Source organism: Sorex fumeus, unplaced genomic scaffold (genome assembly GCF_029834395.1).
Source record: "Sorex fumeus unplaced genomic scaffold, SorFum_2.1 ptg000047l, whole genome shotgun sequence".
Taxonomy (NCBI): Eukaryota; Metazoa; Chordata; class Mammalia; order Eulipotyphla; family Soricidae; genus Sorex; species Sorex fumeus.
This window is the reverse complement of record NW_026606104.1, coordinates 14,831,448-14,903,536: the sequence shown is the minus strand read 5'-3', so window position 1 is coordinate 14,903,536 and position 72,089 is coordinate 14,831,448. Positions and strand designations below refer to the sequence as shown.

Here is a 72,089-nt window from a genome sequence, read left to right as displayed (position 1 = left end):
GCCTTTCATGCGGCCAACCCGGTTCGATTCCCCGCATCACATATGATCCCCTGAGCACCTCCAGGAGTAATTCCTGAGTGCAAAGTCAGAAGTAACCCCTGTGCATTGCCTGGTGTGACCCAAAAAGCAAAAAATATATAAATTTAAAAAAATTAAAAATAAATTTAAATGTTCCCAAAGCAATCGGATGTATTTGTTACTGTATCTTTCATATTCTTCGAGCCAATGTACAAATTTGAATTTGCCTATTCAGAACATTGACTCCTTATTCATATGTAGATTTTCCAAGAGAACAGTTCTTTCCCTGGATAGGAGTCTTGCTATGAAATAATACCAAAAAAAGTTAAAGGATATAGAACTCACATGCATGATATTTTCTTAAAATCAACTATGCAGGCTCACAGCAGAGAATAAAAAGTTATCATATGTCACAGATTCCAAGCTTAGAACATTGCTAGTCACTACTGTACCTGTAGGGGAGGGGCCCGTTTGGGGGCAGGTCCTGGGTTACAGTTGTACTTCCAGCGCACTTCTAAAACCACAGGAGTCCCCTCTGGCTCCTAAGAGCTCCTGTGGGCACCTTAGCCAAGAAGGGGTGTTCTAGTTCGTTGTGGCTGCTAGCTTGGTATGCTGCTATGAAGCCAAGAAAAAAATAAATTAATTAAATTAACCAGTCAATTACTCACGTTGGAAGATCTGAACATGAAACGGAAGCTCATAGTCGTTGGTAATTTCAAACAACACAGCATTATTAATGACCTTGGTAATAGCACTTGCAGTAAAGAAAGGAGTGTGAGAAAATAGAGAAAGTAGGTACACAGATTCTTGAATATCTTTGCTTATTTGATTAAAGAACGTGAACAGAAGAATAGACATTGAAAACAGCACTATTTGGTTATGGAGTTTATGATTTGTTAAACAAGAAACTGGACAAGATAGTTCAATGTTTGGTCCCAAGTGATATGATATTATTGGGTTCAGTGGTTCTGGGGCCAACAGAATTACCACACACTGGAGCTGGAGTGATAGCACAGCAGATAGGGTGTTTGCCTTGTATGCAGCCAACGCAGGTTCGATTCCCAGCATCGCATATGGTTCCCTGAGCACCGCCAGGAGTAATTCCTGAATGCAGAGCCAGGAGTAACCCCTGTGCATTGCCAGGTGTGACCCCCCCCCCAAAAAAAAGAATTACCACACATTGACGCTTGAGAGGCTCCAGGGTGACTTGGTGGTACTTGGCTGGTCCTTTCTTTTCCTTTTTGTTTCTTTTTTTTTCCTTTTTACTTTCCCTTCCATTCTATTCCTTTCCTTAAGTATCATAAGATAGACTTTGGTATGAATTGAATGACAGCTAGCCTTAGATTTCTCCTCTGTAAAAATGGGATAATAATATCTGCCTCTAAGTGCTGTATGAATTCCTTTACATAACAGCAGTTCTAAGGCACATTACCGCACATATTACTTAATTCATGGCTGCTCTCACATGAAGAAGTCCTCCACTGCCAGGCTGCAGAGATGACTCCTCAGACTTAGCATATGTTTGCATGTAGGAGGCCCAGATTTGATGCCTGGCACCTCATGGGTCCCCAAGAATCAAGTTTTTAATTTAGGTCCTATTGTTCTCCATCACTCTGTAGTTAAGAGCTTTTGAAAATTGTATAACAGTAGGAGTTCAATCACTTAGAAGCTCTGACTGGTCTTAGAAGGAACTGCGGTCAAAATCCTTTGCTTATCTCAACTATTCTTGGGTGTTAGTCTACCATTTTGTTACTTTATATTTCCCAGATGAATGCAGTCTTTCTATATCGGTCCCTCTCTTTCTGTCTCATTTCACTTAGCATGATACTTTCCATGTAGAACCACTTGTATGTAAATTTCATGACTTCATCTTCTCTAACAGCTGCATAGTATTCCATTCTGTAAATGTACCAACGTTTCTTTAACCAGTCATCTGTTCTCGGGCACTCGGGTTTTTTCCAAATTTTGGCTCTTGTGAACAGTGCAGCAATGAACATACAAGTGCAGATGTCTGCTCCACGGCTTGCAAGCTGGCAGCACGTGCTGGGGTGAAAGGCAGCTCAGATAAAGAAGGGAACTCTAAGTAAAGGATATTTGGAGGATTCACTCGGGATGCAAGATGCTTGCTGAAAGTAGACCTCAGATTGAACTTGATGGCCACTCAATACCTCTATTGCAAACCACAGCATCCTAAAGGAAAGAGAGAGCAAAAGGGAATGCCCTGCCACAAAGGCAGGGTGGGGTGGGGGGATGGGGTGGGGGGGTGGGAGGGCTACTAGGATCATTGGTGGTGGAGAATGGGCACTGGTGGAGGGATGGGTACTCAATAGTTGTATAACTGAAACCCAAGCACGAAAGTTTGTAAGTCTATAACTGTACCTCATGGTGTTTCACTAAAAAAAAGTTTTATAAATTATGGTGCCTAAAATTTTAAAAATTTTAAAAATTTTAAAAAAACTTTTGCTTTTCCCAAGAATCAATCTCTTAAAGATATTAAAATCTTGATCAGACTTCAGTCACAGAGATAATCAGAGCTCTGAGATTTGTCAAGGGTCCAATACCAGAGGCAAACACTAGCTGAAAAAATCTGACTATTGGTAATCCATGATACCTCCACTCTCTGTTCCATCACTTGAATACTTCACTCACATCTGCTCATTCATACACAGACAGAAACACACACACAGACACATACACACACAAACACACAATTTGAACCAACATAGGAAATGTGACTGAGAGAGTTGTTTGGACATAGATGTGTCATATTTGGTCAGAACATCATAATTCTATATGTGAATTATATTTCAACAGTAACACCTTCTGAATTTCCTTTTTATGAATAAAAAGAATCTCACCAATTGGTTTTCAAATCAGAAATGAAGGGGATATCTTTAGAATCTCCATAATCCTCACCCTTTATAACTAAGCAGTCAACAAATTGTCAGTGACATCTCCTTAATATCCCTCTCCCCAACATCTTCCATTCAAATGCAAAAAGTTCTCAATCTCTTTTCCCTTTCTATATGTTGTCAGTCTCAGAGTCTTGTCAACTCTGAATATTTTAAAAAGCCTGGCTCTGGCACGTATGTTGTCCCAGCCATGTACTACTTGTGCCCACATTGCGGAGCACATGTGGCACCTGAGCACATGTGTCGACCACATCTTCCCTCTTGATATGTGTACCTTCATGATTTTCTGTCTAATAATGCTGGGGTCATACCATCATGATATCACATATCATGTGATATGTTTAATTAGCGATAGCACAGCAGTAGGGCGTTTGCCTTGCACGCAGCCAACATGGCCGACCCGAGTTCTATTCCTCTGCCCCTCTCGGAGAGCCCGGCAAGCTACCGAGAGTATCTCGCCCGCACGGCAGAGCCTGGCAAGCTACCCGTGACATATTCGATATGCCAGACACAGTAACAACAAAGTCTCCAATGGAGACGTTACTGGGCCCGCTCGAGCAAATCGATGATCAACAGGAGGGCCTTTACCTTTACTAGATACTAGTCTTTATGAATACATAGACTTTTTTGCATTTTTAACTGAGCTAATAGTTTATAACACTGCACATGTTAAGAATACAGTTTCATGCTTATTTACACTTATGTTTTCATACACTTCCACCACCAAAATAAAAGTGCCCTTCCATAAAAGTTCCTGAACCTTCTCCTCCTATACTGGTTTTATTTCCCCTACCCAAGAGAGAAGCTCCGGTTCTCTCTTGGGCAAGTTACTCTCCACTCTCTCCCACTTTCTCTCCCTCCTTCCCTTCAAAACCCTCCAAATAAAATCTACTTTGCTTAAAAAAAAAAAAGGCCTGGCTCTATCTTTTTTTTTATTGATTTTTTTTTATTATTATTAGTGAAACACCATGAGGTACAGTTATAGGCTTACAAATTTTGTGCTTGGGTTTCAGTTATACAATGATCAAGTTGTCATTAGCATTGCTAATCTATATTCTTACATAATACTTTTCTAAACAAGCCTTTTTGAATTATTGTGCAAGTGGTACCCTACCTCAATGTCGCAGTCATCTCAGGACTAAGGAAAAGATATAGTCTAAACTCCCACCAAAATTATTACTGAAGGGCACCATGTGATCACTTGTCTTCTGAAAGGGAGAACAGGGAACTCATACAAGTCACGTATGAGTGCTGGCAATACAGCCTTCTTCCAATTACTCTTCAGCCTGCAGCTGGTCTTTCTTCTAAAATATAAATGTCATCTTATAACTCTTTTTAAATCCTTCTGAATCTCCTTTGCACTCAGTGTGAAGTCCAAGTGCCATAACAAGACAGATAAGGCCTTTAATGTCCTGCCTGTGGTTTATAATTCCCAGATATCTCAGTTCTCACACCTCACATGCTATATACCGAGCTCAATCCAGTCCTCTATTAATTTTTTCAGAAGCACTTATTTGCATTCAAATACAAAAACTTCACAATCCCTTTTCTCCCCCTCCATATGTAGTCATAAAGTCCTGTCACCTGTCACGTCTGAATATTTTAAAAGGCTGTGAGGTGCTTTTTACTTTCCAGTAAAACCTTGTCACACTCTTTATCTGCCAAATTTTCCTGTCACATGGATCCATGGATCTCACAAAAGGTATCACATCTGACTGTTGCTACTCTCACTTCACCTCATTCTATACCGCTTCATTCTCACTCTGAAATAATTCTTAACACTCTGTGCTTAATAAACGTATAACTATTTTCCTCCAAATGGGAGATTATTGAAGTTAGGAGATGATAATGATAACCTCCCATTATCATTAATATACTCAACACTTATCACCATGCTCAATAAATAAATATTTGCTGAAGATTTGAGACGATATTACATTTGCCGTGCACGTGGCCAACACGGCCAACCCAAATTTGATTCCTCCACCCTTCTCGGAGACCCTGGCAAGCTACCGAGAGTATCTCGCCTGCACAGCAAAGCCTGGCAAGCTACCCATCACATATTTGATATGTCAAACACAGGAACAAGTCTCACAATGTAACTGGGCCTGCTCGAGCAAATCGATGAACAACGGGAGGACAGTGACAGTGACAAATAAAAGCATGAACTCTGTCTTTTTCAGATTATCAGTTATAAGCAGTCAATTCCAGATATGGGAGAAGCACCACAAACAAAGGCGATGTACTTACGTTACAGGAAGACAGCATGTACCTCTAGATGGAATGAGGAAAGAGACCTTAAATTTCATCTTATTGCTACTGTAATGGGCTGGAGCAATAGCACGGTGGTAGGGTGTTTGCCTTGCCTGCAGCCAGCCCGGCCAAGTTGTGTTCAATTCCTCTGCCCCTCTCGGAGAGCCTGGCAAGCTACCGAGTGTATCTCACCACAAGGCAAAGCCTGGCAAGCTACCCGTGTATTCAATATGCCAAACACAGTAACAAGTCTCAAAATGGAGACGTTACTGGACCTGCTCCAGCAAATCCATGAACAACAGGAAGACAGTACAGTGCAGTGCTACTATAATAACAAATTGTAACTTTAACACTTCCTCTTAGTTAATTTCTCAACTAGACTTCATCCTTTATATAGGCTGATTCAAATTTTACATTAATTGACTTCATAACATATTCTTTTTTTTCATTAAATTTCATTAATTTTTTGGTTAGGGCCACACCCAATGATGCTTGGGTCTCTCCTAGTGGTGCTCAGAGTGCCATGTGGTGCCAGGAATGAAACTCAGGCCTCCTGAATGAATGTATTCAACCCATTACACTATCTCCCCAACCCTATAACATATTCTATTTTTTCCCAATGGGGGCGTGGAAGGGAAGGTTTAGAGCACACCCAGCTAGGGCTTATTTGTCACAGTGTTCAGGGGTCAATAATGCCAGGGATCAAACTTGAGTTAGTCATATGCAAGGAAATCACCTTATTTACTATACTATCTCTCCTCTTCTGTAACATCATCTCCTAATCCCAGTTCCTTTATCACCTTGTTTATATCTGCCCAGAACTTTACTTCATCCTTTAAATCAGTTTCAAATATACCATGGCCAGAATAATTCAGAAGTATGAATTGAAACTTATTTTCCATTTGGGAAATGCAGCCCTTTGGTATTCTAGAATATTCAGAATTGTGTTATCCTGATAACAGTAATACTGTTATCAGGTGCATTTCTTGTAGTCCAACATAAGGTGCAACATTCATCTCCCCAGCTGCATTCATTCAAAAGTGTAAGTCATGTTTTTTTAAATTGTTATTCCTCTATATGAATTATCATTTCTGGCTCTTTTCTGATTTCTCTTTAAATATTTCTTTAGGTGGGCCTTCTTTGTCAAACCGGACTAAGCAGAAACTCAGTAACTATCATAACTCTCTATAAAGCACTTTGTATAGTTTTTAATAGAAACATCCACGGTCCACAGTCCACAGTCCTCCTGTTGTTTATCGATTTGCTCGAGCGGGCCCAGTAACGTCTCCATTTTGAGACTTATTGTTACTGTCTTTGACATATTGAATACATCACGGGTAGCTTGCCAGGCTCTGCTGTGCGGGTGAGATACTCTGGGTAGCTTGCCGGGCTCTCCGAGAGGGGTGGAGGAATCAAACTCGGGTCGGCCATGTTGGCCACTTGTAAGGCAAACGCCCTACCACTGTGCTATCGCTCCAGCCCAATAGAAACATACATTTCAATTTTTTAAAAAGTCTAGAAAATTTATTATTCATACCCCCTACTGAAATGCAGTTTAATGAAAGTTGTAATCTGCTGTGTCTTCTTACTTCATGAACTGGACCTGGCACATAATAAGTTCTCAATAAGTAACTATTGAATGAAAGAGTTGATAAGAAGAAAATGAAATGGACTTAGTATTCATGTTCATTACCTTGTTTGGGAACATAGAACAAAGAAGTTATTTAAACACTTACACACTTAAATATCACACTTGTTTATTTCTACTTTTTTATTTAGAGTTTGAATATTCAGACCCTGGCTTCTGTTATTTGCTAGAAAGTTTTAGCCTGTAATCAAGACTAATATCAAACAAAGAATATTACCAACATGCAGATGTTCATTTTCTGCTCTCTTCCAAATAGTACATCTTTGAAAGACTTGTATTGACTTCAAATAGAATAGATTGCCTTTACTTGTTTATATATTTCAGTGGGGGGGTACATAATTATAGAGAACATCTTTGTGACAGTTCTTTTACATACAAATTTATTACATTTTATATATATGTGAGATTCATACATACAACTATAAGTATACTTTCCATTGCAGTATAGCACTGTAGCATTATCGACCCATTGTACCAGTAACGTCTCCATTGTGAGACTTGTTGTTACTGTTTTTGGCATTTCAAATATGCCATGGGTAGCTTGCCAGGCTCTGCCTTCTGGGCAGGATATTCTCAGTAGCTTGCTGGGCTCTCTGAGAGGGATGGAGGAATCGAACCCGGGTCGGCTGCATGCAAGGCAAACACCCTACCTCCTGTGCTACTGATCCAGCCCTCCCCAGTAACCCTCCCCTTTTCCTTCCCCCATAACCCTCCCCTGTAACCTACCCCCTAAACCATTCCCCTCTGAAACCTTCCCCCTAAAAATCCCATACTTCCATTGCAGTATATGATTTTTAAATCAAGATCATCATTAGTATATAAAATATAACTCATATTAGTGATAATATTAGCACAGAATAAAACACACAAAAATGTACAATTTTTATAATTTTCCACTCTTTTAAAATCAGTGATGCTCCTTTACAACATAAGCATCATGATTTACAAAGTAGTTAGCAACAGTGTTTTAGGCATATAATGTTCCAACTTGAGGTCCACAACCCATAACTACATCCATCCACCAATGACCCTAGCTTCCTTCCCACCCTATCTCCTTGGTGAAATATTTTTAAGTTTAATTATTGTAGCTTGGGCTTGGGTTCTATGTTTATAGTCATGTTTGCTCTAATGGTTTATATGTGTGTGTGTGTGTGTGTGTGTGTGTATACACCTTGCCTCTATACCACAAAGAGGGCAAGGCCCTTGATCCCTGTACCTATATTACTCCAATGTCCTCTTCTTGCTTCCCCTTAACACCACCATGTCAATCCTTCACAAGTGTTTTTGTTTCTATAATCTAGAACCATATTGGTGACGCCTTCAGGGTCAGGGGAATGAGACCACTTGTAAATTACTGGTTTTGGCATATCAAATACACAAGACAGCTTGTGAGGCTCTGCCATGTGGGTGGAATACTCTCGGTAGCTTGCCAGGCTCTCCGAGAGGGCTAGAGGCTTTTGGGGCAGCCTCTAATCGCCCTTGTAGGTGTTCCCATGGTTCAAACCATATTTGAACCCTATCAAATATGGTACAGCAATTCTGGAAGACGGGTATTTAGTGTCTTATAATGTGTCCCGCAGCCACTTTGCAGCCGCACGTTCCGGAAAGCATCCTGGAGCGTGACAGCGGCTGGGTAGTGGAGGTAGTGGAGGTCTGCCAGTGAGGTATTTATCTGGTACCAGTAGGGGTAGGGTGGGTCTTCTGTGCACAATCTAATACCTGGGTCTCTGGCATTGGTGAAAGCAGACAAGGCAGGGTAGGGTGGGGCTCCTGATTTTAATCCTTTCTTCATCTGTGGTTGGTGGGAGCAAGCAGAGACTCTCTGTCACTGGGTTCCTTGAGCCTGGAGTCCAAGGTCTCAGAGTTCCGCTTATCTTGTTCTGCGGGGCTTCAGTCGTGCGTGAGTCTCGGCTGGAGCATCCAGAAAGCGTCCTGGAGCGTGGTGGCAGCTGGGTAGTGGAGGTAGTGGTAGTCTCATTCCTCTGACCCTGAAGGCATCACAAATATGGCATCATTGAGAAGGATGAGAAAGGAGAGGCCAATACAATCTCAAGGACGAACTAGGCTGCCACAACAAAGGAAGACAAAAATGATCATCTGTACTTTCAATGCACGTATACTAGCATCAGATGCATCCATCGAGGACCTGATGTTGTGTACAAGCACGAAAGATCAAGTACGACATCATTGGTCTGACCGAGACAAGAAGGCACCAATCTCATCATGCCATTTTCGATACTGGAGAAGAATTGTTCCTAGGAACATGCAATAAAAGAGGTGTCGGAGGCGTCGGTGTCCTTGTCAACACAAACTTGGCCATGAGCATTGATTCATTCGAATGCCTAACAACCCGAATCACACATTTACATTTGAATAGATGTGGCTCACTGCCAGCAGTCTCTATCTTCATTGCCTACACACCAACATCCAATTATGATGAAGGAGAAATAGAGAAGTTCTACATGGAGCTGGAGAAGTTCTATAAAGAAGACCACACCTTTGACAAGATCACTGTGGGTGACTTTAATGCCAAGATAGGACTGAGAAGATCAGCCAAATAACTCCACATCGGCACCCATGGCCTAGAATGGAACGAACAGGGTGAGAAACTGAGTTCATCATGTCGACCAAGAACATCCATGGTAACTCAGTTAGAGAAGGCCGAATTTAAACGTTGGACATGGGAGTCTCCTGGTGGACGGTTCCACAACGAAATAGACCACATCATATTCAATCAACTGTTTTGCCTGACCGATGTTGCTATTGTCCCAAAATTCCAAACAGGATCGGACCACTGTCTCCTTCGTGCAAAATTCTACTTCACAGAGCGGGGAGAAAGGGCTGCAAAGTTTAAGAAGAGAACTCCCAGAACTACCACCAACTGGGAGCTCTTTGGCACTATTGCTGTAACATGGGAAGATGCCATTGTTGACAACATTGACGAGGAATACGATAAACTGGTTCAGCACCTCCATGATTGTGTGAGGAATGCCAAGAGAGAGATAGCCACACAAAAAAAAAGCCTGTCTTCGAAAACTCTTGAGCTTATTCGCCAGCGTGGTTTGGCGCATGCCTCAGGCAACCGCAAGCTAACGTCCGAGCTCGCAAAGCAGTGCAGAGATGCGATCAAGGAAGACCTCGAAGAGAGAAGAGCAGAAGTGCTGGTAGATGTGGCAAAAGCTGGGAAAAGTATTCGTAACACCCGCCTGTCCTTTGCAAACTATAAGACCAAGATGACTGCACTCCGACGTCCTGGTGGATCTATCACATCTTCCAGAAGTGCAATGGAGAAGATTATCCATGATTTCTACTCAAATCTCTTCGATAGCCATGTACACCTGCCGACATACCAAATTCCACAGGATGGATATGTCATTCCCAATGTTCTCCCTTCTGAAATCCAACATGCCAACTCATCGGTAAAGAAACAAAGAGCACCTGGCCCAAGGCACAAGGTCAGACCTGAACACCTGAAGAGCCTGCTGTCAGCACTCATTAATATGCTGGCTCGGCTTTTCACATGCTACTTGTCTGAATGCAAGGTTCCGTACCAATGGAAAACCAGCAGGACTGTACTACTGTACAAGAAGGGAGACATCCACGACATTGGCAACTATCGCCCAATCTGCCACTGTCTGTCATCTACAAGTTGCTCACTTGAGTCATCCTGAATAGGATTGGCAGAACACTAGATGAAGGACAACCATGCAAGCAAGTCGGTTTCCACAAAGGATTCAGTACCATCGACCATATCCGCACAATAACCAAGCTCATTGAGGTTTCTCAGGAGTTCAAGATGCCGCTCTGTCTAACGTTCATTGATTTAAAGAAGGCCTTTGATTTTGTTGAGACAGAAGCGGTCATTGAAGCCCTGGCCAATCAGTGCATTCAAACTCAATACATCAGGATCCTCCGTGAGCTGTATTACGGATTCACTACCAGGATCTCACCATTCTACAAAGAAGTAATCATTGATGTCAAGAGAAGGGTTCAGCAGGGGGATACCATTTCACCAAAACTCTTCAGTGCCACCCTCGAGAACATCATGCGGCGACTGAAATGGGAAGGAATGAGAGTGAAGATAGATGGTCGGCAACTACACCACCTCTGCTTTGCTGATGACATTGTTTTAATAACACCAATGGCACAAATGCTGGCCGACTTTGACCGTGAGTGTGGAAAGGTCGGACTACGGCTGAATCTTACGAAAACAATTGTTATGAGAAACAGCCTCATTCCTGACACTCCATTCGCTCTCAACGAAACAACCATCTCCGAATGCAACAGTTATGTGTACCTAGGTCGAGAAGTCAACATGACAAATGACCTGGCACCTGAATTATGCAGGAGGAAGAGAACGGCTTGAAACGCCTTCAAGAGCTTCGAAGAAATAGCTAAGAGGACGAAGAACCTCCGACTCCGGGCACATCTCTTTGATTCCACTGTTCTTCCTGCATTAACACATGCCTCAGAGAACTGGACCCTATGCAAACAGGATGAGAATGCTGATAGGTCTCCCAAAGAGGAATTGAAAGAGCTATGCTTGGAGTATCACGTTTCAGTCAAATAAGAGAAAGAATCCGGAGTTCGACCTCCGTCGACGATCAAGAATCAGGCATGCTGTCTCGTTTGCCAAGACATCAAAAATCAGATGGGCTGGTCATGTAATGAGATTTAGAGACGACCGCTAGACTAGGGCCATTACTGACTGGATTCCATGGGATGTCAAAAGACCACGTGGCCGCCCACCTACCAGATGGTCAGACTTCTTCATCAAGATCATGAACAATCGGTTTGAGGCTCTTCGTGTTCCTCGAATGAGCAGACACCATTGGGCTACTCTAGCACGCGACAGGGACAAATGGAGACGTTATTGGCGCCCACTCGAGAAAATCAACGATTAACCAGAAGTCAAGTGATCAAGTGATAATCTAGAACCAAGGGTTTGCCCTTTGATACCTTCCATCTCCTTGTCATGCTTGACTATAGATAAATAAGAACAGCTAGTTATTGTTCTCTCCTAATATTGTCGATAGGTTCTCAGAAAAATATAACTTTAATGCAATATTCACTGGACACAGTTTTACCGGAGTCTAATCCATATAGACAAGAATTGAGAATTTCTTTGGCAAGGAACACACCAGAGAAATGCCTCCGGACCCACACCAGTCTCATCTGGGGCAACCTGGAGCAGGACAGGTAAATTCCACCACCCACCCCAACAAAGCCCTGGCAGCCAAAAACCTCTAGAACTCAATTGCCACCATGCTCATGGCTAATCTCCACAGGCTTGCACATGTCTCATCTATGAATGAATCTTCACCAAAACCCAGATATGTGAGATTTGCAAACAAAATCTCCAGACTCCTCCAGAGTCAGGAATGGACAATCTCCCTCCATCTCCATGTTTTTCCGGGAGCCTGGCAGCCATGCCAATGAGCTGCCTCTGGCACCATACAAACTCATTAACAGCCATGATCTAGAGACTCACAAATAAACCTTGGAAGAGAGCCACAAGCTGCAGAGATTTCTTTGGACCCCAAAGTCACCATCCAATTAAAAATTTAATTTTAGCAGTATCACCCTATTTAAAATCTTAGAATTCCTGGAGAGACATCTCACAATCTACGCCATTCATATACCAAGAGTAGCACACCACATTTGATGAGGTATAAAGGAGAAAGCAATCAATCTCCTTATTTCTCTCTCTATATATATGTTAATATATATTTATAATAGATATTAGCACAAATGGCTCAAACTTTAACAACAGTTTAGTATATATCTCTTATATCAGAACTTAATGGCTCCAGGGTGAGATACAATAATCTTAACATACTTTCCTCTAAAGAAACTTTTTTGGATCATTTTTAGTGGGTAATTCATAATAAGCAATACAAATTGGGGTCCTCTTTGGGGTCAGGCTTTGGGTGTCGAAATTCTAAATATGATGGCAGGAAGGTGCAATGGTAGTGGGATTAGTGTTGGAATATTGAATGTAATAAATTATTGTGAACAACTTTATAAAAATAAAATTAAATTTTAAAAAAGAGTTTCTCTGGCTGGAGCTGGAGAGTTGTAAGGGCGTTTGTTTTGCATACAGCCAACCAGGGTATGATCCCAAGCACCCCATATTTTCTTATCAAGTGCAATTAGGGAAAAAAAATGTTGACTATCTCCCATTCTTTAAGGACCAGTTAAAAATATTTTCTGTAATGGAAATTCTCTTTTTTTTTTATTAGTGAAACACCATGAGGTACAGTTATAGACTTACAAACTTTCGTGCTTGGGTTTCAATTAAGCAATAATTGAGTACCTCCGCCATTGCCCATTCTCCACCACCAATGATCACAGTAGCCCTCCCACCCCTCCACCCCATCTCCCCAACCCCATCCTGCCTCTGTGGCAGGGCATTCCCTTTTGCTTTCTCTTTCCTTTAGGGTGTTGTGGTTTGCAATAGAGGTATTGAGTAGCCATCATGTTCTTAGAGTAAAATATTGATTTACAGCTTTAATTTTTTTAAGGACTCTTAAAAGTGCATTTTCTGTTCTCGGGCACTCAGGTTTTTTCCAGATTTTGGCTATTGTAAAGAGTGCTGCAATGCGCTCTTTACAATAGCCAGAAACTGGAAGAAACCTGAATGCCCAAGAACAGATGACTGGTTAAAGAAACTTTGGTACATCTACACAATGGAGTACTATGTAGCTCTTAGAAAAGATGAAGTCATGAAATTTACATACAAGTGGTACAATATGGAAAGTATCATGCTAAGCGAAATGAGTCAGAAAGAGAGGGATAGACATAGAAAGATTGCATTCATCTGGGGGATATAAAGTAACAAAGTATGAGATTAATACCCAAGAATAGCTGAGATCAGCACCAGGAGGATTACTCCATAACTTAGAGGCCAGCCGGGTATCCTAGAGGAAAGGGCAGTTCAGATAGAGAAGGGAGCACCAAATAAAGTATGTTTGGAGGATCCTCCCAGGAGGGGAGATGCATGTCGAAAGTAGACTATGGACTGAACATGTTTGCCACTCAATGCCTCTTTTGCAGACCACAACACCCAAAAGGAGAGAGAGAACACAGGGGATTGCCCTGCCACAGAGACAGGGGGGATGGGGGGATGGGGGTGGGAGGGATATTATCCATGGTGGTGGAAAATGGGCACTGGTGGAGGGATGGGTATCTGATCATTGTATAATTGAAACCAAAGCACAAAAAATTGTAAATCTACAACTTTTAAAAAAATAAAATAAAATAAAGGGGAAAAAAAAAAGAGTGCTGCAATGAACAAACAATTGCAGATGTCACTTCGACTATACATTTTTGCCTCTCTGGGATATATTCCCAGGAGTGCTATAGCTGGGTCAAATGGGAGATCGAATTCTAATTTTTTGAGAATCGTCCATACTGTTTTCCAAAAGGGTTGGACCAGCCTGCATTCCCACCAGCAGTGAAGGAGGGTCCCTTTCTCGCCACATCCGTGCCAGCACCTGTTGCTTTTGTTCTTGTGGATGTGGGCCAGTCTCTGTGGTGTGAAATGATATCTCATTGTTGTTTTGATCTGCATCTCTCTGATGATTAGTGATGTAGAGCATTTTCTCATGTGCCTTTTTGCCATTCGGATTTCTTCTTTGCGAAAGTTTCTATTCATTTCCTCGCCCCATTTTTTGATGGGGTTGGGTGATTTCTTCTTGTGTAGTTTAACCAGTACCTTGTATATCCTTGAAATCAACCCCTTGTCGGATGTGTATTTGGTGAATATGGAGTACTATGTAGCTGTTAGAAAAGATGAAGTTATGAAATTTACATACAAGTGGTACTACATGGAAAGTATCATGTTAAGTGAAATGAGTCAGAAAGAGCGGGATAGACACAGAAAGATTGCATTCATCTGAGGAACATAAAGCAACAAAACGGGAGACTAACACCCAGGAAGGGCTCAGATTAGTACCAGGAATTTAGCTCCATGACTTGAAGGCCAGCCACATGTGCTAGGTGAGAAGGAAGCTCAGATAGAGAAGAGAGCACCAAATAAAGGGTGTTGTGAAGACCCTCCCAGGGTGGGAGTGACATGCTAAAAGTGGTCTATAGACCAAACATGACTGCCACTCAATGCCTCTCTGGCAAAACACAGTACCCAAAAGAAGAGAGAGAGAACAGGGAGGAATGCCCTGCCACAGCGGCAGGGTGGGACGGGGGGGGGTGGGGGGGAGAATGGGGGGTGGGAGGGATGCTAGGACCCGTGGTGGGGGAGGATGGGCACTGGTGGAGGGATGGGTACTTGATCATTGTATAACTGAAACCCAAGCACAAAAATTTATTAGTCTATAAGTGTACTTCATGGTGTTTCACTAATAAAAATAAATAAATTAAAAAAAGTGCATTTTCAGAGAAAGGAAGAAATTATTTCAAGATTTTAATTCACTTTAGTAATTTTTCACAAGAATATATTAGGAACTCCTCGATATGAGTTTTTTTTCCTCAAACTCAAAGAGAGATATTTTTTTTAATTTTTATTAGTGAAACACCATGAGGTACAGTTGTAGACTTACAAATTTTTGTGCTTGGGTTTTGCTTATACAATGATCGAATACCCATCCCTCCACCAGTGCCCAATTTCCACTACCACGGGTCCCAGTATCCCTCCCATCCCCCATTCCCCCCCCCCATCCCATCCTGCTCTGTGGCAGGGCATTCCCTTTTGTTCTCTCCTTTTGGGTGTTGTGGTTTGCAAAAAAGGCATTGAGTGGCAATCATGTTTGGTCTATAGTCTACTTTCAGCATGTTTCTCCCATCCTGGGAGGATTCTCCCAACATCCTTTATTTGGTGCTCCCTTCTCTATCTGAGCTCCCTTTTCCCCTAGCATGTGTGGCTGGCCACCAAGCCATGGAGCAAAATTCCTGGTACTAATCTCGGTCACTCTTGGGTGTTAGTCTCCTATTTTGTTACTTTATGTTCCCCAGATAAATGCAATCTTTCTATGTATATCCCTCTCTTTCTGACTCATTTCACTTAACATGATACTTTCCATGTAGTACCACTTGTGTGTAAATTTCATGACTTCATCTTTTCTAACAGCTACATAGTACTCCATTGTGTAGATGTACCAAAGTTTCTTTAACCAGTCATCTGTTCTCAGGCACTAAGGTTTTTTTCCAGATTCTGGCTATTGTAAACAGTGCTGCAATGAACAAACAAGTGCAGATGTCACCTCAACTATACTTATTTGCCGCTCTGGGATATATTCCCAGGAGTGGTATTGCTGGGTCAAATGGGAGCTCAGTTTCTAATTTTTTGAGAATCGTCCATACTGTTTTCCAAAAGGGCTGAACCAGTCAAGGGGAGATTTGAAGCCAGAGTGATATGATAGTACAGCAGGTAGGGTACTTGCCTTACATGTGGCCAACATGGGTTCAATCCCTAGTCCCCTGGGCTCATCACCACTGATGCCTGAGCACAGAATCAGGAGTAAGGCCTGAGCATAGAAAACAGAGGGAAAAAAGGTAGCCAGTAATATTTTTTAACATTTTTGTCGACTTGATAAAAATTTACATTTTTGACTGGTTTTGTTTATTTTTGAACAAAAATTATGTTACTTAAATATAATGGGAGTTATTTTAAAAAGGTTGAAATAAGATTTAGAAAATATTTTCAAGTAAAATTTTTAACTTTCAGATGAAAATCAATCTTAAAAGTTATTTTTGTTTAGTATAGTGTTATTGGCAAAGATGCTTTTTCTAATTTTTGTAGGCAAATAAAATCCATTGATTAATTAATAGAAGTCACTGATCCACTAATTCTATAAAAATTCAAATGTTTGTACTCAATTTTAATTAGAGTATATGGACTAAAATCAATAGCACAGTGGTAGGGCATTTGCCTTGTACATGGCCAACACGACCAACCCAGGTTCCATTCTCCACCCTTCTCGGAGAGCCTGGCAAGCTACCGAGAGTATCTCGCCCACACAGCAAAGCCTGGCAAGCTACCTGTGATGTATTCGATGTGCCAAACACAGTAACAACAAGTCTCACGATGGAGATGTTACTGGGCCCGATGGAGCAAATCGATGAACAATGGGAGGACAGTGACAGTGACTAAAATCAGTATTATTTTTTATTATTCATATGCCAACTCTTTCTGTAAATTATATGGAGAAAAATCTCTGTCTTTTAAAAAGCTTACCTGTACATTTTCTAGCTTGGGCCCCAGCAAATAGCAGCTGTGCACTAATGTAAATTGTCCTTCCCAATTTTCTTAATTATAAAATTACATTAATAATACATAGCCTCTAGAGTATACACAGGAATAATAGTGAAGAATTGATTTTTTTTCTGGCACACAGTGAAACCTTGATCATTCTTCCACTCTTCCCTGAGTTTGTTTTACTTAGTTTACTTATCAACAATTTGTTAAATATTTATTATAAACCAACGTGATACCTGCCTATAGAATTTAAATTTTAATTTTGAAAGAAAAACAGAATGATCAAGAAATTGCTATCTAATGTTAGAATAGCTGAAAAAGAAGGCATTTTAATAAATCAACATTTAAGTCTGTCTATGTAACAAACACAAGTTTATGTGCTTTACTTTGAGTGATTGAGGAAATTCCTTTACAGCCTGCACTGGTACTTATGTGAGGATCTAATACCCCTTCAGTACCACCTGTCATTTGGGTTCTATTGTTCCTGTGTAGTTTTTATTCATCTTAACTTAGAAAGAGATGAATGTCTGCTACGCATTATTTTTGCTGTAGCAACATTCACATTACTGAAATATGAATGGTAAAAGATTGTTTATTGTAGTTCAAGTAGAGGGTAGAATTAGCATTCTTGGCCACAGAATATGACCTGGTGAGCAGGAAATGTAACTAAACTTTTCACCTTGTTATTATTTTAGAAAATATGCAGGCTGATGAGGTAAAGCACCTATTTACTTGCAGTTTCCTTTTTTTTTTTTTTAGATCACTGTGTTTAAGTTCACTGGCCCATGTAAAGCTTCCTTCTTATAACCTACCTGGAACTTCCCCTTTTCTCTACTACTTTATCCCTCTCCCAGAAGTAAATCACAACTTCCCTCTGGGTCAGAGCAATAATACACAGTGAACAGGATACTTGCCTTGCATACGGCTAACCAGGTTTCCATCTCCGGCATCCATATGGTCCCTGAGAATTCTCTTTGAATATGTTTCTTTCTTTTGCTCCTTCTTATTTCCTGAGTATATTTTGCTTCACTATTTGTCTCCTTTCAGGACTTTATTTTCAAAGTTAGATGACAGACCTGGAACCCGAGAACCCTGGAAACCAGCCATGAATATCAAGTGGACCTCAAGTGCAATTTGACAGCTGACCAACATGGCTTGTGGGACATTAGCATTCATGCTGGGCAGAAGCTTATGGCAGAAGCCAAGTCCAAATCCCACCGTGTACTTTCCTGATGAGTCTGAGGTGACTCAAGCAGGAAGTCTGTAATGCTGTCTCTTGTGTGAGTCTATTTCCCTCTTTGCTCCCCACTTCACCCAGATGACCTGCAACATTTTTTTGAGTCATGCAGAAGACCTGCTTCTTTCGAGGAGCCACATTTCCCACCTGTAACATTTAGTCTCTAAATATTTGAGTTTTTCCAAACATCCTTTTTTTGTTAATTTCCATATTTATAGCATTGTGTTAGGAAAGGTAATTGAGATTTTCATCCTCATTACTTTTTGACACTTGATTTGTGTCCTAATATGTAATCTACGCTGGAGAATGTCCCATGTGCTGGAGAAGAATGCATATTCAGATTTTGGAAGTTGGAAAAACCTGTAAATTCTTATAAAACTCAGCTCTTACAATTCTTCATTTAGAACTATTATTTGATGATAGAGAGTCAAACTCCCCGTGGCATACCCAATATGCCAAATACCAGTAACAATGATGGGTCTCATTCTCCTAAAGAGCCTTGAATATAATCTCAGGGCTAGGATGAAAGAGACATTACTGGGGCCTGCTCGAGGCAATCGACGAATAACAAGATAATTTGTGATTTGTGATTTGTGATTTGATGATAGATTTTGATTGATTTCTCTGTACAGTTATGAGAGTGAGATGTTAAAGTGTCCTACTCCTATTGCATGGCCCTTGACATTTCTTCTTACGTGCATTAGTAGTAGAACTTTTCAACCCCTTCATTTGGTGCATGTCTGTTGAGAAAAGCTAAGTTCTCTTCATGTATTTATCCTTTAATAAATATATAAGAATATTCTTATCACTTGTTATTTCTTTTGCTTTTTATTTAGATTTTTATTAGTGAAACACCATGAGATAGAGTTGAAGATTTACAAATTTTTGTGATGGGTTTCAGTTATACAATGATCGAATACACATCCCTCCACCAGTGCCCATTCTCCACCACCAATGATCCAGTATCCTCCCATCCACCTGTCCCCCCCATCCCACCCTGCCTCCGTGGCAGGGCATTCCCCTTGTTCTCTCTCTCCATTTGGGTGCTGTGGTTTGTAAAAAGGGGCACTGAGTGGCAATCATGTTCAGTCTAAAATCTACTCTCAGCACGTATCTCCCATCCTGGGAGGATCCTGCCAATACCCTTTATTTGGTCCTCCCTTCTCTATCTGAGCTGCCTTTTCCCCCAGTGTGTGTGGCTGGCCTCCAAGCCATGGAGTAAAACTCCTGGTGCTTAAAACCTGGTACTCTGCTATTCTTGGGTGTTAGTCTCCTATTTTGTTACTTTATGTTCCCCAGATAAATGCAATCTTTCTATGTATATCCCTCTCTTTCTGACTCATTTCGCTTAACATGATACTTTCCATGTAGTACCACTTGTGTGTAAATTTCATGACTTCATCTTTTCTAACAGCTACATAGTACTCCATTGTGTAGATGTACCAAAGTTTCTTTAACCAGTCATCTGTTCTTGGGCACTCAGGTTTTTTCCAGATTCTGGCTATTGTAAAGAGTGCTGCAATGAACAAACAAGTGCAGATGTCCCTTCGACTATATTTTTTGCCTCTCTGGGATATATTCCCAGGAGTGGTATTGCTGGGTCAAACGGGAGCTCAATTTCTAATTTTTTTAGAATCGTACATAACTGTTTTCCAAAAGGGCTGAACCAGTCGGCATTACCACAAGCAATGAAGGAGAATCTTTCTTGCCACATCCACGCCAACACCGGTTGCTTTTGTTCTTTTGGATGTGGGCCAGTCTCTGTGGTGTGAAATAATATCTCATTGTTGTTTTGATCTTCATCTCCCTGATGATAAATGATGTAGAGTATTTTCTCATGTGCCTTTTAGCCATTTGGATTTCTTTTTTCTTTTTCCTTAAATTTTTATTAGTGAAACACCATGAGGTACAGTTGTAGACTTACAAACTTTTGTGTTTGGGCTTCAGTTATACAATGATCGAATACCCATCCCTCCACCAGTACCCATTGTTCAGCATCACTGATCCCAGTTTCCCTCCAACTCCCCATGCCCCCCATCCCGCCCTACCTGTGTGGCAGGGCATTCCCTTTTGTTATCTCTCTCCTTTTGAGTGCTGTGGTCTGCAAAAGAGACATTGAGTAGCAATCATGTTCGGTATAGAGTCTACACTTTTCACACATCTCTCATCCTGAGAGGAAACTCCCAACACCATTTATTTGGTGCTCCCTTCTCTATCTGAGCTGCCCTTTCCCCTAGCATGTGCGGCTGGCCTCAAGCCATGGAGTAATCCTCCTGGTACTTATTTCAGCTATTCTTGGGTGTTAGACTCCTATTTTATTACTTTATGTTCACCAGATGAATGCAATCTTTCTATGTCTGTCCCTCTCTTTCTGACTCATTTCCCTTAGTATGATACTTTCCATGTAGTACCACTTGTATATGAATTTCATGACTTCATCTTTTCTAATAGCTGCATAGTACTCCATTGTGTAGATGGACCAAAGTTTCTTTAACCAGTCATCAATTCTTGGGCACTCAGGTTTTTTCCAGATTCTAGTTATTGTAAAGATTGTTGCATGTAGCCATCCAGTTTTGCCAGCACAATTTGTTAAAGAGGCTTTCCCTGCTCCACTTCACTTTTCTTGCCCCCTTATCGAAGATTAGATGCTCGTATGCTTGCAGGGAGATGTCAGTATATTCAACCCTGTTCAATTGGTCTACAGCTCTGCCTTTGTTCCAGCACCATGCTGTTTTAATTATTACTGCTTTGTGGTACAATTTGAAGTTAGGGGGGTTGATTCCTCCCATTTTCTTTTTCCCAAGAATTGCTTTAGCTATTTGTGGGGGCTTATTGTTCCATATAAATTTCAGTAGTGTTTGCTCCATTTCTTTGAAGAATGTCATGGGTATCCTAATAGGAATTGCATTGAATTTATACAGTGCTTTGGGAAGTATTGCCATTTTGACAATGTCAATTCTCCCGATCCATGAACAGGGAATATTTTTCCATTTCCTCATATCGTCTTTTATTTCCTGAAGTAGCGTTTTTCTTTGTACAGGTCCTTTACTTCCTTGGTTAAGGTGATTCCTAGGTACTTGATTTTCTGGGGCACAGTTGTAAATGAGATTGTTTGCTTCATGTCACTTTCTTCTCTTTCACTATTTGCATATAGGGTTTTGATTTTATAGCCTGCAACTTTACTATACAAGTCTATTGTTTCTAGAAGTTTCTTGGTAGAAGTTTTAGTTTAGTTCTCTAAGTATATTATCATATCATCTGCGAATAGTGAGGGCTTGATTTCTTCCTTTCCTACCTGAATGCCCCTAATATCTTTTTCTTGCCTAATCGCTATTGCAAGTACTTCCAGCACTATATTGAACAGTAGTGGAGAGAAAGTGCATCCTATTCTTGTCCCTGATCTTAGAGGGAAGGCCCTCAGCTTTTCCCCATTGAGGACGATGTTTGCTGTAGGCTTGTGGTAGATGACCTTAACTATATTGAGGAAAGTTCCCTCTATCCACATTTTGATGAGGGTTCTCATTATAAACGGGTGCTGGATCTTGTCAAATGCTTTCTCTGCATCTATTGATATGATCATATGGTTTTTATCTTTTCTTTTGTTGATATTATGGATTATGTTGATTAATTTCGAATGTTAAACCATCCTTGGATCCCCGGGATGAATCCCACTTGGTCATGGTGTATGATCTTTTTGATGAGTTGTTGAATTCTATTTGCTAGTATTTTGTTGAGAATCTTCACATCCGTGTTCATCAGGGATATCGGCCTTTAGTTTTCTCTTCTTGTGCTGTCTTTGTTTCCTTTTAGTATGAGAGAGTTATGGGCTTCATAGAAACTGTTTGGGAGAGTTTCTGTTTCTTCAATTTCCTAGAAAAGCTTGAGAAGAACTGGCAAAAGGTCCTCTTTAAATGTTTGGAAAAATTCGCTAGTGAATCCATCTGGACCTGGGCTTTTGTTTTTGGGAAGACTTTTGATTACAATTTCAATTTCCTTGATGTGAATAGGTCTATTCAAATACTCTAGATATTTTTGATTCAGCCTTGGGAGATTATACGAATCCAGGAATTTATCAATTTCTTCTAGGTTCTCTTGTTTTGTGGCATACAGACTTTTAAAGTAGTCTCTGATGATATTTTGAATTTCTTTGGTTTCATTGTGACAATCCCCTTCTCATTTCTGATTAGGTTTATTAGGGTTCCCTCTCTATGTTTCTTTGTGAGTGTTGCTAGTGGTTTACCTATCTTATTTATTTTCTCAAAGAACCAGCTCTTGGCTTCATTGATCTTTCGGATTGTTTCTTTGGTTTCCATGTCATTGATTTCTGCTCTAAGTTTTATGATCTCTTTCCTTCTGCAGATTTGGACTCCTTTTATTGAGCCTTTTCTAAGATCTTGAGCTGTGAAGTCAAGTTGTTTATGTGGGCTCTTTCTTCCTTCCTGAGAAATGCTTGCAGAGCTATAAATTTCCCCTTAACACAGCTTTTGCTGCATCCCATAGGTCTGGTTATTCATATATTCATTCTCATTTGTTTCCAGGTATCTTTTAATTTCATCCTTAACTTCCTTCCTGACGCACTCGTTGTTCAACTTTGAGTTGTTTAATTTCCAGGTGTTTTATTTGGTTCTCCGTGTCTGTGTGTGATTCATTTCTATTCTCAGTGCATCATGGTCTGGAAAGATTGTTGATAATATTTACATCTTCCTGATTCCATTGAGATATGTTTTGTGTCTATTTTGGAAAATGTTCCATGTGCACTGGGGAAGAATGTGTACTCTTTCTTTTGGGGATGTAACGCCCTGTATAGGTCTATAAGCCCTCTCTCTTCTATTACTTCTTTCAAAGCCAATGTTTCCTTGCTGAGTTTTATTGCTGTTGATGTATCCAGAGGTGATAAGGCATTTTTGAAGTCTCCGGCTACTATTGTGTTGCTAGCAATGTCCTCTTTAAATCCGTTAGCAGTTGTTTTAAATATTTAGCTGTTCCCTCATTAGGTGCATATACATTTAAGAGTGTGATTTCTTCCTGTTGTACATATCCCTTGATGAATAGAAAATATCCTTCACTGTCCCTTCTAATAGTTTTCAACGTGAAATTGATGTTGTCAGATACTAGTATGGCCACCCCAGCTTTTTGGGGGGAGCTGTTTGCTTGCAGGATTGTTTTCCATCCTTTGACTTGAGTCTGTGTTTGCTCTGACTGTTGAGATGAGTTTCTTGTAGGCAGCAGAATGTTGAGTTCTGTCTCTGAATCCTGTTTTCCACTCTGTGTCTCTTAATTGGTGGATTTAGACCACTGACGTTGAGAGAGATTATTTTTATGGGGTTTTGTGTCATCTTTCTGTAAGGATGTGTTGTGCTTGGAGGGTTTTTGTCTCATAGTACAACCGTTAGCCCTTCTTTTAGTTTTGGTTTTGAGTCTATGAAGTTCCTGAGCTGCTGTTTATCTAGAAAACAGTGTACCGTTCCTTTGATTTTGAGTGAGAGTTTAGCCGGATACAGTATTCTTGGTGAAGCATTCATTTCAGTGAGTTTTTTCACTATATTCCCACCATTGCCTTCGGGCTTGGAGAGTTTCCTCTGATAGATCTGCTGTGAATCTAAGGGGTGCTCCTTTGTATGTGATTTCCTTCTTTGCCCTTGCTGCTTGCAGTATTGTGTTTCTATTGGCAGATTGATCATTCTAACTATGATATGTCTTGGAGTGTTTTTGTTAGGGTCTCTTTTTGCTGGCACCCTTCGGGCTCCTTGAATCTGAATGGCTGCACTGTCCAGGTCTGGGAATTTTTCAGCAATGATTTATTTAACCGTGGCTTTTTCATTGGGATTGTTTCCCTGAGTTTCTGGTACTCCAGTGATTCTAATGTTCCTCTTGGGATCATCTCCTAGGACTCTGATTCGCTCTAGAACTATTTTGAAGTCTCTTGCCATTGTTTGTTGTTGTCTGTTGGCTTGGTGCAGCTGATCTTCCAGCTCACTGATTCTGTCCTCAGCTGTGGTCATTCTATTGTTGAGGGCACAGACTGAATTTTTTATTTCTTCTACAAAGTCTTTTATTTGTGACATTTCTGCTCTCATTTCTTCCCGTAATTTGTCGATTTTTTCTGTCATGTTACTGGATATCTTTCTGACTGTTTCATTGAGATCATTGAACATCTTCGTGACTTCATATCTGAATTCTATCTCAGAGAGGTCCTTTAGGTGAGTAGCACCTACTGGGGCTTCTGGACTCTTTTCATCGTCCTCCCCACATGGTGGGGATTTGCGTTGTTTCTTCATGTTGGTGTGGAGGTATGGAGACTGAGATGTTACCCTAGATTTTTTGGGATGACTACACTACTACACTACCTGCGGCTGTGTGAGCATTGGCCGACCCAAAATTAGGCCACACCCACTTTTGCAGAAGCCACGCCCGTTTCTAAAGAGGCCACTCCCTCATGGGAACCTGGTGTGGTGGGGGTACTAGCTGGGAGGGGAAGAAGACTGACAGGGTGTTGGGGATGAAGAGGAAGAGGCTCAGGGCTGCTTTTGTCCCAGCGTCCTAGAAAACACCTGGGGTACTTGCACAGCGAAAGCCAAGTCCCGGATTCAAATGCTGGTGATTTAACTGACCTGGGGTGGGAAGAAGACCAGCAGGGCGTCGAGGACCTTCTTTTGTTCTAATTCTGAATCAGGTATGGACACCCCTAGTATTTTTAGTATACTATTTGCTGTGTGATTGTTTTACAGACTTTTTTAATCATGAAAGTTCAAATCCATCTCTTTAAAACAGAAAAAGGTTATATTTTGATTCCAGATCTATCTAGACACTATATGATGTATGATTTGGGTAGTTCAGCTCATTTTAATTTAAGAAATAATTAACAAGAAATAATTTAATTGACATTTTTCTACAAGAATTTTGAGTGATTTTGCAATTTGATTTTGTTTCTTTGGCTTTCTCTTATTTTCTCAGATTGCACAAAATTATCAACCTTTTATGTAATGATAAACTGATTATCCTTCTTGTTAGTTTCTTCTAAGTATTTTTTGAGGGTACCATGTAAATAGGCATAGCCGGTAGGGCATTTGCCTTACACGCAGATGACCTGGGTTCAATTCCTCTGTCCCTCTCAGGGAGCCCGTCAAGCTACCGAGAGTATCCCGCCCGCACAATAGAGCCTGGCAAGCTCCCCGTGGCATATTTGATATGCCAAAAACAATAACAACAAGTCTCACAATGGAGATGTTACGGGTGCCCGCTCAAGCATATCAATGAACAATGGGAGGACAGTACCACACTGCTACCATGTAAATATACATCTGAATTCTAAGCCCACTTCCATTTTAAGTCTAAAGCAATAAAGTCACAAGCTCAATCTTAGAGTCCCTTTATTGCTCTTTCTTTCTACATCTTATGTTTTTTGTTATCTTTCTGATTGTGTGTAGGATTTCTTGCCTTTTATAAAATACCACTTAGTATTTGTTTGTAGATCACACCCAGTGGTGCTCAGAGATTACACTACTGGTTTGCACTCAGGGGTCACTCTTGGTAGGGCTTGGGGCACCATATGTAGTGCCAGGTGTCGAACCCAGGTCGCTGCGTGCAAAGCACTCGCTGTACTATCTCCCAGTCCTGAAAGAACCATTAGTGGTTTACTGGCCATAAGTGCATTAGCAATTGATTTTCGAAAAAATGCTTTTATCACTCCTTCATATCTCAGTGATAATCTTGAAAGACAGAAGATTGTTGGTTGGAGGTTCATTTCATTAAAAACTGGGTATACAATACCATTCCCTCCTGGCTTATAGAGTTTCATTTGAGAAATCTTGTCAGTTTTCTGAAGGTTACTTTTCACATATATCTTTTTTTCTCTTTTAGTAGTCTCCTTGATTTTTTGCGATTTTTGATTACAATGTATTGTGTTGTTCTTCTGCTTGGGTTTATTTTGCTTGGAACTCTTTGGACTTCTGATTATGGTATATGTCTCCATCCCGAAATTGAAATTTTTTCAGTTATTATTTCTCCAAACAACATGTATTCCATTTTCTTTCTTTCCAGAATCTCTATGATGTAAATGATTCTTTTAAAGTCCCATAAATCACTTATTTGTCTCCATTTTTCAAATTCTTTTCTCTGTTTTCTTCTTTTTAGATGATATTCTCTATCTTGTCCTTGAGATCACTGATCAAGTTTCGGTTTCTTCTCTTCTGCTGCCAAGACTTTCAAGATAAGCATATTACTCACTGCACTATCTCTCCAGATCCCAAAGGATCAGTTAGTATTTCTTGTGATCTGGTTTATTTTTTGTTGACTCTTTTATTTCAGCTATTGTATACTATTTAAGCACATTCATTTCTTCTATGAGTATTTTTAAATACTTTAATTCAAACTTTTTCTAAGTCTCTTCCTGATGTCTTCATTTAATTAAATATTGATAGAAATGTTACTCAGAAGTCTTCTTCAGGCAGTACAGAAAATTTTGATATGATTGGAGAGCATTCTAGATTCTTGTCCTCATTTGTTGAGGAGGGTGAATTCTTTCATTTCTTCATTATGCCTGATATATGTGAAGGATAAGGGTAAATATCAGTACACAAGATGATCTGAGCAACAATCAAGGAAGTGTTCACTCACCAAATTGTGTCTAGGTCTGTGATTACAGACTGCTTGAGTCTCTATGTCTTCTGGGGATTTGTGGTCACATACAGTCTTAGTGCTGCTGGAAATTTGAAATCATACGCTTACTGTGCTAGCTGTATCCCTAAGAATGGGAGATCTGTAACCACAAGAACTTCTGGAATCAATTAAGGTATTTGTCTTTGCTGCCAACTAGTCTGCATTACTAAACTCAAGGCAGCCTTGGGGAATGTCCAGTAGTCTATCCTAAACCTGACTAGATCTGGGCTCCAACAGATTAGTTCATATAGGAAGCATAGATAGGTATGCTGTGACCTTTGGTCTCTGTGAAACATCTCCTTCCAATCCAATGCCTACAGCCAGTTAAATGTTTGGAGGGTTGGAGTGGGGGTTAGCTTATTTTGTTATTATTTTGGGGGCTGTGTGCTTATTTTTCTGACAGTTGAAGGCACATGAAAGCCCCACCCTTTGTTTAAAATAGTGAAATCTCCCCTTGGGATTTTGGGGTTGCTTCTTTCTCCAAAAGAGCATAGATAGAGGCTGGGGGCAGGAGGGATTTGGAGGTGTTGCTGAGGAACTTGAATAACTTGCCAGATTTATACCTTGCCTCCAGCTCATGTTTTGTTACAGTGAAGATTGAAGTCTGATGCCCAGTTTCAGTTCACCAGTTCCTTTCCTTAACGCATACTTACAAGTTTTTAATCCTTTCTCTACCCTTTCCCCTCTCTAGAGTCACACTCCTTATCTCTGAAGCCCAGCACACACAGTGCTAGTCTCCCAGATATGGTGGCTGGGTTCTTCAGTGGATTTTTTTCCATAAGAACCTATATGGTATTCTGTACTGACTCAGAATTTTTGTGTTCTTTACATTTCATTTTTGCCTTGGGAACACTTAACGTCTTTCTGTTTTTGCTATAGTGCCCTATTCTTTTAAAAGAAAGTATTTGTGAATCACATCTGATGAGGAACTTGCAACTCAACCTAGACAAATAATCACACTCACTTAGAATGCCAGCCTTGAAAGCATATGGTCAGGGGTTCAACCCCCCATTGTTGCCACACGTGCTGAGCACAATCCTGAAAGCTTTGTTGTTGAGCCTGGCAACTCTCTGTGCATTTCCCTGTAAGCAATTTCTGCCACATGTGTGTAAGACCACAACAAAGGACTGCAACCCTGCTGAGCATTAAGACTAAGAGTTGTGCAAGTGTTATTAAGTACTCAGGTTCTTGTCTTCACGCAGTCAAGATTGAAAGCTGATGACCAGGGATAAGATGGCCAAGTTCAAAAGAAACTCTGAGGGCAGGAAGGAAGGGAAAGAAGTTTTGGCATAGAGTATCCTTAGGTATGATGCCCAAGGTGACTTTTAAAAAATATTATTATGTAGGAATGGGTGAGCAGTCTACACTGGGATTAAGACATCTAAGATACTACATAAAGGGGTTGAGGAAGAGCAGGAAGTTTGAAAGAATTATCTTCTTAATATCCTGGACTCATTCTCAGGAATTTTTCTCTGCAACCATCAATTTTTAACCTCACTTTGCTTATTTCCCGTCCTGTCCCTGTACCACAAGCACCACTGTCAGAAGGTGTGATCCCAGTGAGCACTACAGCAATAACTTGAATACCGCAACAAATAAATGTGAAAAATAAACCCCCAAGTGTACATATACAAGCACTACCTCCAAAGAATTGCAAACCTCCGTGATCATCATTGCCAAAGGTGCATCACTATAACATGATGTGTGACCACCAACACTTCCTCAATCTCACAATTACCATGGTTTAGAAATGGGCATGTATCACAGCAAGGTATGCATGCAATCCCTGATCAGTGTAACAATGTCAGCAACAACAAAAGGGGAAGAGGGGAATAACAAAAAAATAAGATAAAATAAAATCTAATGCTCTACCAAATTATTAAATAAGAGAACTTGTATCTTAACAACAAAAATGGTAGGGGCCAGGGAAATATCACAGTAGATTGTGCACTTGCCTTTTATACCGCCAACCTGTATTCAGCTTCTGGCACTACATATAGTCCCTGTATTCAGTTTCTGGCACTACATATAGTCCCTGGAGTGACCCCTGAGCACAGAGCCAAGAGTAAGCTTTGAGCACTGCTGGGTGTGGCTCAAAAATCAAAAATAAAGAAATATATAAAAAGTTTATTTTAGGGGGCATGGTGTCGCCAGCAGGTCAAACTGTACCTGTGAGGTGAGTGCATTAGCAGCCTGATGGCAATGTCAGACTTTCAGATACCCCTAAATTGCTGCTGTGCCTTTGGCCAGACCCCAAACACTTGGGGCAAAGTTTACCAAGAAAGTAAACGGACGAAAGGTATGTGGGAGACAGACCCACAAACCACCTTCGGCTCAGCTATATAATCGGAGGCATGGCCTTTCTGGTTCCTAATCGAACTGCTTAATGGCCATAATCCCAGAGTCTCAGAAACGAATCTCGGAACCCAGAGGCTTTTGGCAGAAATGCGTCCTGTTCCTGCAGTAGGTTACTGGGGCTGGGCCACTCCAGGCAGGAATAGGTTTCGTGCCTTGGCCTGTTCCTCCTGGCGGCCTGGGGACCAACATCCTCCAGAGGACATTGGACAGTCAGGTTTGGGCCTGCAATGACAAGACACACAGGGCCTCACCACATGGGGGTGGAGCCGACTCTCCCCATCCCAACAAGACCTACAGACAGCCGCTCTGGCTCCTGATCAAGCTGATTAATAGCCATGATAACGGAGACTCAGAAAAAATCTTGAAACCCAGCGGCTTTTGGCAGAAATGCATCTGGACTGCATACAAGAGGACCGCCGGCTCAGAACTTTATTGGAAAGCAAGGTATGAGCCGGCAGTGACGGGGCAACTGCAGTCTCATGGAAAGGGGGGGCGATACCAGCTCGTCCTTCACACCCTACCGAGGTCACGAGTTGCCCCCCACAAGCAGCTCTCTGGCACGGCCATGGCTCCAGAGGCAAAAGGACTTAATCCAGAACCCGGAAGCTTGAGGCAGAAAAGTGAATGGACCATGTGTTAAACTATGGCGCCATGCCTCCCCAGGAGGGAAAGGGTGTTGCTCCCTTCCGCCTTTTACCCCTGGCAGCAAGGTGACCACCTCCTCAGGGCTTATTGGAAAGCCAGGTATGAGCCGGCAGTGATGAGGCAACTGCAGTCTCATGGGAAGGAGGGCGGTACCGACTTGTCCTTCACGCCCTACCAAGGTCATGAGTAACCCCCCACGAGTGGCTCTCCAGCACAGCCATAACACCAGACACACAGTAACCAATCTCATAATTATCTGGCTCTTTGCAGAAATCCAAAATCGTGGCCGTGTGAGATTATATGATTCTCATAACCAGCTATAGAAAACAAAATATTTCACAATGCCTTTTCAGCAATTCTGATTGTTTGGGGGGAAATTCTAAACGATAATGGTGCATCTTTTGTCAAAATAATGAATGTAATCAATATAGAGAAGAGTTAAGTAGAAATCATCTACCCCACAGCCATTTGGAGGGGTGGGAGGGGATGTATACTGGGGTTCTTGTTGGTGAAAAATGAGTACTGGTGAAGGGAAAGGTGTTTGATCATTGTATGACCGAAACTGAAACCTGAAAGCTTGGTAACTTTTCCCAAAGTGATTCAATAAATAAATATAAAAAGAAAAAAATTATTTTAAATGAGGAATAAGTATGAATAGATCTTCAACAAAAATATATCTATATGTGTTTATGTGTGTGGAAATATGAGCTTGGTTCACAGTAAAATTATGTTATAATATTGATTTTCTACTTCTGCATTCCTTTTATATTATTAACTTCTATGTTTTATGCACTTCACCCACTTGTTGTTCATACCATAGAAACTCAAATACATTTATTTCTCTCTTTTCTGGGCTTCATAAGCAACACTGTAGGGTTGAAGGACTACTCCTGGCCATAGGACCAACACAACTGGTGAGTGGTTCAATGCCAGTGCCTGGAGTCCCAGAACTGCACAAATGTTGTGGCACTAGGGAGCATCACAGCCATACTTGGCAGTGCTCAGGGTCTCCAGCTATGTTCAGAACCATGATGTAGCACCAGGGATCTAACCAGAGTCAAGTGATGCAAAGCATGTGCCCCTGACACCTGCACTATCTCTCCAGCCTCTGTTTTATTCTTTAATATATCATTTGATAGTAGCTTTTAAAATGAAGGTATTATGTAGCAAAATTTACTCTTTTAGAGTTTTAATTTCTTTTTTGGGGGAGGGGGATCAGGGAAGTGAGCGCAGGGGCACAAGCAGTGCTCAGACTTACTTCTGGCTCTGCACTCCTGGCATGCGTAGGGGACCATATGAGATGCAGGGGATCAAACCCAAGTCAGCTGCAGGCAAGGTAAATACCTGTCACTATCACTGTGACCCCTGTTTTAAATTTTTCAGTGTGTAAGGCTTTCACTCGACATCGGGAAAGCAAACATGTACTAACACTAAAAAAAAAGAAAAACCTTGCTTTCAGAGTTGTTCCAGTGTGGTCACTGGAGATGAGGCTGTTCTTTTTGTTCTAGTAGGAAATTCTCAGTGATTCATTGAAATGAGCATAAAATCTGTTGTTCTGTGTTTTTCACCATGACCACAGATCATTCTAGCTCTTCCTATGAGAATTTAAATTCGCTACTGTCAAAGGAGGAAATCTTTAAACACTGTCAGAATATGTCAGGTTTGAGATACATATTAGTCATCTAAATAAAGTTGTCAACAAGATATTAGTTCAAATCAGTTGGGATTTCCTGTAAGGACACATCAAGTCTGAAGTCATCAGCTTATAAGAAGTATTTATATTCACAGTCGATGTCACCTTGACAGAGAATGTAGTTAGAAAGAAATAGTTCTTGGTGAGGAAGAATTTTCAAAGTTGCAGCACACACAGAATAGAAGAAAACAACACAGGGTGTCTAGGAGTTCTGAAAAATTAATCCTAATATTACACAAGGTAATTACAGAGAATATTAAAGTACTTAATAAGTAAAATTGAACCAAATGTTTTTGAGAGCACCAAATACTAACCACTAGACCACCATGGAACTTTGAACCAAGAGTACTTGAAGAATTCTGTTTCCTCTTAGTTGCAAATAAGTGATAAATAAAAGAAGGCATTCATTAAAAATTCAATCTAATGATGCTATTGAGTGCCTACTCCAATTCCAACATCACTCAGACAATGGGAGAGTAAAGTGACTGAGAAACTTTCTTCCAAAATGAAGCTTTAGAATTATTCTTAGTCATTTCTATTCAAAAATGTTTAGCAAATACCTGGAAGTACCTGACACATGTGTATTAGTGGAAATATAAAGACATATTCATGAAGTCCAATAGATAGGTTAGAATGGACTCCAGCATTTTAATGTGTAGACTGCTTTAGGTAGAATGCGCTAGGTAGACCAGGGAGAACTAACCTTACTGGAGGATTATAGAGTTTCAGTAGGATAGATGAAGGTAACAAACTACATTCAGCTTTTTCCTTTGTAATTGTTGGGAGCAAGGTATTCTGCCACTCCCAAGCAGTGCTCAAATAGTTCAGGGAACTTTCCTGATGATACTTGGCCTAGCTTTGTAGGCCTGATGGTGCCTGGACCTGAGGGTGTGATGTTCCTTAGGTCTAGGGTTGCTAGAGCTACTCCTTGCTGAGCTCAGAAGGTCGTGTAGTCTCTGGAAAGGAACTGGAGAGTAATGCAGTTGGGGCATGCACTCAAGCCCTTTGAACTATCTCCTCGTCTATTTACTAATTTTTAATATTAATTATTCTTGGGGCTGGAGTGATAACACAGCAGGTAGGGCATTTGCTTTGCACGCAGCCAACCTGGGTTTGATTCCTAGCATCCCATTTAGTCCCTTGAGCACTGCCAGGAGTAATACCTGAGTGTGTAAACCAAGAATAACCCCCATGCATCGCCAGGTGTGACCCAAAAAGCAAATATATATATATATATATATATATATATATTATTATTTTTGACCTTCCCTCCATTGATATTGTTGTGATGACTACAGCCTGTTTGTGGTACTCACACACTCTCCTCAATGCTTATCAAGGGTCATGCTCCTTTACTTGTGGTACTCACATACATTCTGATTACAGTGCTCAAAGAGGTCAAATGTGGTCACCAGGAGGGTGTCCTGCTGACAAGGCTCACACATCTTTTTAGTTGCAATACTCTCTTGGGGTCACACCCTTTCATTGTATTGTTCATATGCACCTGGCTGTGTTGTAGGAAAAAAGTATTTGGTGGTGCCAGGCATCTCAGACAGCAGAACTGCCAAGTGTATGTGGTGGTACCGGGGATTAAGCTTGAACCTCATACTTGCAAGGCAAGCAATTTAGCTCCTGAGTCATCTCTCTACCCATGTGGGTTTAAATGGATTTGGTACCTTTCAAGGCTTAGTAAAGATTTTGAACATTTCGATAAGACAACAAAGAATAAATGAGAACAATCACAACATTTTTATTGGTGATGCAATATGTGTAATTTACTATGTGTATGTGGGGCCAAAGAGACAGTATAAGAGAGAAGGCACTTGTCTTATATGAACTGAGGTGGCTGAAACCTATGAATCAAATGGACCACATATGGCTCCCTAAGTACTACAAGGGGGTCATTTCTTAGCACAGACAAAAATAGCCCAAACACCACCAGATGCAACTCCAAATTCCCCCCTACCCCCTACCCCCCCACACACACACACAAAAACACAAAACAAAAACCAATCCAGCCCTGTTCTATTTAGCACAATAGAGTTCAGGGTTTAAGAAATTTGCCTTGAAATGCTTATGGGTTAAGAAAAGGAAATAATCAACTGATTAAGTAGGCTTCCCAGAGAAGAAACATTTGAGTTGAGGTTTGAAAAATGGGAGAAATTCTCCCAGCCAGGAAAAGAGAAAGGGAAGTTGAGGGTAATAGTGTATAAATAGAACTGGGAAAGAATAAGCAACCATGAAGGCAGCTGAAATCAGAGAGAACACAGCAGAAAATCAGAAAATAAGGCTAAGGGGCATATCTCTAATATTTGCATAGAAATAACAAAGTACTATATGTCTAAATGTCAAATGTACATAAATAATGCTAACAAAATATCACTTAACTTTGTTCTCTTCACATATCTTTGTATTTTAAGTATGGTTAATGATAGGCTACAATGTATAGGTATATGATTAATTTACTTTTCATTTACATTTAATAGTCCAGGAATTTTTATATTTTTATGGGAAGCAAATCATCCACTTCCAAATGGAAGTTTATTAAACTTCATGACTCAGAAAGTTATAAAAAACCTTGCAAGGTAGCATTAAGTATCTAATAGTCAACTACTGGGTTCTAGGGTTAGCTGTAGTTTCTCCCTAATGCTTTCAGTATTCACTGTGTAGCAGACATGAATGATTATATATGGGCGTGATTGAAAGTTCTGCTTAACTTTTTACTAAATGTAAAACTATGCCAAGCAGATGACTTTGTGCCTAATTATGAAGCATGAAAAGAATCAAAAATTAAAACCATAATTCAGGGGAAAAGCATAAACACGTTAAAAAATAAATGACAAATAAAAATTTAAAAAAATAACTAAAATAAATGACAAAGTAGAAATATCAATAAGGAAATTGAATCTCTAAAAAACCTTTCAAGGTATAATCCAAATAAAAATGTGGCAAGGGGTCAGGAGAGGTCAAAGATTATCATCGTTATTTACATTCCTGTCATTTCTATAGTTGATAATTCATGGAGACAGTTTTTTGGCAAGAATAGTAGTTGCAGGGCTGGAGCAATAGCACAGCGGGCAGTGCGTTTGCCTTGCATGTGGCAAATCCGGGTTCGATTCCCAACATCCCATATGGTCCCCCCGAGCACTGCCAGGGGTAATTCCTGAGTGAAGAATCAGGAATAACCCCTGTGCATCCCTGGGTGTGACCCAAAAAGGAAAAAATAATAGTAGCTGCGGTGATTCTGAGATAAAGTAAGTCAAGGAAGAGACTTGGCTCATACCATTTCATATACATTCCTGCAAAACATACCAGGAATCTCTTAAGAGGAAAATCTCTGATTATATTTTTAAGTATTAGTTATAATGGAAATAAAATATAAACTAAAATAACCAAGGGTCAGAAAGCTAGTACACATATAAGTCACTTTCTTCTCATGTAGCCAACCTGAGTTCAGTTCGTGGTACTACATATGGTCCCCTGCCAGTAATGATCCCTGAGTGCAGAGACAGGGATCTTCCCTAAGCACAGTTTTATGTGACCTAGAAACAACAAAATAAATTCAAAAAATAATAAAATATCCTATTTCAGAATAATTTCAAAATTGGCACTCCAATTCATCTTTTTGACAATAGATGATGTCACATACATTTTGAAAACATAGATTCTGAAAGCAGGTGGATGGAGTTCAAATCCCAGATTTGTCTCTTCCTGATAGTAGGATGTAGAACAAATGAATGAACATCTCAATGCCAGAAAACAATATGGATATTTCTCAAAAAATTAAGAGTCCAGCTCTACCACCTGAACTACTTTAGGCTAGAAACTTTTCAAACTCTGCCTTTTAATTTTTATCTTTCTCTTTTCTTGCATTCTGTCTTACTTCCTTAATGACTCTACAAGTTCTTAGCAGGCGAAGACTGTGCTTTGTTCATTTCTATACTACTAAAAGAACAGGGCACTGGGCCTAACACATAGAAGCATTTGTGATTTTTTTCATAGGAATTTAAAGAGATGAGAAAAAGCAAAGAAGTATCAGAGAAGGCTTTGCTATGTATTTACCAGGCACATTAAATAAGTGTTTTCGAATAAATTGCTTTATTGCTTGATTCTCACACGTTGCTCCCAGATATATTATTCTACTAGCCTCACTTTATAGCTAAGGAAATTCAAAATGAGAGAAGTTAAACTCAGGGAAAGCAAAATTTGTTCCTCCTGAGGAATTTACAAACTAGGAGGATGAATATATTCCAAATGAGCGGGGCATTTTGGGTCAGTAATATCTATTGGGGGACCAAAGAGATAACCACAGCAGGTAGGGCATTAACCTTATATGTGTCTGAGACGGGTTCAATCTCCAGCACTCCATCTGGTCCTCAAAGCACTGCCAGGAGTGATCCCTGTGCACAGAGCCAGGAGTGAGCCCTCAACATAAGCCAGGTACGGTTCCAAAACAAACAAACAAAAAAGTCTACCAAAAGCCAGAGCACACGCACAAGTGTGGGCAGGTTCTGAAGGATGAACAACTATATTGAGAAGGCAGCAATCATATTAAGGAGTTTTAAAAAGAGAACTGTTTCCACCTTCTTGATGTCATTCTCATCAGAGAGAAGGATATTCTCTCCAGTTGTAATCAGGAAGTCCCAAATATTCCCATGAGAAAGTTTTAATAACTTCCTGCTGTGCAGTTTTTATTTCTCTGCTCAAAAGAATGGGAATAAAAACATCATTGTTCACGTCTGAACAATAGGAACATAATCGCCATCAATAATTTCAGTATAATGTGAACAGGGTCATCATTATCTATATTAATAATAAATACAAAATGATTACTATTGGAAAAGCAGTTCAGATAAATTCAAAAGAAAAATATATTCCTCCAATGTGGATGATTTTGGAAGACTTTATGAGTAAGACACATACCTTACAACCTAGCAATGTTAGATTGTCAAAGAGAGAATACTGAAAATAAATAGTGATAAATTGAGGAGTATTCCAAAGAGCTGATGGTTTCATTTCTGACAGGAAGCGTTTCCTCTAGGCTTTTTCAAGCAGTATCAATTTTTTTTGTTCTTCAAAACACTAGAAATTTAAAGTTTTAATTTAAATTTTTACCCAAAAAAAGGGGGGGTGGTGAGCAGAGAGATAGTATAATTGAGAAGACACTTGCTTTGCATACAGCTAATCAAAGTTTGATTATCCATACTGGATATGGTTCCTTGAGCCCCACCTGTGAGAAAAGTGTACCTAGGGTGGGAGTGGGGGGAGGGGAAGGTGGTTCATTCGTACAATGTGTTAGATGGTCAAGAGTCTTGTACCTGGCAGAGGAACAAAGAGATGGGGACCATGTGTCAATGGCCAGTTTATTCAAAACTAAAAAGCATATTATTGACAATATGAGAGTCTGAGGTACAGAACTGTACATAAATGTGATTGATCATTTATAGAGGTAAAAGATTTTTGCAGAGGTAATTTGGGGGGGGGGGAGTATTAACCTTAGGAGCCCCTCTGTCTAGGGACTATTCTGAGAAACCTGCTCAGGGGCAAAATTCCATCTATATTGCTTTTTCTTTCCCTTGCTGCAAGCAATATTAAACAATCAAGTTTTCTTATTATTAATATATACAATTATTTGAAAGAAATACAGATTCCAAAACTTTCTGGACTCCAGAAGCAGAGGTTAAAAGTCAGCTTGGTTTTTACCATAAATCTCAGACTAAGTCCTCAGGCTGGTTTAGCTTTTCCTGCTCCATGGAGTCCTGTCTTTTAGATCATTACGGCTGTGTTACAACCATGTTTTATGATTTCTAGACTGTCCCATATCAAAGTCAGGATAGCTTTACTGCTTGGGTAAAGCTGGTTCCATTCATACCCTGGGTCCATCCATTCTCAGTGGGAACCCAGCTTTTTGGGGTGTTAGGAACTGCACTGATTGAAATCTGAGTCAAGTAATTATAATGGTTGCACAGGAGTAAATATATTTCAAAGTTAATTAACTCCCAAATATTAGAAGATAGAATAAATGGTTTTTCTGTGTTTAAGTGAAGAATATTGTTCTGTAGTAAAATATAAAAAAGTTATAGAGAAAAGTCTCTGAGTCTTGGCCGTTGATGGGATTACATGGCGCCAGGGGGCCAGTTGGTGGGTGTGACCCCTGCCTACTGGAATTTGGAGGATCTGGGTGGAGGATGCTCAGCCCTGATCCAAGTAGGCTTGGAGATCTCAGCCCCGGGACTGGCGTGCCTTTGTTCCTCTGCCGGTACCTTCATATGTGTGGAGAGTGGTCTCAGCATGGTGGTGGCTGGTTCTGGAGGTCTTCGGCTGCTGGAGCCCTGGTCAGGGTGGGGAGGAAATCTCAACCCGCTCCCCTCCAAGGGATCCCGGCGAGGACAGCCAGGCGCGGGGGCAGGAGACTCTAACAATATATCTTGTAATATATATCTTCCCTAAATTCTCACTTAATCATCCATAATTATTCTGGCATCACAAGAAAAAAAGCAACCATGCCTTAAAAAAGAAACATACAACACTTCTGAGTAAGCATATAAGTGTTGAGTAGCCAAGGCCAAAATCAGGTTTAGATTCATCTAACTGCAAAGCCATATCACAATAAAATGGGTTCAACTACATTAAGCTATGGAACACTAATCAATTTGCATTCAATCTCTTAGAAAATTATTTTCCAAAACCACCCACTCTTGTCAAGCACAAAATAAGCCCTATTAGTTTTATCATAACAGGAAAGTGTGATGAGGAATATAGAATTAGCAACTGCTCCAAAACCCCTGCCCAAACCATCAGAGGTCAAAAGAAGGTGACTGCATTCCTTAAACCATCCCAACACATCCCCCATGTGCTAGAATTCACCCTAAATGAGGAATGTGCCTGCCTCCAAAACAGATCCTGAAACCAGACAAATATGGCACAATCAAGTCAATTTGCCCTCCAATAAAAAAACTGACCCAGCAACAAGCTGCAGGACCCAGATAGAGCAGTTCTCAACTATAGTTTCTCTTTACTTTTGGCTCTCTCTTCAAAGGCCCTTTTCTAACATAACATAACATAACATAACATAACATAACATAACATAACATAACATAACAATATATACATATATATGTGTATATATATATATATATATATATATATTTTGCTCTGTCATTACACAAATCTCTTTGGACAAATCCTTTTAGAATGCTATCAAGAAGTCGTTTGGAGGGTCAGAGGTAATGTAAGGGCTAAGATGCGTGCCTCTCATGCAACCCACCTGAGTTCAACCTCTGGTACCGTATTTCATGCAACCTGCCTGATTTCAATCCCTTACAGTATATGATCCCTCACGCACAGCCGAGGTTCACGCCTGAGCATACACGGAGGACAACCTCCTAAGGGTTGCCAGTTGTGACACAAAAAAATCAAACAGACAGGCAAACCAAAAAAGTAAAAAACCCACATTGGATCTTTGAAAGGGGTCCTCAGGTAACAAATCAAAAGAGCAATCTTAATTGAAGCATACTAAGTTTTCAAATTATACAATCTTAAAGCGCTCAATGCTATTTGAAAAATGCATTAGTCATCAGGAAAAAGAGAACACCAGAAAACCCATTTCCCCTTGACCCATTACTCCCCCTGAACACTGTATTTATGTCACTCCCATTTATGTAAGAACATAAATCCTTAATTCACAGCCTCTCCCACTCTAGTTCCATTGTTTTGTTTTACTTTCTTTTGTACTTTAAAGAGGTCCTTTCAACCTACTCTGTTAAGGTGCTTTTCATTTCAGTTCTTCATTCTTCCATAAAAGGTTTTTTTTAAAAAAATAGAGCTCAGAACCGGAATATCTCTAATACCTTTTGATGATGATTATGATAATGACTGATACCACAATGAGACTGACAACTGTACAAACAACCGAGAAGTACTGCTCAGTCTGATGAGTGCATAACAACTTAGCTGTCTTAGAAAGTATGACAGATGGATTTTCAGCATAATCCCCAATCTTACTTAACAACTCAATCTACAGAATGAGTAAGATAAGGAAATAACCAAGATATATTAGTAATTTATTATATTTATGCAAATGTTTTGTCTAGAAGTAATTTCCTGAGTTTACAGCTACTTAAATACTCAACCCACATTCCCCAGAGTTTAGAGCACATAGGCAAAATGGTGCTCAATTTGAACATAATTTTGTTCCTAGCCTTGTATCTCTTACCTGCTGTGAAAAGTTCAATGGTAGAATTGAAAAATAATGGATATGAAGGCATTGTCATTGCAATTAACCCGAATGTATCAGAAGATGAAAAACTCATTCAAAACATAAAGGTAAGAGAAAGAAATTTTATCTTTTATATATTTTAATAAGAATTCTCAACTCATGCTCTCTAAGTGCAAACAAATACTCAAGAGTCTAGCTTGGATACTGGAGAGAAAGATAAGGTGATTGCCTTGTATACATGCACTCAAATTCACTCCATGGCACCACATAAGGTCCCTCAAGTACTGTTAGGAGTGATTCCTGAGCACAGAGTCAGAGCAAGCCCTAAGCACAGCTAAATGTGTTGTAACTTTCCAAAATTGCTTTAATAATATTTAGATAGTACATATCAAGCTTCCTGTTTGGGGGTTAGTGAGTGGTTTGTGAAAATATTCACTGAGAAAATAATCATAAGAAAAGTTTACCCAGAAAACAGGATGCTTACCCCAAAAAGAGAGAATCAGGCCTTTCTACAAAGAACTAAAGTGCCAGCATTACCCTTTGTTCAGATTTTTTGCCCAATTGTTAAGATGAGACCCACACCCTGGGGGGAAGGGGGGCTATCTACAGGTCTTGGCCTGGGACTAAGAACATGACCAAAATCTAGGAGTCAGGCCTGAGTCTTAAAGCTCAAAGGTTACCTGCATCCTATTGATAAGTATTATGCTGAGTTGCTATAATTTATCATCTGGGCCTTGTCCATGAGAATAGAAATTTTGCTGAGATATTCTGTGGGGACAAGTTTAGGAACTTGTTTCCCCATTGGGGTTGCCTGAGTGATTTTATGGTTTGTATTTCCTACTGGGTCCCTTGTTTGGTTACTAGATGCCTTCGAGCAAAGAATCAGTTAAACAGTGGTGTTTTATCACTACTACTTCTTAGCTTCAAAATAGAGGCTTTGCTGTCAATACTCATCACTAAGATAAATATCTGCTTAGCTTAAGTATTTTTATCATATATTAATGGCATTAGTTATAATCCTAACACAGTATTAAGCTGAAAATTTCTTCAACTCATTAAAATAACTGAAAGAACTTAGATATAATGAAAAATTATTCTCAAATTTTATATTTATAAAGTTACTTTCATTTTAAATAATAAATCTAGACTTATGTCCTAGCAGTTCATTATCTTACATATTTTTCAGTTGTTCATACATGTTTAGTTATAAAAAATTCAAATGTCTTATATTTGACTATAAAGAAACATACTCTAAATTGGTTTACTTCCTAATTTTATTTGTATTAGTATAATAAAAATACTTCAAACTTCACTTTTTGATACATACTATCTTCGTTGAGCCCTGTGGGATCAAAGATTAGTGGTAAGTTTAATGTATATACACAATTATTTTTAATGTACATACCTGAAGTCAATATTGTTATAAAGTTGTGATTTCAATTAAAAAATTACAAATAAGGTAAATGAATTACCATCTATCATTTATTTTAATTGAATCATAGTGAGATACACAATTACAGAGTTTTTTGTGATTGAATTTCAGTCATATCATGTTCTCCCACTCTTTCTCCTTTTCCCTCTCCATCTCTTCCTCCCTCCCCCAACCTCTCTCTCCCCCTACACCCTTCCTGGGTACTATGGCTCACAATACAGATACTGAAAGATTATCATGTATATCCCTTTACCTACTTTCAACACTCAGTTCGTGTCCAGCGTGATCATTTCCAACTATCATTGTCATACTGGTACCTCATCTAGCCTAACTACCCTCTGCCCCCAACACACTTGTGGTAGCTTCCAACCATTGACCAATCTTCTGGGACCTTGTTTTCCCTGGTTTTGTATATAAGTCTCATACTATTTTTTATGTATACCCCACAAATAAATTTAGTCATTCTATATATGTCCCTTTCCTTCTGACTATCCACTTATAAGAAAATTTCATTACTTCATTTTTCCTAACAACTATGTAGTATTCCACTGTGTAGATGTACCATGGTTTCTTTATCCAGGCATCTGTTCTCAGGCACTCAGGTTGTTTCCAGATTTTGTCTATTGTGAATACTGCTGCAATGAACATAGAAGTGCAGATGGTGTTTCTGCTATGTGTTTTTGGACCCCCTGTGTATATTCCCAGAAGTGGTATGTCTGGGTCAAATGGGAGCTCAATTTCTAGTTTTTAGAAGAACATCCATACTGTATTCCAAAAAAGGCTGGACCAAGTGTAGATGGTGTTTTTGCTATGTGTTTTTGGACCCCAGTGTATATTCCCAGAAGTGGTATTGCTGGGTCAAATGGAACCCCAACTTCTAGTTTTTAGAGAAACATCCATACTGTTTTCAAAAAAATGGCTGGAGCAGTCAGAATACCCACCAACAATGAAGGAAAGTCCCTCTCTCCCCATATGCATGCCAGCAATTCTTTTGGATGTGTGCCAGTTTATGTTATGTAAGATGATAACTCATTGTTGTTTTCATTTGCATATCTCTGATTAGTGATGAAGAGCACTTTTTTCATGTGCCTTTTGGCCATTTGAAGTTCTTCTTTGACGAAGTTTCTGTCCATTTCTTCTCCCCATTTTTTTATGGGGTTGAATGTTTTTATTCTTGTGAAGTTCCACCAGCACCTTGTATATCTTTGATACACTTATCAGATGGGCATTGGGTGAATAATTTTACCCATTTCATGGGATATCATTGCATCTGATCACTGTTTCTTTTGAGGTGCAGAAGCTTCTTACTTTAATGTAGTCCCATTTGTTTATCTTCACTTCTACTTTCTTGGTCAGTGGTGTTACATCTTTAAAGATGCCTTTAGCATCAATGTCATGGAGGGTTTTGCCTACATTTTCTTCCATGTGCCTTATGGATTCAGGTCTGATTTTATGGTCTTTAATCCACTTTTGATCTGACTTTTATGCATGGTATTAGATAGAGGTAAGAGTTCATTTCTTTACATGTAGCTCTCCAATTTTCCCAGCACCACTTGTCAAAGAGGCTTTTCTTGCTCCACTTCATATATCTTGTTCCCTTAACAAAGATTAAATGATCACATATTTGAGGGTCTGCATCAGGATATTCAATTCTATTCCAATGGTCTGCAGGTCTGTCTTTATTCCAATAATATGCTGTTTTAACTACCACTTTGTAGTACAGTTTGAAGTTGGGGAAGGTGATGCCTTCCATCTTCTTTTTCCCAAGGACTGCTTTATCTTAGCTATTCGTGGGTCACCATCTACCCTGACTTTAATCTCTTCAGAGACATATGAGAACACATGAAAAATATTACAGATCTGATTCCCGACCACCAAAATGAAGTGAACATTTCAATAAATTATTTTTTTAATTTCCCAGTGCATATTAATTGTTTGTTCTATGCTGCATTCTAGGAAGTGTGCAATAGACATGTCTAAAAATATAAGTGTACATACCTAAGGTTAAAAAAAACTACTCTTGAGTAAAGAAAAAGATTATTAATGAGTACAGAGTAATTTTTACAGTCATACAATAGCAGCAAAATTGGAATTCAAAGCCATGAGAAAGATACAAAAATTTTCTTTGTTTTTATTGGGCAATCGTGTGTGTGAAAGAAAAGGAACAGCAGTCAGGGCTTACTGTGGGCTATGTGCTCAGGATAACTCCTAGGAGTGGTTGAGAGACCATATGTAGTGCCAGGTATCAAACCAAGGTTAGCTGCATGAAAGGCAAGTGCCTTAACCCCTGTATTATCTATCTGGTTCTGAGAACTATATAATTTTTTTTTTGCTTTTCTCTTTCCTTTATTTCATTGGTATGGTTTATTTAGCAATGTCTTTCTTTTTATGTAGGAGTACTGCTATTTATTCAGTCACTGATTAGCTGAATGAATTGGGCATTAACTCTACTAACTATATAATTTTATTTCCATTACTGCTTAATAAAATATTGATTCCTAAAAAAACACTTCATGTGAGAAGATAACAAGTAAATACAGGAAAAACGTTTTCAGCCACAATGTATAAAATCTACCAAACTTTAAACTCCTAACCAAATCATAAATATTTCTGTTCAACTGAAAAAGCAGTTTGCCAATATCTTAACATCTCATTTAATCTCTCACTCTGCACCCTCACTTCCTTCTCTGTAATACAAGTCTGGGTAAGCATTTTTTAACAGCTACTTTTTGAAAGGGCTAAAGCAATAGCAAGGGCTGGAGCGATGACACAGAGGGTATAGGGCGTTTGCCTTGCATATGACCAACCTGGGTTCTATTCATCCATCCCTCTCAGAGAGCCCGGCAAGCTATCAAGAGTATCCCACCCACATGGTAGAGCCTGGCAAGCTACCTGTGGCTTACTGGATATGCCAAAAACAGTAACAAGTCTCACAATAGAGACATTACTGGTGCCCACTCAAGCAAATCGAAGAACAATGGAAGGACAGTTCTATGGTGTTACTTTTTGAATATATAAAAATAAAGAGTTTATGAGCCTGAGAGATACTAGAGAGGGTAGGGCGTTTGCCTTGCATGCGGCTGGCCAGGGTTCAATCCCTAGCATCATATATCCCTGAGACTCGCCAGAAGCGATCCCTGAGCATAGAGCCAGGAATAAACCCTGAGCACTGCTAGGTGTGGCCCTCAAACAAACAACCAGCAGCAGCAGCAGCAGCAGCAACAACAACAACAACAACAAAATATGGGGAGCTTACAGATTTGAAGAGTTGTAGTAAATTCAACCTTTCCGTTAGTCTTTGCTAAACTATTTGGGGAAAGGTGACTTTGATTTACTGCTTCTAGTTTGTACATATTTTAACGCTCATTTTATTACAAAATTGTTACCAAATTTTTAATTTTGTCAGGAAATGGTGACTGAAGCTTCTACGTACCTGTTCCATGCTACCAAACGAAGAGTTTATTTCAGGAACATAAGCATCTTAATTCCAATGACTTGGAAATCAAAACCTGAGTACTTAACACCAAGACAAGAATCATATGATCGGGTAGCGTATTTTACTTGGCTCTTAAATTTATCCTCCCTATGGTTTTTAAAATTAATATTTTTTTTATTAACCACCACTATAAAAAATTTCTTATTTTTAAAATCCCTAGTTTCTTGGCTAGGGATGTGGTTCGGTTGTAAAGTGCATGCCTAGCATGAGTGAGACCTGGAGTTTAATTCCTGGCATCTGTACACCCCCCACCTCAGATGAGGTCACTCTTTTTAAAAAATGTATAATCTATTGTTTCTATTACTCTTGAATTCTGTTTTGGTTGGTTGTTTTGTCTGCTTTTTAGGCAGATGTCATAGTTGCTAATCCTTACCCAAAATATGGAGATGATCCCTATACACTTCAATATGGACAATGTGGAGAAAAGGGACAATATATACATTTTACTCCCAATTTTTTACTGACAAATAACTTGCCTATCTATGGATCCCGAGGTAAGGATAACTTCAATCATCATTTCTATTGAAAGCTGCATATATGTCTGTGTTATATATATATATATATATATAATTTATTAATGGCATTTTAAAAGTGTAAGAAAAAATGGGCATTTACTAATACCAAAAAATAGGCATTTACATGGGACTATCTTAAACTAAGAAGCTTCTGCACATCCAAAGAAACAGTGACCAAAATACAAAGACAGTCTACAGAATGGGAAAGGATATTCACCGAATACACATCTGACAAGGGGTTGATATCCAGTATATACAAAATACTGGTTAAACTCCACAAGAAGAAAACATCCAACCCCATCCAAAAATGGGGCAATGAAATGAACAGAAACTTTCTCAAAGAAGAAATCCGAATGGCAAAAAAAATCACATGAGAAAATGCTCTATATCATTAATCATCAGGGAGATGCAGATCAAAACCACAATGAGATACCATCTCACACCTCAGAGACTGGCCCACATTCAAAAGAACAAAAGCAACCGATGCTGGCGTGGATGTGGCGAGAAAGGGACACTCCTTCACTGTTGGTGGGAATGTCCACTGGTTCAGCCCTTCTGGAAAACAGTATGGACGATTCTCAAAAAATTAGAAATTGAGCTCCCATTTGACCCAGCAATACCATTCCTGGGAATATATCCCAGAGAGGCAAAAATGTATAGTCGAAGTGACATCTGCACTTGCTTGTTCATTGCAGCACTCTTTACAATAGCCAGAAACTGGAAGAAACCTGAATGCCCAAGAACAGATGACTGGTTAAAGAAACTTTGGTACATCTACACAATGGAGTACTATGTAGCTGTTAGAAAAGATGAAGTCATGAAATTTACATACAAGTGGTACAATATGGAAAGTATCATGCTAAGCGAAATGAGTCAGAAAGAGAGGGTTAGACATAGAAAGATTGCATTCATCTGGGGGATATAAAGTAACAAAGTATGAGATTAATAGCCAAGAATAGCTGAGATCAGCACCAGGAGGATTACTCCATAACTTAGAGGCCAGCCGGGTATTCTAGAGGAAAGGGCAGTTCAGATAGAGAAGGGAGCACCAAATAAAGGATGTTTGGAGAATCCTCCCAGGAGGGGAGATGCATGTCAAAAGTAGACTATGGACTGAACATGTTTGCCACTCAATGCCTCTTTTGCAGACCACAACACCCAAAAGGAGAGAGAGAACACAGGGGATTGCCCTGCCACAGAGACAGGGGGGATGGGAGGATGGGGGTGGGAGGGATATTATCCATGGTGGTGGAAAATGGGCACTGGTGGAGGGATGGGTATCTGATCATTGTATAATTGAAACCAAAGCACAAAAAATTATAAATTTACAACTGTAAAAAAAATAAAATAAAATAAAGGGGAAAAAAATAAAAAAAAATAGGCATTTACTAAACAAAGTATGTTTTTTGGAAATAAACTAGTAGCTATGTTCAACCTAATTATGTTTTATTGTATGTGTAGTTTTAATAATAGAATTAGCCATTTATTCATAAAAGAATTAGTCATTTATTTATACTAATTCATTTCAATTTTTTTGGTATAATGAAATGAATAGAGACAAAGCATTTTTAAACTTCATTAAAATATTTATAGTGCAGCATTCTCTCATAGGCAGAGTATTTGTTCATGAGTGGGCCCATCTCCGATGGGGAATATTTGATGAGTACAATGTGGACCAGCCATACTACATTTCCAGGAAGAACAACATTGAACCAACAAGGTATCATTGTATTGAACAAATATGCATAGTTTTCTTGTGTGTGTGTGTGTGTGTGTGTGTGTGTGTGTGTATGCATTTTGGTTCAGGTGTTCCCAAGTACCAAATTGGCCTCTAGTTCAGGGCATAGGCCTAAGGACATGATGCTGCTTGCACTCTGTAATGCTGGGGATACCTGGGCCATTTGGGGGGTGCATTTCCAGGAACTGATCACTAACGGGTGTGCTATATCTCGGTCCTGAGAAAATATATTTTTAAAAAGATTTTACTCTTTGACAGCTGTCCACGCTATATGTATCCGAATCTTTCCAGGGAGTCTACATAGAATAAAGAATAATCAGAAATTGACAATCATTTCAGGATTCTGGGGAATATACTAAAATACACTTTCATCAGAGGAGAAGGGAAAAGACTTAAATTTTTAACTTTTTATTTAAATGAGGATTGCTAGTATTTATTCAGCCATGCATTAAGCTGATTGAATTGGGCATGAAATCCACATTTTTTCAAATTGGATATCTGTGAGATAGACCACTACAAAGCTGTTCATAATTGGGTTTCAGTCATACAATGATCCAACACTCATCCCTCCACCAGTCTACATTTCCCACCACAAATGTCTCCTGTTTCCCCACTACCATCCCCTAACCCTCGACACCCCTACCCCCAGCCTCCCTCTACAGAAGGCACTTTCCTTCTTGCTCTTTCTCTCCTTTTACTTTTACGCATTAATTACAGTTTGTAATACAGGTGCTAAGAAGTCATGGTATTTGTTCAGGGCATTTGGTATTTTTATCAGGACAGTAAGGCTAGAGTAGCTTTTCAACTAGGTGGCAGCTTTGGGATGTGGATATGACTGCTGAAGTTTCCAGGAGTACAAGGAGGTAGGGGAAGGTAGCCCATCTCAACCCCAAGAAAGCCTGGAGATTTCACTCACAAAACCCTCATACCAATATTTTCAGCAGATTCTATCTTGGTGAGGTTCATCCTGAGACAGTGGAGTCAGGTCAGGGGTATGGTGATGATTTTGGATTGTGCAAGCTAGCAGCTGCTGGGGGCTCTGCTTGGGTGGGCACAGACCAACCCGCACCCTCTCTGATTTACCCCGGTCGTGTTCAGCCATGCACGGGTTCGAGCTTAACTGTAGCTTTTGATCTCTTTTGAGATATAGTTATGGGTCTCTGAAGCAAAGCTAGTAGTAGAGTTTACAGGATGGTGCTGGAGTTCGTTTGTGGGGGTGACTGCCAGTGTTTCCATGACTATTGGGAAGTTGGGGGAGGTAATCCATCCCAATTACAGAAACGTCTGGATATTTCAGTCACAAAACCCGGATACCAGAATTTTCAACAGATTATATCTTAGTGAGGTCTGTCCTGAGATGGTGAAGTCAGGCTGGGGATATGGCAGGAATTTGGGATCGTGGAAGCAAGTGGCTACTAGGGGCTCTGCTTGGACAGGCCACCAGATTAACCCTTCCTCCTCCAATTTACTTCAGTCTGTTCAGTCATACACGGGTCCGAGATTAACTGTGGTTTTTGATCTCTTTTGAGATTCATCTATGAAATAAAACCAATAAATGAGCTTATATAGCTGAGCAAGAGGAGGTTTGTGGGTGTGGCTTCCCACATACCTAACTTTTGGCAGTTTAATTTCTTGGGAAACTTGGTTCCAAGTTGTTGGGGTCTGGCCAAAGGCATAGCAACAATTTGGGGGTGTCAGGAAGCCTGAAGACACTATCAGGCTGCTGATGCACTTGCCCTGGAGGTAAAGGTTGACCTGTTGGCGGCACCATACCCCTGTCTTGCCTTAACTTTTACATGAGAAACAGATTCAAGATTTTACCCAATCTTTCAGGTTTTTTTTTAAATTAAGGTTTTTACTGCATTTTTAAATGTTTACTGTTTGGGGTGCATGGGAGGCACTCTGGACAGTGTTCAGGGAGCTCTTTGAGCAATGATCACGGAACCAAGCAGTGCTGGGATCAAGTCTAGAGGGCTCCCGTATGCAAAGCATGTGCTGTGGCCCTTTGGGCCCTCTCTCTAGCTAGACTTATAATTTTTTTCTTTTATTTGGGGTATCACCTGGCAATGCATAGGGGTCACTCCTGGCTCTGCATTCAGAATTACCCCCTGGCGGTGCTCAGGGGACCATATGGGATGCTGGGAACCAAACCCAGGTCAACTGCATGCAAGGCAAATGCCCTACCTTCTGTGCTATTGCTCCAGCCCCTAGATTTATAATTTCTTAAGGTGAATTTACTCCTCTAAAATTAACTAAACTTCTAGAGATTTATATAAAATAGCCCGGCAAGCTACCGAGAGTATTCGATATGCCAGACACAGTAACAACAAAGTCTCCAATGGAGACGTTACTGGGCCCGCTCGAGCAAATCGATGATCAACGGGAGGGCCTTTACCTTTTATTTTACTTTTTAATTCAATCTTAAGTGTAAAAAGAAGGGAAGTTTTTTCCTAAGGATAACTGGGTGAAGCAATCTTTTAAAGAAAAATAATTCTGGGTGTACTAAAGTCCTATTTTAGGTCCTATTTATACATAGATGAAACATCTAGAATCAATGTAATGGGCAAAAAGTATTTAGGATAAAAACACATTATAGGGAAGAGAGGAACAGAATGCCTTTCCCCTTCTCCTCTGTGCTGTTTGATTTCTCTCTATCAGTAGATCCTCATTCTTCTCACCTAATCCCAGTCATAACTTCCTCAGGAGCACTTCCTTTTCTCACATAATGTTAGTTCATCCTTTAAGATCTAATGTAAATGCTTTTTCCATAAACATTTAACTCTCTCAATTATGGTTAGACAGCCTGACTAATGTTCCCAAAAAGATGCACGTGGTATTTTCTCACACATGCATCTTTGTGGTTGTCTGTATAATTTTATTTTTCCCACTAAATTCTAAGATCCCTGAGATTAATTGTATTTTTAACCCCAGTCTTCAAATTAATAAGTAAAGCTAAACACAGAATGTATCATATAGCAAATTTTTCATCTTAGTTAAATATGGATATTTATCAGTCAGAAATATATCAATAAAAGCAAGTATCTGTGAAGCACTGAAATTTAATTTTCCATCTTTCTCTAGAGTTAATTCTCAGAAAATATAACTCATAATCTTTTACTTTATGTAATTTAAATAAATTTATTATATTGGATTCATGTTGTAAAGGTTAATATTAACACAGTGAGAATAAATCCTATGGCTAAACAATGATCTCTTTTAGAATCTTTTACCCATACCCCCAATTATCTACTAAGAACTTCATTTTTTTTCATTTCATCATCCTGTTAATCGTCGATTGCCTCGAGCAGGCCCCAGTAACGTCTCTTTCATCCTAGCCCTGAGACTATATTCACGGCTCTTTAGGAGAATGAGACCCATCATTGTTACTGGTATTTGGCATATTTGGTACGCCACGGGGAGTTTGCCAGACTCTGCCCTGTGGGCAGGCTACATTCGATAGCCTGCAAGTTTGTCCAAAGTAGGAATGAGACAATAAGATGTCATAAAGAAAAGTTCTGATAAGATGTCAGAACTAAGAACTTAATGATTATTTTATTGATCATAAAGACCAAATGGTTCTTGTGCAGGCATTTCCATGCAGGATTCATTTTTATTTCTTTCTTCAGTCTGATTCATTGCTTTACAAAAGGAAAACTGAAAAATGCTATAAACATGAAATTACATATTGCTTTGCATGTTTATGGCTATATGTATACATCTCTATAGCAATATACATATGTATGTAGCATATATCACTTCCCACTAGAAACAATTTCTACTTGTCATTTGATTCACTTAATCTTCATGAAATTTCTAATTATCATCTTCTGCTCAAGGTTACAAAGACAACAATAGATTTATTCATCATAATTGTCACTGTCACTGTCACTGTGTCCTCACATTGTACATCGATTTGCTGGAGCAGGCCCAGTAACATCTCCATTGTGAGACTTGATGTTACTGTGTTTGGCATATTGAATATGTCACGGGTAGCTTGCCAGGCTTTGCCGTGCAGGTGAGATACTCTCAGTAGCTTGGTGAGCTCTCTGAGAGGGGTGGAGGAATTGAACCCGGGTCAGTCGGGTTGGCCACATGCAAGGCAAATGCCCTACCACTGTGCTATCGCTCCAGTCCATTCATAATTAATACTAATAAATATTAACTAATAAAATTTCTTCTTGAATTCTATGGTAAGCAAGGTTACAATATTGTGCCAACTTGTTTCCAAAAGAAATGTGTGATGCATAACATATACCAAATTATTTTGAGGAAAATATTTGTGGAAATTAGCCTATGGATTGTATAGTCTTATTTATAAATGTAATCTAACTCTTTCTAGATGTTCAGCTGGTATTACTGGTACTAATGTAGTTGTCAACAAATGCCAAGGAGGCAGCTGTATAACAAGGCCATGCAGACGTGACTCACAAACAGGGCTGTATGAAGCAAAATGTGCATTCATCCCAAACAAATCTCAGACTGCAAAAGAATCTATAATGTTTATGCAAAGTCTTGATTCTGTAAGTACCTTCTTTTCCTAATGTTGCAAAGCAATCTTCAGGGGGAAATTAACTAAAAAAGCTATATTTTCAATGACAGTATGTTCCAATAGAAGTGAAAACACCTAACCAGGCAAGGAATTAACAGCCATGTTCTCCAGCCTGTGGCAAGATGTTTCTAGAAATCATTCCACCCTTTCTAATCAGCCTGTTTCTTTTCTTCAGATGTAGAACAGTACCCTACACATTGTAATCAGAAATGTGCTCATTATTATCACAAATAATCTCCCTTCCCTGATTTGATCTCTGTGGACTAGCTTCTAAAACTTCAACCTTATTCTGAATTCTCTTTTAAGTGTTCATAGCCCTAGTTTTTGGAAGTAATACAATATATATTTTTGGAAAGTACTGACATTCTAGATTCCAATTATTTTAACACCAACTTTGCAAAGAGACATATGAAATCATATATGGATTTCTTTCTATAGAACAGAGGCAGGGAAATAAGTTCAAAATAACTAATTTTTAAAATTACAACATAATTTAAGTTCCAAGGCTAATTTTTAACCTGAAATGTCAAGTTTAAATATACAAATCTTGTAGATTAGTACAAGTGTCTTGAAGTCAAGGTACAGTTAATATAAAAATTCAGTCTGTTTATTTTAATCTTAGTACAAACTAATCACTATGAGATTTAGCTATTTTATCTTTTAAATGGAAATTAGAATGCCCAACTTCACAGTGTTGTAGTTAGACATACAAGAACCAATAAAAGTATGTGCATAGTTCTTAGCACAAGGTCAATACAAAATAAAGTTTAATTTTTTTTAATTTATAAAAATATTTGGATAATAACCAATTGTTCCTTTTCCTGGTACAGTTCTATCTTAATCAAGGCAAACATATTGTTGTTACCTAAAGGGAGTTTCAAAATATGTAAACAAAAAAATTTAATAAAATTTATTAAAGTTGTCAAAAATGATAATTCAAAACATACTATTTTTCATATTTTTTATATTTCAATTTTTATTTTATTTTTTAATATTTTTAATATTTTAATATTTTTTAATATTTTAATATTTTTTAAACACACTAGCTAGCAGCATACACTTCCATAATTAGATTAAAAAGAGCACATCGCTGGAGGCTGGAGAGATAAACAGCATAGCAGTGAGGGCATTTGTCTCACACATGGCAAACCTGGTTCAACCTTTGGCATCCCATAAGGTCCCCTGAGTCCACCAGGAGTGATCCCAGAGCACCAAGCCAGGAGTAAGTTCTGAGCACCACTGTGTAAAACTCAAAAGAATCAAAACAAAACCAAAATAAGGACCTATTGCTTTCCATAACATTTGAAATTATTTTGAAGCCTAATGCATTGATGACGAGTAAAAACTAAACTTTTAAACAGACCCAATTAGATATTTAAGTGGTAGAAATTGTTATTTAGGCTAATAAAACTCTCTCTTAGAAATATTTCATATGTGAATCAGAAAAGTTTACTTTAATCTGCTGAATATGAATCAGCAAAGTTTATTCAAAGAACATGCCATCAAATATATTATACAGCACATAAGATGTATTGTATTGTACTGTTTTGCTCTGTGAAATTCAAAAGGATCGACTACCAGGAAAGAAAATGCTGAGTACTGAGGCATAGATAATAATAAAGAAAATCATGTAACTGAAATATGGAGGACAACCGACTATGTAAGATGTGGTTCAGAGATAAGACAAATTCTAAACTTTAATCATACAACTGGTACAGAGTAACAACAACTTCTAATTTTTTTTAACAAAAAAAATTTTCTTGTTCACAAAAGCAGAGTGGAAAAATGCAGAGATGCTATAAATGATTGTACGAGTTGACTCATCCCAACTTGTTATTTGTATACAGTATTAAAAATTTTATTATTGACTAGAAACAATCCAAATAATAGAGGTAAAAAACAAAGCAAAGCTTTAGAAAGGGAAAAAGTTTTTTAATTTACATAAATTTTAATGTTCCATTTTCATTTCTTTAGTGAGTTGCATGCATATGCAAAGACAGGAAAAAATCAGTGTGAAACAAGCAAAGGATAAATGTTGAGTAAGAAGTAGGAAATAGATTGAAGCAAGAAACTATCCTTCAAAACTAAAAGCCAAAGCTTTGCTTCAGACTACTGCTGGAATCTGTGATCAGTTTACTTCAGAAAGATAATCTTGCTAAAAGGACAAAGTAACATGAGATGTTATTGGAAGCAAGGATACCGACTTGCATATGTAATATGCAAGCATATGTAAATATCCTGGTGATGCTCAGGGGCTACTCCCAGTTTAGTGCCTGGGAAACTCCCTTGGTGGTGCTCAGGGATCAAGCTCGGGTCCCCCATATATCTCCCAGACAAAGAGATCTATATTTTTGTCCTAATATAACACCACCTAGGGTATTTAAATGAGGAGCAAACATAGCAGAAGAAAAATAAATTCCTAAAACTAACAAGAAATTACTCAAAATTTTTTGTTTTTCTAAATCGGAGTTTTTCAAACACCAACACTGCATGTGTGGTCCAAAAAAATGAATCTGAGCTTACATCTGGAGGCTGCTTTGGAAATGTTCTTCTGATAGATTTCAAGATGAATCCCTTCCTGAATGCTGATTCACAGATCAATTTTTTTCAAGTTATTAATATTTGGAGAATCAATATTGATAAAAATAAATCCTTCTTAATAAAAATTAGGAGACTCATTTACTCCATTTGCCATCAAAAGAGAAACTTTCTCTACATTTTACTTTTTTTGTTTCCATTATTTTTTCAGGAGTATTATTTCACACCTCCACAGTAACATAGAACTCCCCAGAATCATCATCCAGATTGCTAGAATATCGTTTTTAAGATTATTTGGGAGGGTGACTTGTGGCTATACTCCGTGATTGGGGCTGCCACCAGCTCTCTATTGAAGAATCTATCCTACTGAGTTGGGGAACAATATTGTTCTGGGGATTGCATGCTGGCTGACCATATGGAAGGAAAGAAACTTAGCACCTGTACCCTCTGACCCCACTTCTCAATATTTTTAATACACTGAAAATGTTGGAAATTTATAGGCAATTAGCACTGCACTGTAGCACTGCCTTCCCCTTGTTCATCAATTTGCTTGAGCAGGCACCAGTAAAGTCTCTATTGCGAGACTTGTTGTTAATGTTTTTGGCATATCGAACACATGACAAGTAGCTTGCCAGGCTTTGCCGAACTGGCAGGATACTCTTGGTACCTTGCCAGGCTCTCTGGAGGAATCAAACCCGGGTCAGCCGCATGCAAGACAAACGCCCTAACAGCTGTGCTATTGCTCCAGTCCTTATAGGAAATTAAAGAAGATCATTTGATCACTTGACCACTTGAATCCCATTACTCATCGATTTCCTCAAGTGGGTGCCAGGAACATCTCCGTTTGTACCTGTCATGTGCTAGTGTAGCCCAATGGCGTCTGCTCATTCAAGGAACATGAAGAGCCTCAAACACGAAAAGCGTTCTCATCCTGTTTTCATAGAGCCCAGGTCTCTGAGGCATATGATAATGCAGGAAGAACAGTGGAATCAAAGAGATGTGCCTGAAGCCAGAGGTTCTTCATCCTCATAGCTATTTCTTCAAAACTTTTGAAGGCATTTCAAGTCGCTCTCTGCCTCCTGCACAACTCAGGTGCCAGGTCATTCATCATGTTGACTTCTCGACCTAGGTACACATAACTGTTGCATTCAGAGATGTTCATCCCATTGAGAGCAAATGGAATGTCAGGAACGAGACTGTTTCTCATAAACATTGTCTTTATGAGATTCAGCTGGAGTCCTACATTTCCACACTCACGGTCGAAGTCGGCCAGCATCTGTGCCGCTTGACTGAAGTTTGGTGTTATTAGAACAATGTCATCAGCGAAACAGAGGAGTTGTAGTTGCCGACCGTCTATTTTCACTCCCACTCCTTCCCATTCCAGTCATCGCATGACTTTCTTGAGGGTGGCACTGAAGAGTTTCAGTTAAATGGTATTACCCTGCTGAGCCTCTCTCTTGATGGCAATGATCACCTCCCTGTAGAATGGTGAGACCCTGGTACTGAATCCATAATACAGCTCACGAAGGATCCTGATGTATTAAGTTTGAACGCCCTGTTTGGCTAGAACTTCGATGGCTGCTTCAGTCGCAACAGAATCAAAGGCCTTCTTTAAATCAATGAACGTTAGACTGAGCGGCATCTTGAACTCCCGAGAAACCTCAATGTGCTTGGTTATCATGTGGATATGGTCGATCGTGCTGAATCTTTTTCAGAAACTGGCTTGCTCACATGATTGTCCTTCATCTAGTGTTCTGCCAATCCTATTCAGTATAACTCAAGTGAAACAGCTTGTAGACAACAGACAACAGGCAGATTGGGCAATAGTTGCCAATGTCGTGGATGTCTCGCTTCTTGTACAGTAGTACAGTCCTGCTGGTTTTCCACTTGGACTGAACCTTGCATTCAGAGAGGTAGCATGTGAAGAGCCAAGCCAGGGTATTGATGAGTACTGATAGCAGGTTCTTCAGGTGTTCGGGTGTGATCTTGTCTGGGCCGGGTGCTTTTCGCTTCTTTACTGATGAAATGGCATGTTGGATTTTGGAAGGGAGAACATTGGGAACAACATATACATACTGCGGAATTTGGTATGTGAGCAGGTGGATGTGGCTATCAAAGAGATCTGAGTAGAAGTCATGGATAATGTTCTCCATTGTCCTTCTGGAAGATGTGATAGATCCATCAGGATGTCGGAGGGCAGACATCTAGGTCTTGTAGTTGGCGAAGGACAGGACAGGTAGGCGTTGAGAATGCTTTTCCCAGGTTCTGCTGCATCTGCCAGCACTGCTGCTCTTCTCTCTTTGAGGTCTTCCTTTATCGCTTCTCTGCACTGCTTTGTGAGCTCAGATGTTAGCTTGTGGTTGCCTGAGGCTCGTGCCCAGCCACGTTGGTGAATGAGTTTTAGAGTTTTCGAAGATAGGCGTCTTTTTGTGGCTATCTCTCTCTCGGCATTCCTCACACAATCATGGAGGTGCTGAACCAGTCGATCGTATTCTTCGTCAATGTTGTCAAAGACAGCATCTTCCCTTGTTGCTGCAATAGTGCCAAAGAGCTCCCAGTTGGTGGTCGTTCTGGGAGTTCTCTTCTTAAACTTTGCAGCTCTTTCTCCCCACTCTGTGAAGTAGAATTTTGCATGAAGGAGATGGTGGTCCGATCCCGTTTGGAATTTTGGGACAACAGTGAAAACAGTCAGGCAAAAACCGTCCATTGAATATGATGTTGTCAATTTTGTTGTGGAACTGTCCACCTGGAGACTCCCACATCCAACGTTTAGATTCGTCCTTCAGGAACTCTGAATTACCATGGAAGGTCTTGGTCGACATGGTGAACTCAGACAGTCTCTCACCCTGTTTATTCCATTCTAGGCCTTGGGTCCTGATATGGAGTTCTTCAGCTGATCTTCTCGGTCCTATCTTGGCATTAAAATCACTGACAATGATTTTGTAGAAGATGTGGTCTTCTTTATAGAATTTCTCCAGCTCTATTTAGAACCTCTCAATTTCTTCTTCATAATAATTGGATGTTGGTGTGTACACAACGAAGATAGAAACTGCCTGCAGTGAGCCACATCTATTCAAGTGTAATCGTCCAATTTGGGGTGTTAGGCATTCGAATGAATCAATGCTCATGGTCAAGTTCATGTTGACAAGGACATTGACACCACCGATGCCTCTTTTATTGCATGTTCCGAGGAACAGTTCTTCTCCGGTGTCAAAAATGGCATGATGTGGTTGATGCCTTCTTGTCTCAGTCAGACCAATGATGTCATACTTGATCTTTCATGCTTGCACCATCAGGTCCTTGATGGATACATCCAATGCCAGCATATGTGCATTGAAAGTACAGACAGTCATTTTAGTCCTTCTTCATTTTGGAAGCCTAGTTTGGCCTTGAGATTTTATCAACCTCTCCTTCCTTATCCTTTTTAATGCTGCCGTATTGGTGGCTCTTTCAGGGTCAGGGAATGAGACCCATTATATTTACTGTTTTTGGCATATCGAATAAGCCATGGATAGCTTGCCAGGCTCTTCTATGCAGGCGGTATACTCTCGGTGGCTTGCCAGGCTCTCTGAGAAGGATAGAGGCTTTTAGGGTGGCCTCTAATCACCCTTTCAGGTGTTCCCATGGTTCATCAAATATGGTGCAGTAATCTTGGAAGATGGGTATGAAGTGTCTCATGATGTGTTGCGTGGTCCAGAAAGCAGCCTGGAGCATGGCAACGGCTGGGTAGTGGAGGTAGTAGAGATAGTGGAGGTCTGCCGATGAGGTATTTATCTGGTACCAGTAGGGTGGGGCTTCTGGGTGTGATCCCTGGGTCTCTGGAGATTGATAGAAGCAGGCAGGGCAGGGTTGGATGGGACTTCGGGATTTAATCCCTGAGTCACCAGAGATTGGTGGAAGGAGACAGAGGATCTCTGTTTCCAGGTCCCATTGAGCCTGGAGTCCTAGGTCACAAAGTTCTACTTACCTGGTTCTGTGGGGCTTCACTCATGCGTGAGTCTCGGTCCAAGCATCCAGAAAGCATCCTGGAGCATGGTGGCAGCTGGGTAGTGAAGGTAGTGGAAATAAAGAAGATAATTTTCTTTATTCCACTGTTAAGAAGCAACTAGAAATTTTTACATTATCCTTTTCCCCACTAAATACAATCCATGGCTTGACGCTCACAAAAGTTTAGGAGTGAAGCAGTTGTAAAGCAGCTGTAGCAACTGCCATTATCACTTTACTGCCATGACTGATACCAAAGAGAAATTTTTAAAATGTTCAAAAGACATTGATAATTTTCCCTTGCTTCCACTCCACTCAAGTCTGCAAAATGTATGTCAAAATGTGAGGCTGTGAAATAATTTTTAATTGTCTAGAAATAAAAATATTTGGATGATGCACGATATTATAATACTGCTTTTCATTCATTTTTTTCCCTAGGTTACTGAATTTTGTACAGAAAAAACACACAATACAGAAGCTCCAAATCTACAAAACAAAATGTGCAACCACAAAAGTACATGGGATATAATCATAAGCTCTGATGATTTTCAGAAAGCCTCCCCAATGTCAGAAAAGGATACACCACCTCATCCTACATTTTCATTGCTCAAGGCCAAACAGCGTGTGGTCTGCTTGGTACTTGACAAATCTGGAAGCATGAATTCAGTAAGTCATTTAGTTGTTTATAATGTAAATGGATGAGCTCTTTTAAATTAAGGAAGTTAACAGCGGTAGGGCGTTCGCCTTACAAGCGGCCAACATGGCCGACCTGAGTTCGATTCCTCCGCCCCTCTCGGAGAGCCCGGCAAGCTACCGAGAGTATTCGATATGCCAAACACAGTAACAACAAAGTCTCCAATGGAGACGTTACTGGGCCCGCTCGAGCAAATCGACGATCAACGGGAGGGCCTCGAGCCTCGAGCAATAGAATTATAATGTGATCTTTTGTTTAATTCTAAAGTTATACTTAAGTTAACTAAAAATATATCCACAATACTAATAAATCTGGGCTGGAGTGATAGCACAGTGGTAGGACATTTGTCTTGCTGGCAGCCAGCCTGGCTGAGTCGGGTTCGATTCCTCCGCCCCTCTCAGAGAGCCTGGCAAGCTACCGAGAGTATCCCGCCCACACGGCAAAGCCTGGCAAGTTACCTGTGATGTTACTCAATATGCCAAACACAGTAACAACAAGTCTCAAAATGGAGACATTACTGGGCCTGCTCGAGCAAATCAGTGAACAACAGAAGGACAGTGACAGTGACTAATAAATCTTATTACAGTGATCTATTTGAATGAGTACTAGAAGATAATCAACAAAAAATAACTGTATATTAGCTATTAAAGATAATACAGCTCATTTTTACAATATTTATTCATTAGCTTGTAGTGCTAACGGACCAGAAATAATATAACTGAAGAAGAAGAAAAATGAGAAAATCCATGTTTCTTCTCAAAAATATGATTATATTCTATGTGTGAAAATAAGACTTATTTACTACACTTTATGCGCTCCACATTAAAAAATTACTTCATAATATGATTTTAATTTTATTCACATACCCTAATTTAGTCATATAGGCTAGTTATTGGGCACTTTAGAGATTTTCAGATTTTTATTATGAAAAATCTTGATTCAATGAGCAAATACATATATGCAATTTTTAAAATATTTTCCTTAGGAGAAATTCCTGAATAAAGAACTGCTAAATTAAAAGATTAGATATTCTTGATGCTTTTTCAAATATGACAGATTTCCTTGAATTTTCTCCAACAGCATATCTGTTTAGTATAATGAAAGAGTAATATCTTAAAACATAATAACAAACTTTTATCATGCTCTCTGGGCTAGAGTCCACTTTGTCTTTTACCAGTGAGCCAGAATTTGAGAACATTTTGGAAATTTTCTGGCATATTTTTCTAACAGGAAGACCGCCTGCTTCGAATGAATCAAGCTGCAGAACTATATTTGATTCAAATTATTGAAAGGGGATCCTTGGCTGGGATGGTTACATTTGACAGTGAAGCTAAAATTCAAAACTATCTAAGAAAAATAACTGACGAAAATGATTACCAACATATCACTGCAAACCTACCTCAAAATGCTGATGGTGGTACTTCTATCTGCAAAGGACTCAAAGCAGGATTTCAGGTAAAAATTAAAACATTTTCCTAACTGTATATGCCATTTTCTACTATTCCCCCCAACTACCAATAAGGGATGATAGATATATAATTTTAATAATATTTATTTATTCAAAAATCTACCACCTTTTCTTGTATCCTTTCCACCTTTTTCTCTCACCCCTATCTTTTTTTCCTGTCAGGTAGTCTTACTTTTATCAAGGTTCAGTAGCTCATTTGTATTATTTTACCTGTTTTTATCTATTTTACATTCATTGCACGTATCAGCGAAATCCAATTTTTTTCTTTCTCCCTTATTTTGTTTACACAACCCCCTTTCCAATTTGTTGCAAATAGCAACATTTAATTTTTTTTAAGCAACTGAATAGTATTGTTATGTGTAGGTGTGTGTTTGTGAGTGTGTGTGTGTGTGTATCAATCATGTATTGTTTACCCAAATATTTAGCAAGAGTTATTTTATTTGTTTCCACACTTTAGCTGTTGAAAATAAAGTTTGCAATGTACACTGGGATGGATATAAATTTTTAATAAGGTAAAAACTATGAAATAAAATATTGAAAGCAACTTTTGAGTACTATCATTGGACTTCCTTCAGTACACAAGTGAATTTCTTCCAACCTAAGACTTTATTCCAGCCTGTAATGTTATTCTTTTTATCTTTCCTTTATTTTTGGTGAATCAAGGTAGTTTTTAATTGAATGAACCCTACTTAGAATTATGAGAGAGAGAGAGAGAGAGAGAGAGAGAGAGAGAGAGAAAGAGAGAGAGAGAGCACGGTTCAAAAGAGAACAGGCTTCTCCAGAGTGGAAAAGCAGATACAGAGATAAGCAAGCAAGAAACATGCTCAAGGGAGAGCACAGACTTGAAGAGCCTAAAATGCTATTTTTTTTTTTAATTTTTGTTAGTGAAACACCATGAGGTACAGTTGTAAACTTACAAATTTTTGTGCTTGAGTTTCAGTTATACAATGATCCAGTACCTATCCCTCCACCAGAAAACTGCTTTCCTTTCCACATCCTGTTTTTGCCTCACCTAAAAATAAATGGGAACTGTTATTCTTACCCTGGCACTTTATTACAACCAGTGTTAATTTCCTCATTATCTATGTATTGTAAGGTTTAATGGCTTAAGATTGCACATAGGCCATGGAGTAAGACAAATCTCAATATATCATATCTGGGCTAAATGATCTCAGCTAAATTACTCAGAAAGTTATACTTTCCTTAACCACAGAAATGTGGAAAATAAATGGTACTATCTTGTTTAATTGTAAGAATTATGTAAGTAATCAAGATAAAACTGCTATTATTATGATAATTATTATGATGCCTATTCATTTTAAAAATATAGCAGTACTTATGTTATAAATATTCCATACTATTCATACATGTTGGTTTATATTTCTTAAGATACTAGATATATTATAATATTTTAACCACAGGTCTGATTATATTATGCCAAACCTTATCTAAAGACATAAGTATCTCTTTTTTTTCTTAAATTTTTATTAGTGAAACACCATGAGGTACAGTTGTAGACTTACAAATTTTTGTACTTGGGTTTCAGTTATACAATGATCGAATACTCATCCCTCCACCAGTGCCCATTCTCCACCACCACCAGCTCCAGTGTCCCTCCCACCCCCATCCCACCCTACCTCTGTGGCAGGGCATTCCCTTTTGCTATCTCTCTCCTTTTGAGAGCTGTGGTTTGCAAAAGAGACATTGAGTGGCAATCTATAGTCTACTCTCCTCACACATTTCCCATCCTGAGAGGAACCTCCCAACACCCTTTATTTGGTGCTCCCTTCTCTATCTGAGCTGCCTTTTGCCCTAGCAAGTGCAGCTGTCCTCAAAGCCATGGAGTAATCCTCCTGGTACTTATCTCGGCTATTCTTGGGTGTTTGTCTCCTATTTTGTTACTTTATGTTCCCCAGATGAATGCAATCTTTCTATGTCTATCCCTCTCTTTCTGACTCATTTCGTTTAGCATGATACTTTCCGTGTAGTACCACTTGTATGTAAATTTCATGACTTCATCCTTTCTGACAGCTACATAGTATTCCATTGTGTAGATGTACCAAAGTTTCTTTAACCAGTCATCTGTTTTTGGGCACTCAGGTTTTTTCCAGATTCTAGCTATTGTAAACAGTGCTGCAATGAACAGACAACTGCAGGTGTCACTTCAACTATACTTTTTTGCCTCTCCAGAGTATATTCCCAGGAGTGGAATTGCTGAGTCAAATGGGAGCTCAATTTCTAGTTTTTTGAGAATCGTTCATACTGTTTTCCAGAAGGGCTGAACCAGTTGGCATTCCCACCAGCAGTGAAGGAGCGTTCTTTTCTCGTCACATCCGCGCCAGCACCGGTTGCTTTTGTTCTTTTGGATGTAGGCCAAGACATAAATATCTCTTAATTCTTTATGTAACAAAACCTTATGAGTAGATGCTAATTAACATAATCACCCAAGTGCTAATAATTATTGATCATAATATTCTTTCACTCTTGGGTAGTCTGAATATGTGAAATCACCTACTCTGATAAATGGGTCTGAAGACCAAAACTAATTTTATCCTTAATTAAAAACTTTTAGGTTATGATATCCTGTAATAAATTATCTGGTTTTTCACTATCAGGTAATCAGCAAGGATAATCAAAGCACTTTTGGTTCTGAAATCATACTACTAACAGATGGGGAAGATAGTGCTATAAATTCATGCTTTGAAGAGGTAAAACAAAGTGGTGCAATCATTCACACCATTGCTCTGGGACCTTCTGCAGCCAAAGAACTGGAGACCCTTGCTAATATGACAGGTAAACCTTTGAAGTGCGGTTGAAAACCAAAGTACGTATTTAGTCTCTCACACTTGCTAGGATAGGTTTCCTCTTATACTTAAAAAATGCTCGAAAATGTCCCTTTGTTTTTGATATTCATCAGATTAACATCTTTTCTTTATCCACACCACTTTCCTCTATTTCTACAGACAATAATTTTTTCCAATAGTGTCAACATTTGCTGTCCTCATTCGTTCTCACCACTCATTTACCGCCACTTTTATTCATCTACCACTTTCCACAAAAATAAAACTTCAAGACTACGAATGACTTCAACTGCAATTCAAAATTCTTGCTCAGTAACTATACAGCTCACTCTATTCTAGAGATTCAGTTACCTAAGGAAATGGAGACCACAGAGAGTACAAATTAAGAGTCCTGATTACCAATTCTTACTTTCTAACTCCTTACATCTAACTGTTCATTCCTGTATTATATAATTTCTGCACTTAATTTTACCTTATTCTAAACTATCACTATTCTGGTACATGTTAGACACAAATATAAAATAAGCAGTTGGTCCAAAAAATTGTCTTGAATTTCACTGTTATCACACTCTTCACAAATTAGCCACTTTATTAACATGGCAGGCAATTCATTCTAATGATTGGTTCACATAAAAATAGCACTTAGCTGGTTCTTTTTTCATCCTAATTTATTTTAAGTAATGTGTAATGCTACATGTGTGACATTGAAAAGTATTTAAGAAGATAAAGTAAAAAATATGAATAATACAACAATAGAAAAATATTTTTATTCAGAAATAGTACTAAAAATTGAATAAAATTTCATTATAGGAGGACTTCAGTTTTTTGCCAATAAAGACATAAATGGCCTTATTGATGCTTTCAGCAGAATTTCATCTAGAAGTGGCAGTATCACTCAGCAGGCTATTCAGGTCAGTATTAAATAAAAATATTTTGCTCTGCCACCTTTGTACTAGATTTCTATTATGCTAAGGGCAAGTTCTTTCTCTAAATAGAATATTCTTTTGTCTGAAATTTTTTCAGATGTGTAGAAGAAAAACATCTGTATTGAATTTGTTTTTCAGTGACTTAACAATATCTTTTCTTTTTATTCTTCTCTTTATAATTATTAATGCTCTTAAAAATTTTTCAGAATAACTCTTGGTTATTTTCATTAGTTTTTTAAAAAATAGTTTGAGTTCTCTAAAATGACTGAATTGAAATTTTTAACAACTTATAATGTCTGTTTTATGTGTTTATTGTTTTCTCTAACAGTTGGAAAGTAAAGCCATAAATATTACAGGAAAAAGGTGGATAAATGGCACAGTGCCTGTGGACAGTACAATTGGAAATGATACTTTCTTTGTTGTCACATGGACAACTAAAAAGCCAGACATATTTCTCCAAGATCCAAAAGGAAAGAAATACATAACCACAGATTTTGAAAAAAACAAGTTAAATATTAGGTCTGCCCGTCTTCGGATACCAGGTATTGCAGAGGTAAGAATATTTTTTACTCTATGCTTTATCAGTCAGTTTTGAGGGGAGAGGAGGAAGTCAACACCTTATATACTGTGAATATTATGATGGTATCTGGTAATAGGTCATAAAAATGAAGTCAAATAGTATGATTAGAAATTCTTAGCCATACTATGCATCATATGAAATAGTGTATGAAAAAATCATTACTATTATTGCTTAAATTTCTATATAACTTTGAATAGCAAACAAAGAGTAGGAAAATAAACAAGTCTCTCAAATGGGATATTTAATTTTCAGACAGGCACTTGGACTTACAGCCTACTAAATACAGATACCTACTCTCAGCTGCTAACAGTCACAGTGACCACAAGAGCAAGAAGTCCTACAACACTCCCGGTAATAGCAACTGCTCACATGAGTCAAAATACAGCACCGTACCCTAGCCCCATAATCGTTTATGCAAGAGTCAGTCAAGGCTTTCTGCCTGTTCTGGGAATCAATGTAACAGCCATTATAGAAAATGAAGATGGACATCAAGTAATATTGGATCTCTGGGACAATGGTGTAGGTAAGAAAACTCCCTCCCAAATTTTTAAATGGTATGATAGGTACCAGAGAGATAGTAAAAAGAGCAGCACACTTGCCTCGCATGGGGCTGACCTGGGTTTAATCCCCAGCATACCATATGGTCCTATGCCAGGACTGATCCCTGAGCACAGAGGCAGGAGTAAGCCCTAAGCACTGCTGGTAGGGCCCAAAAACCAAAAGTAAGTAAAATTAAATAGTATGATAGTTGAGTCAGTGAGATGGCTTCAAAGGGCTAGACTCCATGCATGTAGCCCTAAGTTTGATCCTCATTATCATGGTCCCCTGAGTACTGACAGCTGTGAGGCTTCCAAAATGAAAACTAATACTACAGTCACATGACTTAAAAATCAATATATATTGATGGATTACTAATTAAACATATTTAAATAAATTTAACTTTAATGTTAAAGCTTTTACTCCATAATCTTTTTCAAAGATAAGCACATTTGCTTTCTTTAGATTTTATGAAAAACTTTAATTTTCCCATCGGATTGAAAACATATTATTTAATTTTAGTGTCAAAGTTTTAATATTCTCTAGCTAAATTATTTCCCTTATTTTGATAATATTCCTTTATGTAATTGTAACAACAAGCATGATACTAAATATTAAACTGAAAGAGTTTATCCTGAATTTCACTTTTCCAAGAACAAGGGTTAATAAGTGTTCAGGCCAGGCTGTAATCACATATTTTTATTCCAAGTTCATGTACTGTAATACAGTATCTCCCAAAATTGTTGCCTTCATTAGTGCCCATGAACAGTAAGAATGATTATTTTCACTCTAACAGCTAATTATTATACTTTAATTCCATATCAAGGTGCTGATACTGTCAAGAATGATGGCATCTACTCTAGATATTTTACAGATTATCATGGAAATGGTAGATACAGTTTAAAAGTACATGCCCAGGCAAGAGAAAACATGGCTAGGCTAAGTTTAAGAAGACTGAACAAAGCTCTGTATGTACCAGGCTACGTTGAAAATGGTAAGTGATAAGGGCTGGAGCTATAGTATAGCGGGTAGGGCATTTGCCTTGCACACAGCTGACCCAGGTTCAAACCCCAGCATCCCTTATTGTCCTCTGAGAACTACCAGGAGTAATTCATGAGTGCAGAGCCAGGACTAAACCTTGTGCATCACCAGGTGTAGTCCAAAAAGAAAAAAAAAAGCCAAATGCATATCATTACATAATCATCTGCATGTTTCAAAAGTCAATATTATTGGACCTAATATAGCACTATGCTCCCATTTTTTTTTTTTTGCTCACATATGCCTCAGTTCAGTCCATTCACATTGAAAAAAAAAGAGCACCTCCTGTGTGGTAAGCTCTGTGCTAGATGATAGAGCTACAAAGAATGTGACCCTTCAGTTTCCTCAAAGAACTTATAGTAGAGAGAAATAGATTAAAAGGCAGTTTTATGTCTCCTCATCAGTTTTAGTATGGCATCTCAATAATAATGTCTCTTGCTCAATATTTAAATGATGTCAATAAACAAGACTTTTTTCACACTAAAAGCTGTTACTTTTTTTATGTCTACTAACAATGACTGTTAAAACTCTACAACTGCAATATAAGATTATAAGCAAGGGTATTGTAATACGATAAGTTATAAAATTGCTTTTTTTACAGGTAAAATTATAATGAACCCGCCCAGACCAGAAGTAGAAGATTCCATGGGAGAAATGAAAGTAGAAGACTTTAATAGACTAACCTCTGGAGGATCATTTATTGTATCAGGAGCTCCACCTCCTGGTAATAATACTCATGTGTTCCCACCTGGCAAAATTACCGACCTTGATGCCAAATTTAAAGATGGTCATGTTCAGCTTTCATGGACTGCCCCTGGCAAAGTCCTTGATAAAGGAAAAGGTAAGCTTAACATCGCTTTATCATTTTTTTATCAAGTTGAAATTAATAGACCAAACTTTATATCTTAGGGGTACAATTACATAGACATTACATTTTTAAGTCTGCTGTAAGAAATTCCAGCAGCTCTCACATCCTACTTATAAACAACACAGAATGTCTACTGTGGTCCACTATTCCCATATTTTAATAAGTGAACACTGAAACTCAAAGTGACAATAAACTGACCCAAGTTATTGTTTAAATTTGCTATCCTAGAATTCTAACACACTCTTGTAGGATTCTGTGCCAAACTGCTTCACATATTAAAAATTATGCTGTGGAATAATAAATGGAATCAACAGCTTTTCTTTGCATTTCTCCCTAACAATGAAAAAATGTTCTGCTTGTGTGTACACAGGGTTTCATTCATTTACATTTTGTTGGATTTTCAACACTATTAGTTCTTTAAAAATAATCCCTAATCTCAACAGAATGTTAAGTGCATAAGACACAAACTACAAGCTAATGATATGGTATACATAAGACCATAAACCCCAGACCCCTGACTGAGGATCATCTTGCAAGGTTTATCTTTAAAGAAAAATAAATAAAAAATAAAACTTCAGGAAAAACTTTGCCTGATCTAAAATCTAAATCTTGGAAAATGAGAGAAGAAAAGTGTGTGTGTGTCTGTGTGTGTGTGAGAGAGAGAGAGAGAAAGAGAGAGAGAGAGAGCAAGAGAGAGAGAGAGAGGAAAAGTGCCAGCCATAGGCAAGTTGCAGAGGGTGGGGGACAGTGACGGGAGGGAAACTGAGGACATTGGTGTTGGGAAATGTACACTTGCACACTGGTGGAAGGATGGGTGCTGAAATACTATATGACTGAAACCTAATCATGAACAGCCTCATAAGGGTCTATGTCACAATGATTCCATTTTAAAAAAAATTTTTAAAAAAAGAAAAATGAGAGAAGTTGGCTAAATGAAGATGCCGCCCCACAGAGAGATGGAATAGCATACAGGTAAACAACTAGCTTGAAATACTTGTCCATAGAGTTTAAACAAAGTTCAATACCGAGATGCCTGATTTACTTAAAGTTCCTAAAAAAAAAATTGACTTTTAAAATTACTTCTGTCTCGTTTTTAAACTTAATTGAATTTAAGTACTAATTGAATGTCCACCATATTCCAGTGTTGTGCTAGGATAGTAGCACTGTCCTCCCATTGTTCACTGATTTGCTCGAGCGGGCCCAGTAAAATCTTTTTAAAAAGCGAAATTGAGGGGCTGGGGAGATAGCACAGAGGGTAGGGCGTTTGCCTTGCATGCGGCTGACCCAGGTTCGATTCCCAGCATCCCATATGGTCCCCTGAGCACCACCAGGAGTAACTCCTGAGTGCAGAGCCAGGAGTAACCCCTGTGCATCACCGGGTTTAACCCAAAAAGAAAAAAAAAAGTGAACCAAACTTACTATTTTCTCTTTAAAGTAAAATGAGAGCAATATGCAATATTGACAGACTTATTATCTCAAGGCTTATAGGATTGTCACTGCTGAAAGGTTACATGTTCCAAAGTCTTTCTCCTGTGTTACAATAAACTCCCTGTTGTATTCTCTCAAAGGAAAATAAGATTTTTAATCTTTAATTCACAAGATAGGTTTTTAAAGTTACATTTCTAATTATCATTATTTCAAAAACATCATTCAAAAGAGAAAATATTGAATATCTATAAAGAGCTCTTTTGTTACTATTATGTTGAAAATTCTTGTTACTGTTTTTGTAATACACTTTAACATATTGTAATCATATAACACAAACCAAGAAAAAATATCTTTATAATGTTACTTCCATTAAAAAAATCCACAAATGATATTAAGTGACTAAAATTTTAGTTCTACATTCAATTTAGTCAAAGTTAAGTTTCTGTTCAAGACTGGGGTTGTAAGGAATATATGTCATTTTGATTATAGTAACTGAAAAAAAATTATTGCACTTGGATTCCAGGAAAGAAGGCACTTAACTGTATTCTACCACAAAAGCTTGAAAAACTCAGGTTTCTAATTTCCATTTCTCCTTGTAACAAATGTGATGAGGTTGCCGTTATTAAATGTTGCTCCCTTCCCCTGACCTTTGGTACTGCAAAAGAAGGTAGTAGCAGTGCCACAAAACATAAATAAAGAAAATTATGTGATCTTTTAGTACTTAAATTCTCTAGGACTCAATTTTAATTACTACAGAAATACAAAAATTAACAAAACCTAGAATATGTTTCTGATAAAAATATAAATGTAAGACAGTGCAGTGACAAGAAGTCATCTTACTGATTTTAATATACAGAAATGCCTATTTGCTTTCCAGCCAACAGCTACATTATAAGAATAAGTAAGTGTTTCCTGGATCTCCGAGACGATTTTGACAATGCTGCTTCAGTGAATACATCTAGTCTGAGCCCTCAAGAAGCTGGCTCAAGAGAACATTTTGAATTTAAGCCAGAACCATTTAAAGTAGAAAATGGCACCAAATTATACATTGCAATCCAAGCCATCTATGAAGCCAATCTCACCTCAACGATTTCTAACATTGCACAAGCAAACAAGATTATTCTTCCACAGGAACCCAGTGTGCCTGCTCTGGCCAACCATATTTCTGCAATCAGTCTGGCAAGCTTTGGATTAGCTGCGATTTTGTCTATATTTTAAATTATGAAGTGCATGATCTAAAAATTAATATTATACATACATGTTTAAATTTATTTAAAACTAAATTTACTCATAGCATAACATGTAACATAAAAGTAAATGAAGGGGATTATAAACTTCCTAATTAGTTGAATTGAGTACTAATTGAGTTGCTAAATATAAATCAGAATGAGCTATCAAAATAAAAATATTTCCCTATATTCAAAACATCAATTTAAAATAAAACATAATTTTAAAATCCATAGTGCAGTCAGTGACTTAGTATGCCTGCACTGTAAGCATATCATCATGAGTTCAAGTCCCCAGTGTCCCACCTACTAATGTAATCCTGGCAGCTCTGCTGTTTAGGCCACGCAGCTTTGTTCTCTGCAATCCTCAGTGTTACAAGTAATTTCCAGCAGCACATAAATCAGATATATATAAGCACCAAGAAAAGAATGTGACCTTCGGTGAGCACCACGGCTGAAACGATGTGTGAATACAACTGCCAGGAAGTGCACCCACTGGTAAGCACATGTGTGTGAGCACTACGGGGTTTCCTGGCAAGCAGCATACCCAGAACTTGTGCACCGCAACTAAGAATGTGACCCTCAGTGAGTACTGTAATTATAAAGGAATGTAAACTTCAGTGGGCATCACAGCTGAGTATGCAAGCACTGCAACTGACACGTGACCCCAATGAGCATCATAACTAAAAATAGATATGCAACAACCAGTCATCACAGCAATAGCCATCATAGCAACAACTAAGGAAGGGAATCAAAAAAAAAGAAATGCAGTTTGTGCTTGTGGACTTTTTAAGACATAATTCCAAATTTATGAAAACCAATCATTCTGGTCTAATGGGCAAAGAACTCAGGTGATATTACTGCCACAGTCGCAACAGAAAAAATATCTGAAAAATTGAAAATCAATTCTCAGATCCATCAGAGAGTGGAAACCTTATCTCAACTCACTGATGGCACCCCCTAACCCCATATTAAATAGATACATGAATACAGATCATCACAGATTAACAGAAACAGAAGTCCAAGAGCAGAAGTCTATTGCTGAAGGTATCACCAGCAACATTTAAATTATAAATAAATGATTAATTACCAGAAGTTTGGTGTGCCTGAGTTTAGAAACAGCTCCAAGGGTTGAACACAGCTCCAAGAGTTGAATGCACTGTTTGCAAATGAAGGCCAGAACTACCTGGGCCCCAGAGAAACTGCCAGCCCCAGAGACAGAGCAGCAGTGCCCTCACCCCCCCCAAAAAAAATAAAACAAAACTTCCAGACAACCATAGAGGAACATCCACACTGTCCTGGACTTTCCCTTCTAAAGTTCCACCAAGTTCTCTGACTGAGGGTTACAGGAAAAAGTCCCTCACTAAGTCAATGATAGTTGGAGGGATTGTTTGGGATGGGAAATCTGTGCTGAAAATAAAGGACCAAAAGTGATGAACTCTCAGTATCTATATTGCAAACCATAATGCCCAAAAGTAGAGAGTAAGAGGAAAATTATCTGCCATAGAGGAAGAGGGAGGGCTGGGATGGGAGTGGGGGAGATAATGGGGACATTGGTGGTGGAAAATGTGCACTGGGGGAGGGATGGGTGTTTGATCATTGTATGACTGAAACTCAAACATGAAAGCTTGTAACTGTAACTCAAGGTGATTCCTGTTGCTCATCAATTTGCTCCAGCAGGCACCAGTAGCATCTCCATCGTGAGACTTGTTGTTACTGTTTTTAGCATATAGAATACTTCATGGGTAGCTTGCCAGGATCTGACGTGTGGGCGGGATACTCTCGGTAGCTTGCCGGGTTCTCTGAGAGGGAGAGAGGAATTGAACCCGGGCCGGCCGGTGAAAACCAAACGCCCTACCCGCTGTGCTATCGCTCCAGTCCAGGTAAGGGGCATGAAGGAAAAAATGGCTGTCTGAAGCATCTTCTTGGGAGGATGTAGGCTTGGCTTCTCAGAGGACACGATATACACACACTGGAGGGAATGACGGAGAAAGGGTTTAGAAGATGAAAGAACATGCTCCACTATGGAAACTGCTGGTAGATTAATAAGGTGATTCAATTCAAAAAAAAAAGTCTAGGGGGTATGGTGCCGCCAGCAGGTCAATCTATACTTGTGAGGCGAGTGCATCAGCAGCCTGAAATTTCTGCTGTGCCTTTGGCCAAATCCCAAAAACTTAGGGCAAAGTTTACCATGAAAGTAAACGACCAAAAGTTAGGTATGCGGGAGACACACCCACAAAACACCTCCGGCTCAGCTATATAATTAGAGGCATGGACTCTCTTGTTCCTGATTGAACTGCTTAACGGCCATGATCCCAGAGACACAGAAACAAATCTCGAAACCCAGCGACTTTTGGCAGAAATGCGTCCAATCCCTGCAGTAGGCTACCAATGCTGGACTAACCCAGGTGGGAATAA

General features: G+C 39.1%; 1 protein-coding gene across 1 annotated transcript; it reads left to right on the top strand.

The window, feature by feature from the left end:
• Window positions 1–39,801: 39,801 nt before the first annotated feature.
• Window positions 39,802–69,663, top strand: LOC130031501 (calcium-activated chloride channel regulator 1-like). Its single transcript, XM_056122849.1, has 14 exons — window positions 39,802–39,960; window positions 44,692–44,832; window positions 45,128–45,275; window positions 46,908–47,016; window positions 51,374–51,554; window positions 58,544–58,771; window positions 60,030–60,254; window positions 62,883–63,060; window positions 63,879–63,979; window positions 64,323–64,547; window positions 64,827–65,097; window positions 65,938–66,105; window positions 66,751–66,990; window positions 69,323–69,663. The coding sequence occupies exons 1-14, from the start codon at window positions 39,802–39,804 to the stop codon at window positions 69,661–69,663; spliced, it is 2,715 nt and encodes a 904-aa protein (XP_055978824.1).
• The last annotated feature ends 2,426 nt before the right edge of the window (window positions 69,664–72,089 follow it).

Bases quoted from the DNA above. Each gene is read 5' to 3' on its own strand.
- LOC130031501 (XM_056122849.1), top strand. From the start codon at position 39,802: ATGGTGCTCAATTTGAACATAATTTTGTTCCTAGCCTTGTATCTCTTA. The intron at 51,555-58,543 runs GTAAGTACCTTC...TTTTTTCCCTAG, and splicing joins TTATGCAAAGTCTTGATTCT to GTTACTGAATTTTGTACAGA. The intron at 60,255-62,882 runs GTAAAAATTAAA...TTTCACTATCAG, and splicing joins GACTCAAAGCAGGATTTCAG to GTAATCAGCAAGGATAATCA.